The following is a 72,089-nucleotide window of genomic DNA, read 5'->3' as shown; positions in this document are numbered from 1 at the left end:
GGCTCCCGAATATATCTCTGCTAATACAGAAATCACTGCAAATCTGTCCTGTACTCTACATGACTACCCTGGAATACCTCACCCATGTCGGGTGAGACCCCTGAGTACACAAACCTTTTTTCCCTTAAAGGAACCATAACCCAAATATCAGCGCTACATAGCACCCATCCATGACCCATCCCTGGCGTCCTGTACACCTGCTATAAGATGTTGTATTGTACATAAGACATGAGCAGAATGCTGACACAACACTAAAATGTGAATGGAATAAATGGTGGTGCTACAGATTCAATAAGTTATTATGAAGGGGGGGGGGTACAGATAATTTGGGGCTTCCTTGGGGGGGATACCCCAGTGAACAGAAGACACACTACAAAGACTTGGGGCTGTTCACACTAGAACTCACGCTGTACTGCAAAAGCACTGCCTTTGTGATCTGCAGCAGGTGTCAATACAAAGTTAACAGCATCCCAAACGCAGGTCACAAACGCAGTGTGTTTGCCTGCATGGGCCCGCACCAGATAGCATGGTACAAAAGTGCGATCTGATTGCAGTACATTTCAAAAAGCAGTGCATGCATGTTTTTTTAACCACTTGCCCTCCAGAGGATTTACCCCCTTCCTAACCAGGCCATATTTGCAATACGGTGCTGCGTTACTTTAACTGACAATTGCGCAGTCATGAAATGCTGTAAATAAATGAAATTTATGTCCTTTTTTTCCCCACAAATAGAGCTTTCTTTCAAGGGTATTTGATCACCTGTACGTTTTTTTTTTTTGCGCTAAAAAAAGACACTTTTGAAAAAAAAAACTGTACTTTTGACTTTTTGTTATAAAACATATCTAGTAAAAATCTAATTTCTTCATAAATTTAGGCCAAAATGTACTTTGCTGTGCAGAGAAATACACAACAGCATGTCCTTGCTGGCAGGAGAGAGACCTATATTGTTTACAAGTTTCTCTCCTGTCAGTGATACTCGGTGATCGCCGGGTGCCGGTGGGGAATCTCCGGCTGGGACCCGGTGATCGACATTTGTAGCCACCAATGGCAGTGCAGGTAGGGCGGCACGTGCACATGCCCCCTACCCGGAAATGCAAAATCATTTATATATTGGGCATGTTGGAAATTTTTTAAAAAACAAATTTCTAATCCAATGATGGGAGAATTGTGAGAGAAATGTAATCGAAAAAGAAATGAGCGTGGGTTGTGACCTGGAAAGTAAAGAAAATTCTTGGCCACAAAATTCTTTTCTGTACCAATATGAGGTGAAATTGGTGGCTTGGTTGGTCGAATTTCAAAATCAGTAGTGGCACCATCGGATTACAAAACGCACAAGATTTATGATTTTCTAAAGAAAAATCATTTGGGATTCAACCCATGTATGGCCTGTATAATGGTCCTCTTCAGGTTTGAAAGTTTGGAGTGGACGGTTACATCTGGAGTGAGCTGCCCCCCTCATCCTCTCCTCCTTCAGCTATCTGCTGTGATCGCGCTTTCCTTACAGAGACACAAGCTGGAACATGCCTGCCTGTCATGTGCCTCTGTTTCCATGAGGGGGAGAATGTCACCAGCACACCAATGATCACCAATATGGGTCCAAAAGTTTTAATGGGCGGGAGGTCACATGCCTGGTGAAGGGGTCCTGCGAGACTCTGAAACGTTGCTTTGCTGTAACTATGTGGTCGTTCATTAAAACTTTTGGACCTCTATTGGTGATTCCCGGTGTGCTGGTGACATTCTCTCTTGCTGATTCTGTTTGGTTCCAGCGGATAGTCGCTGCAGCACACACTTAAACACATAGCTATTTTTAACGCAGGAACGCGTGCGTATGGATTCTACACTTACATTCTGTTTCCATGAGTTCACACTGTCAGCAAGAAACAGAGGCACATAACAGTATGCTGAGGGATTTGCAACTCCAGGAGACTGTACTGTACAATAAAAGAATGAATAAATGTTCTTCAGCTCTTTCTCTGCTTCACTCTGCAGAGAGAAAACTGAGAAAGTTTGGCAGTGACAGCTCAGTCTGGATGGGAGGGGGCAGGGAGGAGGAGGCAGAAAGAAGTTGCATGTCTGTAAGTGAAACTTGGACTGAAAACAACATTGAGGCTAGGGAGGAGTAGAGGGAAAGAAGCAGCAGCAGGGAGTGTGAGAAAAGCTGAAGCTCTGCTGATGTCTGGGGAGCATACAGAATGTCAGTCATAAGAGGGGGGTGGATACCGACTTCAATGTAGGGATGACGCTGCATGAAAGACCTCAGACCCTCCCACAGGTATTTTCTTTGATTTGCAGAAGAAAGGGTGTACATTCCAGAGGGCAGATAATGATTTTTCATAGCAGCAGCTCACCAGGATTCAGATTATGCAAAAAAAAATGTAACCCATACTTCTCTTCTAATTTTTTTTTCAAAATGACACAAGGCATGGTACTTACACAAACAAAGTGTGTCCTGGGTGCTGGTGGCTGATCTGTTCCTTGAAATCTTCCACCTCTCCCCCCCACCTAGGATACCCCTGAAGCGGTGATCTTCTAGTGCTGTAGGGATTAATACAAGAGACTCCACTCATGACAGGATTTTGTCAAAAGTGCTAACTATGCCCACCCTTTGTATCCCCTTCCTCCATTCATAGAAGTTGTACTATCGGTTTCTACAATAAAAAATGCTCTCTGAAATGAAGGAGGTAAACCTTTTCATTCATCTGCCCCGTCTTCATCTTCACCACCCTGATCGGCTGTCTAAGCATAATGTAAATGCAGTGCATGTGCACAGGAATTGAAGTGAAACTTTACCATAAAAACAAAAAATGTAAGCAGGACATTTTTTTTAGCAGAAGAGACATGCTATGTCTCTTCCACAATACATACATCTTACCCTCCAGATTGAAAACTTTTTTTCAGAATGTATATGAGCAGCTCAGGATACATTCTTGGAATACCTTGGTTCTGGGATTCCATGCACATGTGCAGATATTATTTATTCCTGTACCTGAAAATCTAGATGGCCAAAGATGCTAAACCCATAAAAAGGTTGGCCAAAGATGCCAGCAAGGGAGCTTGTAGATGTTGCATCACTGTTAGGAAGGTTAGTCTCATGAACATTAGTTTCACTTTAAATCATCTTGGCACCAAGGCATGCTGAGATTGTACATTGAACTGCCCATGCAGAAGAAAAAAAAAAGATTTATTTATTACAGGTACTTATGTAGCGCCGTCAATTTACTCATATATATTGTGCATTCACATCAGTCCCTAATCCTCAAGGGGTGTACAATCTAAGGTCCCTAACTCACATTCATACATACACATACTAGGACAGTGGTTCTTAACCTGGGTTCGATCAAACCCCAGGGGTTCAGTGAGTCAGTCTCGCGGGTTCGGCAGAGGTGAAGACCCACACCCGACTCATATGATTCGTGCAGTAAAGATTCATTATTATGTTTTTGTTTTTGTGTGAAAATCATGTTTTAATGGTTTTGTTCTTTGTTCTTAACGGTTTTGTTCACCTATGTATAAATATATACCTATGTTTTGAATTTTAAAAATCATATTTTATTTTTCCAATTAAGAAGGGTTCGGTGAATGCGCATATGAAAATGGTGGGGTTCAGTACCTCCAACAAGGTTAAGAACCACTGTACTAGGACCAATTTAGACAGGATCCAATTAACCTACCAGCATGTCTTTGGAGTGTGGGAGGAAACCAGAGTACCCGGAGGAATCCAACACACGCACAGGGAGAACATGCAAACTCCAGGCAGCTGGTGCCATGGTTGAGATAAAAACAAAAACTGCGATGATAAATAAAAGCTGAAGTGCTATTTTCAAAAGTGAATTGCACATCAGTATACAAAATGTACTCAACTAATCTCTGAAAATCACAAAATGCTAGAAGAAAACAGCTGCTGTATATATTTCGCTACACTCCCCACTCTCTTCGCATGGTGTGATTCCAGACAAGCAATCGTCATGAAAAGCAGAATGCAGAGGGATCCCTGATGTCTTTTTTTATTATAAGGCCTGCTGTGGAAACGTGTTCTGTACACTGGAGCCAAAACAAATGTGAAAACGATGTGTAGCTAGACGTTTGTGATCTCCAGTGACTACCAGAGTGCAGTGTAGAAATATTCGTTTCTGGTTCCTGGTGCTATAGTGATGAGGGCGGTGTGGTCCAGAGAGGTAAACATACTCTATTCTATGATGCAGTAAGGCAGTGCACGATGGGATATCAAGTTTCCTGGCTGGGTACATGTTGCTAGAGGAATTGATGGGCTCAGAATGCATTTTTAAAATTTTGAAGAGAGAGGTGCAGATTCAAAGCTGCCATGGACTAGGTACTGTAAGTGAGAGATAAGCACATTGGGATGGCTTGGTCTAAAAAAACATAAGAAAATTCCTCTAATTATTATGAAAAATTCACTTTAAGGCACCATTCACACATAACGTACGTTTTATGGAGCATTTTACCTGCTACACACATAGGGCAGCATATTGATTTCAATGAGCTGCCCTACATGTGGCAAAGTAGCTCATGGGACAGTTTGGTTTGTTGTGGTTTGCACATTTTTTACTGCATGTTTTGCCACATTTTCTGCTCACTTTTTCACACAGCAAAATGCATATTTGCTTCTGTGTTTGGGGTACCATTTACAATTAGTGGCACCGAAAGCACAACTAGTTCATTTTAGATGTATAAGGATGGCCATATACAATCTGATTGTACAATTTCTGTACAATCTCTTTTAGATATTCTAAAACTAAATAATAGGAGGACACACCTATGTATCCAATCAGGCAGGCTCTGACTGAAGGTAGACAGCTATAGTTGATGGTAGATCTAAAGGAGATTGCACATTCAGATTGTATAGTGCACGGTGAGCTTTACAACTTCCAGGGACACACTTTCTCCTATTTTCATTAGTACAGCTCTGCTCCACATAGACTGCTTAGTGATCCCTCAGCTCCTGCACACTCTGTCAAATGAACAATCTATGCAAAAAGAAGGTAAGGTACAAAATGATTGATCAGCAGACTAAGACACTGGCCGTATATTTAGGGAGAACGGTGCTCACTGATAATGACTGCATGTAACTGCAGAGGTGGATGGAAGCAATCTCCTGGATGGGAGGACAGGTGCAGGATGTGTTAATGAGGCCAGCTACTGAACTACTTCCTTCTAGTGGTTTTCACATCCCTAAGGACAGATACCAGAAAGTAAAGGAGGAGTTTTCTTTAGGAGCAATTGAAGGCTGAAGTAGTTCCTGCTCTAGAATATAGAGAAAACTTTTTCCTTTCTGCAATAGAGATACATTAATGGAATATTGGTACAAAGGGAAACTGGGAGTTGGGAAAAAAAGATGAGGATAGAAGCTGACTGATTGCCACACACAGCTGCTTCAGATTTTGACTGCTCCAGTTTTGATAAATTCCCCCTAAATTGGCGTACAGAGACAGGCAGAGTGCCTGTCTCTGTATGCTGTGTAGCAGACCACATATATCCTGACTCCTCTCTGCACCTGTCACTGGTTGTTAAGGACGCTGTTGGCATTACAGCTGACATCCTCCTAGCAACCAGCAATGCTGACAGTGCAGCTTGATGGGAAAGCTGAGACACTAGTTTAAGATCAGGTCGGTTCTCTCCTTGTGATTGCCAGAAGGCAATGGGCATATTCTAAAGCCATTGACTATGGATCTGCCCACAGCCTGCTGTTAATCACAAGTAGAGAGTGGATCTGATGTGAAACTAGTGTCTGTGGATCCCCATCAGAACCTGTCCACCCAGCTTCAAAAATCCTTGGCAGGTAGGGAACTCAGCTGCCCCGTATGGATACTCTGGTCTCAGTGCGCCCCTCAGATTTGTTGCACACACCAACATTTGTCATGCGGAGGCACGTTGGAATTCTCTAATCCAGTTAGGCAGGCAGATTTTTGTAACATTACTTTTAAAGCCTAACGCTAAGCAAAAAAATAATATTTTTAGTTTTGAATAGCATAAGAGTTTTTGCTATTAGTAAGCTTTTATTTCTGTCTGACCTTATATGGGCGATTTCTCCTCAGTTTCTGTCCCTATGATACTAAGTTTGCCATCTTTTCTAGGAAAAAATATTACCATTCTTCTGATTGCTATCCTGTTTTTTTTTTTCTTCATGGGGGTCTGGAACTGGTCAGTGGAAACAAGATTCAGAACCCCCCCACCCCTTCCTCCAATACAGCGATGCAGCAGTAGATCACTTCTGGAATCAGTGAGCAATAGATGGCTATAGCAGTGATACATCTTTGTATGGAGGTTAGACAGGGCTGTAACAGCTCTTCCCTAGCCTCCATCCTGACAATAAGGGCCATGATGTCACTTCGCTTCTAACGTAAACACAGCACAGAAATGTATTTACTTTCGCTTCTTTAGTGTGCTGTAGACCAGTCAGAAGCCCAGGAGCTGGTTGTTCCATCTCCTGCATTTAGCACTGGACCACAGCTGTCACTGCAGTACAAGTGCCAAAGGGATCTTGCAGGAACTGCTGACACTGGCTGTCGTTTACCAAGTCCTATAAAATGTTATCCGTGTGGCACCTCATTCCACAAATAGGGGGTGCATGTGGGACAAGAAGGCACAAACAGCAAAAAAAAATCTTCATTCTCTGCAGTAAAAATGTTTTTCTTTTTTGTGTGTTTTATGGCTTGTTTGCATTAGCATTGCCCTCTGAAGAGTGATCCGCAGTGGATCGCTTTGCAAAGGGCATTTTACAGGTGGCTATAAGAAGCTATGTCACCTCCTTACTGCCTGCTTTTTATTTTCTTTTTAGCAAATTAGTTGGAATGCGATATGTATACCTCCCTGTCTAGTTGCTTTACAGCTTAAAGCGGAACTAGTTTCCATTTAAAAAACTGCAAGCAGACAGTCTCTTTATTGCAGCATGTACATGCATGTCTCTACTGCAAAAAAATAAACCTGCCTGCATGTTCCCTGTCTTCCTTATGCAGGCCATAGACGGGTCAAAAACCATCCATTTATAAAAAAAACAAAAAACGAAAAATCGGTCGTTCAATAGGCCGACGTTACCACCAACGGTAGAAAAAATCGGCCGATTTTCGTCCCGTCTACAGCCGGCATTTAATTACTTCTGTCCCTGCAGAGAGCTCCACTATTATATTTGACATGGAAAAGTATTGCGGTTGCAACAATGTATCCATTTGTATCCATTTCAGATACAGATGGTTTTATTCGGATACAAATAGATACATTGTTGCAACCGCAATACTTTTTCATGTCAAATATAAGAGCGGACTGGAATTCTTCTTCTTTTTCTTCTTCTTCTTCTGTTTCTTCTTCTTCTTCTGTTTCTTCTTCTCCTTCTGTTTCTTCTTTTTCTTCTTCTTGCAGGTCACGGCTTATGCGCAGATTTTTTATCAGTAAAACGATCGGCCGATTTGCTCATCATTGCTGGGAAAATCGTCCGATTGGCAAAAATCGGCCGATTTTTTTTCCAACTTTACCGATAAAAAAAATGTGCCAAAACCCTAAAAAACGGCCGACCAATTAACCCATTAGCGGTGCGAAAATCGGCTGATTTTTTTTTCGGCCGGAAAATTGGCAGATTTTCAACCCGTCTATGGCCTGCATTAGAGTGTATGCTGAGCTGCACGTGTTTACATTCCAGGACAGATACTACATGCTGGGATGACTGAACTCCTTTGCCTGTGCTGGAGTGATGTCATTACACGCCTGCAAATGAAGACAGCTACATCCTGACACCCGGACGAAGCTAGATAGAAGGTACTGGTGCCTGCAAGGGACCTTGGAGAGGTACAGTAAGTATTGAGGGCTTTAGTTCCACTTTTGTTGAAAAAAAAAATATTCCCTCTGGGTGATTTATGTACCTTACAAGAATGTTAACAAACTTTGTTGCAAATTCCTACCTTTTGTTATTCTGAAGAAAAGCTGTTTATTTGTGTCCTCGTGCAAAGTCAATGAATTTATAATTATCAATCAGCTGCTACAATTGCAGGGCTCTAATGAGGGAAATGTCAGGGTCTGCAATCATTTTCGCCATAATTTACCTTTGGGAGTAGCTCATCAAAAATGACATTTTTGTTGCAGGGAATGCCCAAAAACTGACAAAAGCTGAAGACTTCTGAGAAGATGAGGCAAAATAGCACTTCCACCTGGCAGCGCTAGGGTCGTTGGTTTGATACCCACCCACGGCACCACCTGCATGGAGTTTACATGTTCCCCCTGTGCTTGAGTAGGTTTCCTCTGGGTACTCCGGTTTCCTCCCACACTCCAGATAGCCATTTTGCATTTTACAGAAAATTACAGCGCTGCAGAATGAAAAGAAAAGGTCATTGTAAGTAACATTCAATTACAATATGATGTACAGTCATGGCCGAAATTGTTGGCACCCTTGATATTTCTCCAGGAAATCATGTATTTCTCACGAAACGTATTGCATTAACACATGTTTTGCTATACACATGTTTATTCCCTTTGTGTGTATTGGGACAAAACAAAAAAAGGGAGGAAAGAAAGCAAATTCGACATAATGTCACACAAACCTCCAAAAATGGGCTGGACAAAAGTATTGGCACCCTTTCACAACTGCGGATAAATAAGAATGTTACAAGCATGTGATGCTCCTGTAAACTCACCTGGGGCAAGTAACAGGTGTGGGCAATATAGAAATCACACCTGAAAGCAGATAAAAAGGAGAGACGTTCACTTAACCTTTGCATTGTGTGTCTGTCTGTGCCACACTAAGCATGGACAACAGAAAGAGGAGACGAGAACTGTCTGAGGACCTGAGAACCAAAATTGTGGCAAAATATCAACAATCTCAAGGTTACAAGTCCATCTCCAGAGAACTAGATTTGCCTTTGTCCACAGTGCGCAACATTATCAAGAAGTTTGCAACCCATGGCACTGTAGCTAATCTCCCTGGTCGTGGACGGATGAGGAAAATTGATGAAAGATTGCAACGCAGAATAGTCCGGATGGTGGATAAGCAGCCCCAAACATGTTCCAAAGACATTCAAGCTGTCCTGCAGGCTCAGGGAGCATCAGTGTCAGCGCGAACTATCCGTCGACATTTAAATGAAATGAAACGCTATGGCAGGAGACCCAGGAGGACCCCACTGCTGACACAGAGACATAAAAAAGCAAGACTACAGTTTGCCAAAATGTACTTGAGTAAGCCAAAAGCCTTCTGGGAAAACGTCTTGTGGACAGATGAGACCAAGATAGAGCTTTTCGGTAAAGCACATCATTCTACTGTTTACCGAAAACGGAATGAGGCCTACAAAGAACAAAACACAGTACCTACGGTAAAATATGGTGGAGGTTCAATGATGTTTTGGGGTTGTTTTGCTGCCTCTGGCACTGGGTGCCTTGACTGTGTGCAAGGCATCATGAAATCTGAGGATTACCAAAGGATTTTGGGTCGCACTGTAGGGCCCAGTGTCAGAAAGCTGGGTTTGCGTCCAAGATCCTGGGTCTTCCAGCAGGACAATGACCCCAAACATACGTCAAAAAGCACTCAGAAATGGATGGCAAAGAAGCGCTGGAGAGTTCTGAAGTGGCCAGCAATGAGCCCAGATCTAAATCCCATTGAACACCTGTGGAGAGATCTTAAAATTGCTGTTGGGAAAAGGTGTCCTTCCAATAAGAGAGACCTGGAGCTGTTTGCAAAGGAAGAGTGGTCCAAAATTCCGGGTGAGAGGTGTCAGAAGCTTATTGATGGTTATAGGAAGCGACTGATTTCAGTTATGTTTTCCAAAGGGTGTGCAACCAAATATTAAGTTAAGGGTGCCAATACTTTTGTCCAGCCCATTTTTGGGGTTTTGTGTGACATTATGTCATATTTGCTTTTCTGCCTCTGTTTTATATTTGTTCCAATACATACAAAGGGAATAAACATGTGTATAGCAAAACATGTGTTAATGCAATACCTTTTTTGTGTGAAATACTTGATTTTCAGGAAAAATATCAAGGGTGCCAACAATTTCGGCCATGACTGTATATGCTATGTTATTATTTTTTTATTTGCTATTTTTTTTCCATGAAAGTGGAATGACCTTTTAAGGACCGGTTCACACCAAAGTGCGGTGGAGTGTTCCATGCACTTTCAGCATTACATTCAGATGTGCTACTTGTGCGATCTGCACACAGGTGCCAATATATTAACAGCACCCCAAATGCAGATCGCGAATGCAGTGCATTGGCGGGCACCAAGTCGCATTGTACTATGCAGTTTGATGCAATGCATTTTCAAAAGTAGGAACTACTTTTTGTGCAGAGATGAGCAAGAGAACTGGACACTTCAGCCCTCAGAAATGGTAGATCATATTGCTATAGAGTTTTGCCAGAATCAAGCAACTCAAACTGGAAGGGTAAGTGATGCAGCCCTCTTCGAATCAGGGAAATCCAATACTACAGAAATACACACAGAGAGGGTGCAAAGTGCATTATCTTTAGTGCTTTATTAGAAGTAAAAGAAGACATAAATTATACTCACAAGTCAAGTGGGCTGGTAGCGTATAAAACACACAAGGCACAAACTAAAAATATCGGGATGTGTTTATTTCAAACTGTGGTAGCACCTAGATATGGCAGTTTTTTTTAAACTGTAAAAATTCTAGCAGCCTCTTCTGGTAACGTTTTCAGCTCACTCTCCCTCCCTTATTCCCTGTGACTGTTATGTACCAGCTACTAGCTGGGACCCTTATCGGCAGCTGCTGTCCAAGGTTATTCTGCAGAGTTTAGAAAGCCTGTTAAAAATATAGAAAGTGAGAGAGAAATGTATGTATTGTGACATAATCGTTGCTATATACGCTTGTAAGAAGTTTTCTATAACTCACTTAGCAGATGAGAGCATAAGCCATCTGTTGAGTCAAAACAGCGCTGTTTTTAATAAATCAGTCATATTCCTCAAGTCCGTGTCCAGAGTTCTCTGGTTTGCCAAAATTACTACTACAGAACCTTGTGTGTTTTATATGCTATCAGCCCACTTGGCTTCAGAATACAATTTATGTCTTGTTTTGTGAAAAGTATACCTAACCAAGCTATGGATGGAAGGAAAAGGATCACCTCACCGGCAAGTGAGAAGAGGGGAGCATGAGTCTGAGCATTTCCTGTGTCAGCCAATACAAGTGAAGGGATGGACGCTGCTCAGCTGACCTCAGGAGTCCAATGTTGAGGTATGGCCTCAGCCGCCGTTCTGGCCATGCGTCTGACGCATTTTGACCTGGCCACCAGGGCTTGGGCACAGAGGTGCAGAGCGAAATACTTCAGAGGGCGTGGCCAGAACGGCGGCTGAGGCCATTCCTGAACATTGGACTTCTGAGGTCAGCTGAGCAGCGTCCACCCTTCACCTATGTCTTCCTTTACTTGTAACAAAGCACTAAAAATAATGTACTAGACATTTGTGCCCTCTCGGTGTTACTACTTTTTGCTCAGGCTGGTACGTTTTCCAGTTCATTCAAATGAATGTGTGGGACAGGAATGTGTGAGAACCACACGGGAACCTGCGTGCTCCTGAGGAGAACCGGCTGGGCTGCCACCTCATCCCTTTAAACCTGAACACATTAATTACACAGGTTCTGTGGCTAATTTATTGCAGGTAAAAGTCAGCACCAGAACCTGTGTAATTAATACGTTCAGGTTTAAATGGATTAGGTGGCAGCCCCAAGGAGGGCTGTAAAAATGCAGTGCAGTTGGCTGGTTTCAAAGTCCCCTAACCACAAGTGCCATAGAGATGTTCCCTCACTTCCTGTCCTTGCATGTTTGCAAAGAATTGAGGAAGAAAGGGTACAGCTGGGAGCTGAGCCTGTGGTAAGCATACAGAGAAGGGCACTGCCAGTACACAAGATGTCTCGCTGTGGGTTTTGGGAAGGGTTGCTCAGAAGTGACATCACATCCGGAGCCCTGCAGAACGGATACTATACAGCGTGCTGTCATGTTGTATGTATTGTTGGCTGAATGAGTGGAAGTTGGTTCAGCCTGCGGTTGTCTGATCACCGAGGGGGAGACATGCTAGCAGGCGGCCGGGGCCGGCGTAGGAGGAGAGATGAGGAGTATGACGAGCCTGATGAGAGGCCGGAGCTGCAGGCAGAGAGACGGCCAGGGGATGAGCAGGAGGACGAGGAGCTGGAGATCAGTGTGTACACCAAAAGGAGGCAGAGTCCGGAGGAGGAGGAGAGGCTGGAGAAGGAGCACTTCTGGAAGATCATGAACGCCTTCTCCTGGTATAGGTGATGACTCCATGGAGGGCACCCATCTCTCCCTGTGTTCCACACCCTGGCAGTCTATTAGATGTTACCTAGGCAGCACCTTGTATAGCCAGCACCTTACTGCCCACTTCTTGTGGCTGGTCTGCTGAAATGGCCCTCTCTTGAAGAGTTCAGATCACCATTGTTATCCTGCACTTTCAGATGTGATAGCACATCCCCTGCTGGGTGCTTTGGTTTCTCCCACCTAGGATACAGCAGTGATGTAGGGCTCAGCAGGAGAAACCACAGTACCCTGCAGGGGGAAATGACATCCAACACACCTGGAAGTGTAGAGTAGCAGCAACCAACCAGAGCTCTTCAAGATAGTGAAGTGGAAATAATCCTCTGCCGTTTTTTTTTTTTTTTTTTCTGGCCTGCAGCAGCTTTTTGGCCATAATGTGCTAGCCCAACACACAGGGTGGTATCAAAAAGTTTAGAGACTAGTTTTGTAACACACCACCAGAAGGCGGCATGCATAATCACAGGGAGCACCGACCTTCATAAGTCTGTGCCAAAAGACATCATCCTGTGTACATCGGGAGCTGTGCAACTGGTGCTATTCTGACCACGTGCTTTACCACGTCTGCTATTTCATCATGGACAGCAACTCGGAACAAAGAGCAAATGTGAAATTGTGCGTGAAACTGGGCAAATTGCTGGATCTCCGTAATGTCAAAACGGTGACCTTTGAGCTAGATCTGCATTTGGGAAGAGGGCATTTTCTGGGGTTGAGCTAATTGAAGATCTTCTTGGCCTCTCATCTTTCAGTGATGTTCTTTCACTTTTGAAGCACGCGTGCCACTCAAAACATCTCAAACTAATTACAGCATTACTGTAAACGTTCCGAATCATGTCAAATGTCTCTGTGACAGATTTGCCCAGTTTCACGCAGAACTTCATGTTTGCTCTTTGTTTTAACTTGCTGTCCATGATGAAATAGCAGATGTGGTAACACACGTCGTCAGAATAGCGCCAGTTGCACAGCTCACGATGTACACAGGACGATTTCTTTTGGCACACTGACTTATGAAGGTCAGTGCTCCCTGTGACTCTTCGTGCAGCTTTGTGCTGCCATCTGTTGGTGCGTTACAAAACTAGTCATGAAACTTTCTGATACTACCTCGCATTAACACATAATGGCAGGCTTACCTTGGGGCATGGGAAGCTGCCATCTTCTACTGGCCTTCCAGGTTTTGGACCTTCAGCTGCTTGGTTGGCTGGCCGTGATTATGTCACGGCCAGCCAACCAAATAAAATTGATACTGCTTGGATGCCCCAATCACGTATCCCAGCCAGCTGACCACAAATGTTTGCAGGTGTGGTCAAGTCGAATACTGTCTTGTTGGACTCAATAATGTGCAGTATGTAGAGTCAGATCACCTAATTTGCATGCTTGTTATAAGTCAATGACGGAGATGGTTTTGAAGGCATTGGATTACCATACAGTGCTGTGAAAAAAGTATTTGCCCCTTCCTGATTTATTATTTTTTTAAATAATTCAGATCATCAGACAAATGTTAATATTGCACAGATAACCTGAATAAATACAAAATGCTGTTTTTAAATGATGATTTCATATAATAAGGGAAAACTGTCCAAACCTGCCTGGACCTATGTGAAAAAGTAATTGCCCTCCCCCCTTGTAAAATCATGAATGAACTGATTAACCACATTTTTTGGAAAGCGGAGTTAAATTTTACTTTCCACACCACCAGACCTGTTGAATCAAGAAATCATTAACCACTTCCTGTCCGGCCCATGTATATAAACGGCCGGACAGGAGCAGTACAGGGGCAGTTGGCCATTTATAAACGTCCTCCCTGCTTGTGCACGCTTCCTGGGAGCCCGCAGCACCGCGATCCGGTGCCCGCTGTGTCCTCCGATCGTTGTACGGGACCTCTGTGTGAGGTCCCGATCATGTGATCACTGATTGGCCATTCAGTGATCACATGAAGAGTGGTAAGCAAGATGTCACTTCTGACATCATTGCTTTCTACGTGTGAAATCTGTGAATGATCACAGAGATCACATGGTACAAGGCTATTCACAACAGCCTTGTACCATGTGACAAGATGTGACCAATCACAGCTCTCACCATATTTCTCAATGGCTGCAAGAATGCAGCCAGTGAGGAGGAGAAATTATTGCTTTTCCAGCCTTTATGGGTGTAAAAGCAATCGGTGTAAAAAAAAAATAATAAAAAATCTTCACCCCCCCCCACAGGTAGTATCACTATGGTGACACTGTACTGCTAGGGTGACAGTATGTAAAGAAACCCCATAAATAACAATATAAAAAAATAAAATTAAAATGTAAAAAAAAAAATTTAGCAAAATTATAATTTTTGGTTATAAACTAATTTGGGTTATTTTTTTTTTTTTTTGTACTAATAAGATCACTAAATACATTTTGGCAAAGATTTATGAAGAAAGATTATTTATCTGCAAAATTTTATAAGAACACTTTTTTTTTTAATTTTTGGACTTTTTCATTTATATAGCAAAAAATAAAATAAAAATCCCAGTGGTTTATAAATACCACCAAAATAAAGTTGTATCTGTCTAAAAAAATTCATATGGGTACAGTGTTGCATGACCACGCAAATGTCATTCAAAGTGTGATAGCGCTGAAAATTGGCCTGGACAGGAAGGGGGTAAAAGTGTCCGGACTTGAAGTGGTTAAAGTGATACTAGACATAAAAATGTTCTCTTTACTTCAATGCATTGTTTTCATTAAGGTAAATAACGTTTTCGGTTTTGTCTGTGCTCCCACTTCTCTATGTGAAGGGAAAAAGAGGGAAATCGAGATCAGCACTGTTCTCGCTTTCTCTTCACACAGGGACTCGAACAGCAGCAGGAGCCATTGGCTCTTGCTGCTGTCAATCAACTGTAGAGAAGTGGAAGTTGTGGGCGGAGCTAAGTCCCACTGTGTATATATATGGAGTGTGGCTCCGTAGGCACAGGTTGGGAGCGTGCATGCAGTGTGTCGTCCCCCCCCCCCCCCATAGCAAACAGCTTGTTATGGGAGACACACAAAAGACAAGGAGCCAAGATCGTCGGCAGGGGACCCAAGAAGAGAACGATCGGGGCTGCTCTGTTCAATACCACAGCACAGAGCAGGTAAGTATGATGACATGTTTGTTATCTTAATCTAAAAAAAAAATCAGACTTTAGTAACACTTTAAATATTAGCTCTCTTTGCTTCTCAAAGTGAAGCATGCTAAAAGATCTCAAAAAGCAACACATTATGCCGGATTCTAAAGAAATTCAATAATAGATGAGAAATAAAGTAACTGAATGGAATGGGTTACAAAGCCATTTCTAAGGCTTGGGACTCCAATGAGCCATGGTGAGAGCCATTATCCACAAATGAAGAAAACTTTTAACAGTGGTGACCCTTTCCAGGAATGGTTGGCCTACCAAAATTACTCCAAAAGTACAACGATGACTCATCCAGGAGGTCATAAGAGAACCCAGAACAAAATCTAAAGAATTGCAGTCGTCACTTTCCTCAGTCAAGGTCAGTGTTGATGATTCAACAGTAGGAAAGAGACTGAGCAAAAATGGCATCCATGGGAGAGTTCCAAGGCGAAAGCCACTGATGACCAAAAAGAACACAAACGCTCATTTGTCAAAAACATCTTGGTTATTCCCAAGACTTTTGGGCAAATATTCTGTAGACTGATGAAACAAAAGTTAAACTTTTTGAAAGGTGTGCATCCCATTACATCTGGCTTAAAACTAACACCGCATTTCATAAAAAGAACAAAATACCAACAGTCAAACATGGTGGTGGTAGTGTGATGGACTGCTCTGGAGCTTCAGAACTTGGAAGACTTACCTTAATTGATGGAACCATGAATTCTGCAGTCTACCAGAAATTCCTGAAAGAGAATGTCCAGCCATCAGTTTGTGACCTTGAGCTCAAGTGCACTTGGGTTATACAGCAGGGGGGTTTAGGGGGCAGTTACTTTTTCACATAGGGCCAGGTAGGTTTGGGCAGCTTTTTTTACTTAATGAAATCATTTTAAAAGCTACATTTTGCATTTACTCAGGTTATATTTGTGTAATATTAAAATTTGTTTGATGATATGAATCATTTAAGTGTGACAGATATTACAAAAAAAAAAAAAAAAAAAAGGAAAGGGGCAAATACTTTTTCACAGCACTGTAGAAGTCGAGCATCTAGCATTGCTAGAAATGGTCAACAATGGCCACCTTCATGCTCCTCAGTTCAGCTTTCCTTTTCCAGAATCCCTTTAATCCCACAAAGTGCAGTCATACAATATGAAACAAATGTAGGTCTGGGTTGTCTGCCTGTTAATTTCTTGAATTCTGTACAGTACTGAGTGTCATGGACTGTGTTTGGCTTAGCTAGAGGTATAACATTTTCTTATTGTCCCTTTTGTGTTTTCCCTTCAGAACACACATCTATGAACGTGTGACCCGAGCAGAGAATCAATTTCAGTGTCTTCCTAAATATCAACAAAAAATGCTCCCACACTTCTTCTCTAACATGGATAAATTGCGCAGATGTGCAGATCAGAATCAGGAGATCTTGCAGATGATTGTGAATGACTGCACACGCATGTTTGAAAACAAGGAATATGACAGTAATGTAAGTATTTCATAGACAGTCACACAAGTGGACCAAGTATGTGCTCTTCATTCTGCATTACATGCCTAAAGCCTCGTTCACACCAGTGTGCAGAGATGTGTTTTTTTTTTTGTTTTTTTTTTATTGCACGCATTCTGCAAGGTCACAAGAAAACAATTGTTCTCTATGTGCCCTGTTCACACTACAAAACTAGTATCATGTGCGGATTTTTTCTGCGCAGAAACCTGCAATGTATATAAAACTCATTGCAATGCACATGAAAGCTTGTGTAAACTTGTGCAAGTGAAATCTGTGCAGATTTTCCATCAGTTTGTTTGCATGTATGGTTTGAACGAGGCCTAAAGCTGAACTCTGGGATAAACAAATCTTCTCTAAATACAAGAGGCATGTGCACTGTATTCTTACTTGAATCTTGGTGTGCTTTGTGTAGTTAAGTTACCTGTCATAAAGACTGGTCACTTCTGCTCTTTGTGTATTGTGACTGGTTTTGTATCCATCCTCTCCTGTAGCTTTCTGCAGGCATCCTGTAGTGGGTGGAGCCTCCTGGGTCCATCCAACAGCTCTGCTCTGCTCTCTCTACAAGCTATCTCATGCTCGAGGCAGTGTGTTGGCTCTTCATCCCTGGCCTGCTGCTCATTCCACTGCGGGGGCTCAAGTATATTCCTTTTATTTGACGTTATCCCGAGAAGAGGACTTTAGGCTAAATCATATGGAGTCTGATGGGCTTGGTCTACTAAGTATGATTTTGACAAGGACCTAGAATGCTGGATGTGGATCAGGTGATGTAAAGCCAAAATGCCTATTAGCACATGGAGCGCTTAAGACCACTGCTTGGCTCTACCACTGTGGTGGGACTTTTTCCTTCCTCCTGGATGAAATTATTTATATGTTTGGGAGTTCGGGGCACCATCTCCTACATCTATTCCTCCCTATCTGCAGGAACTTCGTCCCGTTCCTACCTGTATGTTTCCAAATGGGTATGAGATGTATCAGCCCCTATAGACCTGGAGGATTGGAGCATGGCCTGGTCTGCCATAGCCAAATGCTCTTTTAAGGCTCCATGAACATCAGCTTACCCTTACCACTGGCCATGGGAAAACGTAAATCATGGCAAAATCGCGGTACTGTGTTTTGCCACTGTTTTCCCACGTTTTGCAGTTTCCCGCAGCCGGCGATCAAAACGTTCCTATCCTGAATGCGATTCTTCTGCGTTCAGGAGAGGGACGTTAAGCCTCACCTAAACGCGGAAGCTGCTAAACTCTGCTAAAAGCCTAAGTGTACACATGGACACAGGCTTTTATGGAGTTGAGTTTAGGAGCTTTGGCAAAAAAAATGCCAAAAGCTCCTAAACTCGAGTTTTGCAGCTGCTCGTGTGCATGAGCCCTAACACTGTCACCATGGAGGCAGCCTATTTAAGTCCTTCTCCACTAATACTGGGTCCCGGCCCGCATAGCCCACTCATACCCGTTATACAGTGATAGATGCTTCAGGGGCTGTGGTTAGTTTGGAGACGAAATCCATATATGGTGGTCCTGCCCCATTTTTGGGCTTTGGTCATGGGTCTATGGCCTGCTCCTGACCCTCTTTCATGTACCCTTCTACAAGGACCGCAGACATACACTTGCCCTCTGCCGGGTCTCTTCTCCTATCAGCAGAGGCTGGCAACGCACCCTTGCTAGGGCCTAGAGGAAGCTCTCGGTGGGGTTCGCGGAGGTGAAGAGTATTTTCACCACTCTCATGATTCATGAGAAAATGACAAGTATAATCCAACACTCCCGCCCCAAATTCCTTCCAAGTGTGGAGCTCCAGGTGGTCCCACCCTGCCCCTGACTAGCCTAGGTATTCCCAGGCCATCAAGGGACTCCACCTGACTTCGCAGACACCTTCTTCTGTTCTCCCCTTCTTCTGCTCATTTCTCTATATCTTATCTTGCTCTCCTACTGCTTTCGTCCTCTCCTTCCCCCCCCCCCCCCCCTTTTTTACCCTTCTGCTTTCACATTACCCTGCCCTCTCCTCCACCTAGGGTTGGAATAACCCTCCCTTCCAAGCTATCACACCCTGGGTCCCCGTACCCAGAAATATGCTGCCATTTCCAGCACAGGCTGCTGCTTGCTAATTGTTTTCCGTTGCATTGCATTTTACTACCGCAACAGGTTTGTAATTGACTGCTTCATTTGAGCCTTAGTCCCCTGCGTGGGACTCCACCATTCAATTTTGTCTTGTAAACCTTTCTCAATAAAATTATTGCACCAGAAATTATTTATATGTTATATGGACTATTTTCATTGTTTATTAAGTGCCGCATGTATATAATCTACCACCATTTTATTCTCCATGGTCTCTGCTTTCACAAAATATATAAATATTTATACATTATATAAGTTGTATAATATCTTCTCAGTACCAGAAGATAGCCACATAGAGCTGTATCTGGTGGCTGTGAAGGAGATGCTGCAAGAAAATGTTTACTTGAAGCAGCCACCTGCATGTAGTGGGATTTACACCTATACGTATAACTAATGTGTTTGGTGCTATATCCCCAAACAATACATACATACACACATACACAGATCAGCCATAACATTATGACCACTGACAGGTAAAGCTAACATTGATTATCTTGCTACAGTGGCATCTGAGAGGGTGGGGTATGCTGGGCAGCAAGTGAACATGTCCGTGTAGCTGATGTGTTGAAAGTAGAAAATATTGGCAAGCATAAGAGTTTGACAAGGGCCAAATTGTAATGGCTAGAGAACTGGGTCAGAGAAACTTAAATACTGCAGCTCTTTGTGGGATGTTCTTGGTCTGAAGTGGTCAGGAAGTGGTCCAAGAAAGGAAAACCTGCCACAGGTTCATGGGCAGTCAAGACTTATTGTTGCATGTGGGGACTGCATGCTGGACCATGTAGTCCGATCTGACAGAAGAGCTGCTGTAGCTGAAAAAGTTAATGCTGGTACCGATAGGTGTTAGACTACAGAGTGCATTGCAGTTTGTTGCATATGGGGTTGCATCAGGATGCAATATGGAAAGAAGGCAAGAGACTTACTCGATATTAGGTGGGTGGGCATAAGGTTATGGCTGACTGATTGATATATATATATATATATATATATATATATATATATATATATTATACGCACACTAAACTTCAGCTTTAACACATTTCAACATTTTAGTAAATGGTGAGTAGCTCACACGCCCCATACAAAATCAGCTCATTTGCAAGTATTTCTTTGTTGTGCCATAGAGCCACAGAAAACTGAGCCCTGCATCCAGCTTCGATATGGACAAGCTAAAGTCCACGATAAAGCAGTTTGTACGTGATTGGAGTGAAGAGGGCAAGACGGAAAGAGACTCGTGTTATCAGCCTATCATAGAAGAAGTTTTAAAGTCTTTTCCCAAAGAGAAATGGTAATGTATCTTTATGGCGAATGTAAACATATTTGCAGTTTTTCTATACATGTATGCCGCTTCTTTGTATATAAACGTAATCAATTACTTCTACAATAAAGCTTCGAGCCTGGAGATAGATTTTTAAGACAAGACTCCAATTTTCTCCAGTTATATAGTTAATCTAGTTGGAAAAAGACACAAATCCATCCAGTTCAGCCAATAGAGGAAAAGGGAAAAAAGGAAAAAAAAAAAACGCACACAAATGGGAAGACCTCCATAAGCACAATCATATACACACAGTTGATCTAGAGGAAAGCAAAAAAATCCTTTATAAAGTGTGATCCTTAAAAAAACTCCTTCCTGATCCCCCAAGAGTCAGTTGGATATTCGCTGGTTCAACTTTACCTATAAATATTAGTATCCAGTTGTATTATGTTCATATAGGAAAGAATCCAGGCCATGATTAAGTAGCAGCCATGAGCTTGTTTGAACTAACTGACGGGTCTCCAGGACAAATAAAAAATGCCTCTCCGTAGCTGGGACACATTTAGCAGTAAAGACCCAACAGTGATTCCAACCCCTCGCCAATCTATTGGAAATACACGTGAAATTTTTGTGGCATTATTATTTCTATACTATCATGAAAAAAGTCATATGGGCACTAAATGCCTTGTAAACAAAGTTAAAGGTTTCACGTGTTGTAGTCAATGCTGTGCTACAACCCCCTTTTTAGGAAGGTAAAATAGAGGTGTTGTAAGACCTTATACACAATAAGTACTATTTAAAATAATGAAAATTGTATGATCAGTGAATGTGGGTTGTCCTTTTATCATGCAGTACTCGCTGTATTTTCCATTTTATACAGCTCGAAAGTCCTCTGTATGTGTGTTTTTGTGTGGCTCTCTTTTGGCGCATAACATTTTCCTGCTTTTGAAAATTGTTACTGAATTTAATGATTGCACCTTATAATAAAAAGACATAAAGGGTATAACAGTGTGATTATCTATCCATACAATTTGCATTCACTAGCAAAACACCTCATACAGCCAATCACAGATCACTATCTTGAGCTGAAAAAAACTCATTCATGACAGCAAGCTTTGCATTGCAGGAGAAATTATCTTTATGATCTAAAAAAAAAAATTGCTGATCACCCCCCACTATGGTAGCATTGTACTATTCTGTTAAAAGTAGTAGCATTTTGCATCTTGGCAAAGCGACGTAATCTTGCGCTGCTTCCTATTTTGGGGTGTGAATGCGCCTGCCCCCCTCCCCCCCTTACACACACACACACACACACACGTTAGATTAGCACATTTAACCCTTTGATCGCCCCTATTAATCCTTTGATCGTCCCGTCACCCAGCCAGTGTCATTAATACAGTGTCCGTATATAACATTTTTCACTGATCACTGCATTACTGCCACTAGCAACATCAGATAACGTCCGGGTCAGTTAGCACCCCACCCAGCTAGGGTCAGCTAGCGTTAGATTGCCCGCACACTCACACCATAGGCTACTGATCACCCCAGTCATTACGAGTTTGTACAGATCAAGATAATGATCATGAACAGAACTATACTAGTGCCTGCTTAGCATAGTGTCCCCAAGAAATGCAGTGTTAGCAGGATCAGCCCCATTCGCTGCCAGCACTAGCTTTTAGCCATTCCGCTGTTTTTCACAGAAGAGTTGTACCAATTGATTGTGGGCCAATCAATTTATATGCACAACAATGCATCGCCGCCCACCCAAATTCAGCTCTTCCTAGACAATTCGCATGGAAACCTATCACGGTTTCTGAATTTAAAACTCTTTTGGGCCTGGCGCTCAACATGAATTGCAGTCATGTTGGTCCACAGACCTGATTCATCATATGCCTGTGTTCTCCGCTGTTACATATATACCCAACATGGACTAGTAATGTACTGGCATGTTGCTGGACCTTGAGTGGTTATACTGGGATTATACCTGCAGCTACAGGCATCATCCTGGTATTGTTGTTTTCAGCTGGCGGTTGGTTTTCATGTAAAAGCAATCCTAGTGACCAATTAGCTGCTGAATTGTTTTTATGAGCAGCAGGAAGAGACATTCTCCCCCCCCCCCCCCCCCCCCCGCCGCTTTCCAGTTTTCTTGGGCTTTCCTGTCCCACAGGGAATCCGAGCATGCAGCCGGCAGATCCAGTGGCTGACCATATAGCTGATCAGAGACCAGAATGACTCCAATCATCTCTATAGTCTAAGAAATCGGAAGCTACGAGCATTTCATCACTTCAGTTTTGCAGGATATAAACAGCACCATTTGTAAATTGGGAAAGCATCACACCAATCTTGGCGCGATCAGATGATGTAAGGGCAGAGGAGATATCTAGAGTCTAATAAACCCCAGATTTCTCAAAAAAGAATACCTGTCAATGCCTATTGCAGTCAAAGGGGATATTTACATTCCCTGTGATAGCAATAAAAGTGATTGATTTTATAAAAAAAAAAAAGTGCAAAAATAATAGAAAAAAATCGGAAAAAAAAAGCACCCTTGCCCGCCTACATGTGCGCACCCATGCCGGTATGTAAACAGCAGTTGCACCATGCATATGAGGTATCGCTGCGAACGTCAGATTGAGGGCAGTAATTCTAGCACTCCTGTATAAATATAAATTGGTGACCTGTAAAGGCTTTTAAAGCATCAACTATCGATAATAAAAATGTATGTACTTTGTTGCCATTGCACGGGCGTGCGCAATTTTAAAGCATGCCATGTTTGGTATCTATTTACTTGGTGTATCATCATCTTTTATATTCCTTTTTTGTTATCAAACAATTGGGTAATATATTGTTTTTTTTTTTTTGTTTTTTTTTTGTTTTTTTTTTTTGCATTAAAATTCTAAAAAGTGTATTTTTCCCAAAATATTTGCATTTTGAAAAATCGCTGCACAAATACCGTGGCGTAAAAAATTTCAACACTTTTTTATTTTATTCTCTAGGGCCCCTGCTTTATATATATTTGGGGGGGGGGGTATTTGTACTATCCTGGCATTTTAGAGCCTCTGAAACTGTGATGGGTAGTGGGGAAGTGATATGAGGAAATATGTCCTTTGAAAGCCTAGAGGTGGTCATTGAATTTTGGGGGCCTGTATGTATCTAAGCTGCCAAAATATCTCTGATGTGGCATCCCCATACCTGGGAGAAGTAGAAGAATGTGTTTTGGGATGTTATTCCACATATACCCATGGCATGCATGAGCAATATATAATTAAATTGACAACTTTGTGAAAAAAAAAAAAAAAAGACCTAAACTTTTGAATAAAAAAACATTATTTTTCACTAAAATATTGGAATTTACATAGCTTTTACTTTCTGACTGCCTATCACATTTCTTGAGGTGCTAAAGTGCCAGGGCAGTACAAACCCCCTCAAATGACCCCTTTTTTTACAAAGTAATTTTCAAAAGATTTGTGGCACAAAATAAAATGTTCCATGGACTCAACATACCTCTCTGCAAAATCCTTGGGGTGTCTATTTTCCAAAAAGGAGTCATTTAAGGGGGTTTGTACTGCCCTTGCATTTTAGCACCTCAAGAAATGTGATAGGCAGTCAGAAAGTAAAAGCTATGTAAATTCCAATATTTTAGTGAAAAATGTTTTTTTAATTCAAAAGTTTAGGTCTTTTTTTTTTCTTTCTTTTTGTTTATAGCGCAAAAAATAAAAACCGCAGAGGTGATCAAATACCACCAAAAGAAAGCTCTCTTTGTGTGAAAAAACATTAAATTTCATTTGGGTACAGAATTGCACGACCATTCAATTACCAGTTGAAATAACGCAGCTCCGAACAGCAAAAAATGACCTGGTCGTGATGGGGGGTAAATCCTCTGAAGGCAAGTGGTTAATCTCAGTATAAATACAACTGTTCTGTGAAGCCCTCAGAGGTTTGTTAGATAACATTAGTGAACAAACCGCATTAGAAGGCTAAGAACACACCAGACAGATCAGGAATAAATTTGTGGAGAAGTTTAAAGCCGGGTTATGTGATGAAAAAAAATATCCAAAGCTTTGAAAATTTCACGGAGCACTGTTCAATCCATTAACCAATGATGGAAAGATTATGGCACAACTGCAAACCTACCAAGACATGGCCGTCCACCTTAACTGACCGACTGGGCAAGGAGAGCATTAATCAGAGAAGCAGCCAAGACGCCCATGGTAAAACTGTAGGAGCTACAAAAATCCACAGCTCAGGTGGGAGAATCTGTCCACAGGACAACTACAAAAGTCTGGCCTTTATGGAAGAGTAGAAACCAACTCTCCTGCGCTCTAAGACCCAAAGGAGGTGGATGGATGGAACCAGAACTTGAAAAAATTCGACCACCTTTGCATATGGGGTTGTGCAGCTCCAAACAAGGCTGGAGAAACCCAACCAATACTGTGAAGCAAACACAAAAAAGAAGCGGACCAACCTTGCACATTACCTCAGTAAACCAATTTCATTGAATACAAAAATATACTCACAAACAAAGAAGTATTTCAAGCATGTCCGTTCTCAAAGGAACTATGGAATGGTAAGACCTGCGTGAGTCCCATCATAGGGCTGGACACTCAGGGATTAGCTGACGCGTTTCGAAGGATGTTCCTTCTTCATCAGAGCTTGACAAGACACTGAGTGTTTTCTCCCATATATACTCTCTGTAATTAGAACCGGACCCTCCCTGCTGGGATGGGCCATGTTCGGATGGAAGGAGGGGCCAAGGTGTCAACAGAATAAAATGACAACATCAGCTAAGCTGATTGTGCAGCTAAAATGGTGAGGGTATGCTACATTTCCAAACATGATAAGACTATAATTACAAAAACGATTTGAAATTTCCATAAAAACTATAAAATATATATATATATATATATATATATATATATATATATACACACGCACAGTGGGGCAAAAAAGTATTTAGTCAGCCACCAGTTGTGCACGTTCTCCCACTTAAAAAGATGAGAGAGGCCTGTAATTGGCATCATAGGTAGACCTCAACTATGAGGGACAAAATGAGAAAAAAAATCCAGACAATCACATTGGCAGATTTGGAAAGAATTTATTTGCAAATTATGGTGGAAAATAAGTATTTGGTCAATATCAAAAGTTCATCTCAGTACCTTGTTATATATCCTTTGTTGGCAATGACAGAGGTCAAACGTTTCCTGTAAGTCTTCACAAGGTTGGCACACACTGTTGCTGGTATGTTGGCCCATTCCTTCATGCAGATCTCCTCTAGAGCAGTGATGTTTGGGGCTGTCGCTGGGCAAAACGGACTTTTGAACTCCCTCCAAAGGTTTTCTATGGGGTTGAGACTGACGACTGGCTAGGCCACTCCAGGACCTTGAAATGCTTCTTATGAAGCCACTCCTTCGTTGCCCAGGCAGTATGTTTGGGATCATTGTCATGTTGGAAGACCCAGCCACGTTTCATCTTCAATGCCCTTGCTGATGGAAGGAGGTTTGCACTCAAAATCTCACGATACATGGCCCCATTCATTCTGTCCTGTACATGGATCAGTCATCCTGGTCCCTTTGTGGAGAAACAGCCCCAAAGCATGATGTTGCCACCCCCATGCTTCACAGTAGGTATGGTGTTCTTTGGATGCAACTCAGCATTCTCTCTCCTTCAAACATGACGAGTTGTGTTTCTACCAAACCGTTCTATTTTGGTTTCATCTGACCATATGACATTCTCCCAATCCTCTTCTGGATCATCCAAATGCTTTCTAGCAAACTTCAGACAGGCCTGGACATGTACTGGCTTAAGCAGGGGGACACGTCTGGCACTGCAGGATCTGAGTCCCTGGCGGCGTAGTGTGTTACTGATGGTAGCCTTTGTTACGTTGGTCCCAGCTCTCTGCAGGTCATTCACTAGGTCCCCCGTGTGGTCCTGGGATTTTTGCTCACCGTTCTTGTGATCATTTTGACCCCACGGGGTGAGATCTTGCGTGGAGCCCCAGATCGAGGGAGATTATCAGTGGTCTTGCATGTCTTCCATTTTCTAATTATTGCTCCCACAGTTGATTTGTTCACACCAAGCTGCTTGCCCATTGCAGATTCAGTTTTCCCAGCCTGGTGCAGGTCTACAATTTTGTTTCTGGTGTCCTTCGACAGCTCTTTGTCTTCACCATAGTGGAGTTTGGAGTGTGACTGTTTGAGGTTGTGGACAGGTTTCTTTTATACTGATAACAAGTTCAAACAGGTGCCACTGATACAGGTAATGAGTGCAGGACAGAGGTGCCTCTTAAAGAAGAAGGTACAGGTCTGTGAGAGCCAGAAATCTTGCTTGTTTGTAGGTAACCAAATACTTATTTTCCACCATAATTTGCAAATAAATTCTTTCCAAATCAGCCAATGTGATTGTCTGTCTGGTTATTTTTTTCTCATTATGTCCCTCATAGTTGAGGTCTACCTATGATGCCAATTACAGGCCTCTCTCATCTTTTTAAGTGGGAGAACTTGCACAATTGGTGGCTGACTAAATACTTTTTTGCCACACTGTGTGTGTGTGTGTGTGTGTGTGTGTGTGTGTGTGTATATATACACAAAAAATGAACAATAAATCTACAAATAATACTGTTAAAGTATAATGTTGATTATATTCAAACATGCCCAGATGTAAATACTGTGGTTAAAACCGGTGTAAATATACACACACACACACACACTCACACACACGTATAGATCTGCATAAAAAGTGTGTAAGAAATATTAGTAGTAAATACAATAAAATAAAATCTCTAAGAGCAAAGTACATATGATGTGATGTGAAACCAATTCATTAATACAGTAATTCATTAATAAAATTCCTTGTTGAAAAATGTTTGTTTTAAAAAATAATAGAGTGTGTGGAATAATATATATACATACATACAATGCCCTATAGGGATATTCATATGGATAGAACTATGGTCTTATCAAGTATAGTAAAAGATTGAAGATTACCAGACTGACGGGGTGTAAGGGATCAAATCTTGGATCCACGGTGTTTGTAGAGAGCGATTCAGGATAGGTAATAGTTAGAGATGAGCGAATCGAACTTGGCGAAGTGGAATTCGTTTCGAATATTAGGAAAAATTCGATTCGCATCGAATCCGAATTTTAGCAAACTTCGGATGCACGAATCGAATTTTCCCCGATCAGCCGGCAAAAGTGTCACTGCAGAGAGCTCCGCTATTTCTGACAGTTCTCTGACAGTTCTGACAGTTCATTTACAGCGGTTGAAACATTGTATCTATTTGTTTCCATTTAGGATACAGATGTTTTTATTCGGAAATAACTAAATACAATGTTTCAACCGCTGTAAATGAACTGTCAGAACTGTCAGAGAACTGTCAGAAATAGCGGAGCTCTCTGCAGATACACTTTTTGCTGTACTGGAATTCTTCTTCTTTTCATTCTTCTTCTTCTTTTCATTCTTCTTCTTCTTTTCATTCTTCTTCTTCTTTTCATTCTTCTTCTTCTTTTCATTCTTCTTTTCATTCTTCTTTTCATTCTTCTTTTCATTCTTCTTCTTCTTCTTCTTTTCATTCTTCTTCTTCTTTTCATTCTTCTTTTCATTCTTCTTCTTCTTTTCATTCTTCTTCTTTTCATTCTTCTTCTTTTCATTCCTCTTCTTTTCATTCCTCTTCTTTTCATTCTTCTTCTTTTCATTCTTCTTCTTCTTCTTTTCATTCTTCTTCTTCCTCTTCTTTTCATTCTTCTTCCTCTTCTTTTCATTCTTCTTCCTCTTCTTTTCATTCTTCTTCCTCTTCTTTTCATTCTTCTTCCTCTTCTTCTTCTTTTCATTCTTCTTCCTCTTCTTCTTCTTTTCATTCTTCTTCTTCTTCTTTTCATTCTTCTTCTTCTTCTTTTCATTCTTCTTCTTCTTCTTTTCATTCTTCTTCTTCTTTTCATTCTTCTTTTCATTCTTCTTCTTTTCATTCTTCTTTTCATTCTTCTTCTTTTCATTCTTCTTCTTTTCATTCTTCTTCTTTTCATTCCTCTTCTTTTCATTCCTCTTCTTTTCATTCCTCTTCTTTTCATTCCTCTTCTTTTCATTCCTCTTCTTTTCATTCTTCTTCCTCTTATTTTCATTCTTCTTCCTCTTCTTTTCATTCTTCTTCCTCTTCTTCTTCTTCTTCTTTTCATTCTTCTTCCTCTTCTTTTCATTCTTCTTCTTCTTCTTTTCATTCTTCTTCTTCTTCTTCTTTTCATTCTTCTTCTTCTTCTTCTTTTCATTCTTCTTCTTCTTTTCATTCTTCTTCTTCTTCTTCTTTTCATCTTTTCATTCTTCTTTTCATTCTTCTTTTCATTCTTCTTTTCATTCTTCTTCTTCTTCTTCTTCTTCTTTGCATTCTTCTTCTTCTTTTCATTCTTCTTCTTTGCATTCTTCTTTTCATTCTTCTTCTTTGCATTCTTCTTTTCATTCTTCTTCTTTGCATTCTTCTTTTCATTCTTCTTCTTTGCATTCTTCTTTTCATTCTTCTTCTTTGCATTCTTCTTTTCATTCTTCTTCTTTGCATTCTTCTTCTTCTTTTCATTCTTCTTCTTCTTCTTTTCATTCTTCTTCTTCTTCTTTTCATTCTTCTTTTTCTTCTTTGCATTCTTCTTCTTCTTCTTTTCATTCTTCTTCTTCTTCTTTTCATTCTTCTTCTTCTTCTTTTCATTCTTCTTCTTCTTCTTTTCATTCTTCTTCTTCTTCTTTTCATTCTTCTTTTCATTCTTCTTTTCATTCTTCTTTTCATTCTTCTTTTCATTCTTCTTCTTTTCATTCTTCTTTTTTTCATTCTTCTTCTTCTTCTTCTTTTCATTCTTCTTCTTCTTCTTCTTTTCATTCTTCTTCTTCTTTTCATTCTTCTTCTTCTTTTCATTCTTCTTCTTCTTTTCATTCTTCTTCTTCTTTTCATTCTTCTTTTCATTCTTCTTTTCATTCTTCTTCTTCTCATTCTTCTTTTCATTCTTCTTCTTCTTCTTTTCATTCTTCTTCGTCGTCGTCGTCGTGCCCCGTGACTGTCCAAATGAGTGAAGTGTGCGGTGATTCTAAGATCGACGGCACTCATCTGCATGTCATACTGACTGACCGTATTATTTCTCTTCCCCAGCAGACTCCAAGGGCATTTAAATTAAAGATACAGTGTTCTGCACTAATATAAAGGCTCTCTGAAGCCTAGAAACCCTTTAAATAAGTTAAATTCGCGGCGAATAAATTCGCATCGAATCGAATTTCTCCCGCAAATTCGGCGAATCAGCCGAATCGAATTTTTGAATAATTCGCTCATCTCTAGTAATAGTTTCAGGTCAGCAGCAGAGGGAGATCTCGTGCTTGTATGCCAAATGTGGCATCAGGCTGTTCCTGTATGTGGAACGCACGCCAAAGGAGCGTGGTTTCTGGTGTGCATGCGCGATTCAACCCGCGCAGTAGAAGGGATGTCAGTCCGTCCGAGACCTCTTGGAACGCAATAGCCGTCGGACTACTGCGCATGCACGGGGCGGCACCAGGCTGCTTGGCCAGTCCCTACATCTCCTGCGTAACCCTTTGTACAATACAGAGTGGAAGAGTGTCAGAAAATGCCTCCTTAACAAATACAATGATGAATAATGGATAATTGATACTGATAGCATTAATACTGGGCCATATTTAGTCATTTTAAAAATTATGATCATAACAATGATTCACATGATGATAGCATTTTGCAATTATTCGTAATTGTGACATAGGTGAACTAATGATGAATTCCTGACCTAGCATATGACATATGTACACAATATTGAGTTGAATGACTTCAGATCAGATGTATCCCAATCTGATCATAACAATCAGTGTGCAGGACAAGGCATGCGTACATGCACCCACACCGATGTCAAATTGGGAGCACAAGTTGTGTCCATGCAGCTGTTTTTGCCTGCAGTTCAGCTTTAACTAATTTTAAATGTCTCTGTACCAGCCCTTTTGCTGTCCATTTACATACCAGTAAATGAGATTATATACATAATAACCAGTTTCAATCAGTTTTTTTTTTTTTTTTCTTAAACAATGTTCAGCTTAGAAAAGCTCCATTTTATACAACAAATAAAAGATTAAGTTGCTTGAACTTGATTTTATACCGAGACTTTTTCATGTCAAAAACAATTATAAGTGGAAATAAGTACTTTTTTGCTAGTTTGACCTAATCGTTTTTGGAAGATAGAAATCTCTTTGAGATAATTGTTAAAAATCAATTGTTATGTTTATGGCAATCATTACAATCTCAGATTTGCAGCAGTGCAGTATGGTGGCTCAAATAAGCTAGTGGCTTTTTACCTAAATGTTCTCCAATGATTCAAATCTATTTGGTACAACCATGCAACATGGTTTTGTTTGTTGTCACAATAATATTTTTTCATGCTACGTCAAGTACTTCTTTCTAACTTTGCTCTTCTGTGTGTTTCTTGTGTTTTTACTCATTTCTTTTATTTTATCACACAGTGATGTATCCCAAATTAGCATCTTAGTGCCTGGTGCAGGACTTGGAAGACTGGCTTGGGAAATCGCAAGACACGGTTATGCATGCCAAGGAAATGAATGGAGCTTTTTCATGCTTTTCTCTTCTAACTTTGTATTGAATAGGTTAGTAATTTTGTATTTCACAGTTGTTCAAGAAAGTTTGGCTCAACTGAAAAATGTAAATTTTAATGTATTGGAAGACTCTTATGAATATTGGTCAATCCTTTCCACAATAGTTTTATTACAAAGATGCAATCAATTTGTTATTCCTTGTAAATACTATATTAAGAAAATACTTAATTTGATCATTTTTAACCAATTGACCTCTGGAAGATTTTTACCCCCTTTTATGACCAGGCCATTTTTTGTGATATGCTGCTGCTCTACTTTATCTGACAATTGCATGGTCATGCAATGCTGTACATAAATGAAATTTGTAATTTTTTTTCCCACAAATAGAGCTTTCTTTTAGTGGTATTTGATCACCTCTGGGGTTTTTTATTTTTTAAGCTATAAATGAAAAAACACCAACTTTCTAAAAAAAAGAAAAAAAAAAACCCAATATTTTTTTTTCTTTTTGCTATAAAACCTATCCAATTGAAAAATCTGAAATTGAATTGAAAGGTTTCTTCCTAAATATAGGCCAAAATGTATTCTACTACATACAGATAGGTCCGTATATATTTGGACACAGGCACAATTTTCATACTTTTGGCTCTGTATGCCACCAGAATGAATTAAAACAAAACAATCCAAATGAATTTGAAGTGCACACTTTTAGCTTTAATTCAAGGGGTTGAGCATAAATATCAAGTACAAATTTTAGGAACTGCAACCATTTTTATACACAGTCCCTACATTTTCAGGGGCTCAAATGTAATTAGACAAATTAATATAATCCTAAATAAAATGTTCATTTTTAATATTTTGTTGAGAATCCTTTACTGGAAATGACTGCCTGAAGTCTGGAACCCATGGGCATTACCAAAGACTGGGTTTCCTCCTTTCTGATGCTTTGCCAGGCTCTAACTGCAGCTGTCTTCAGTTGTTCTTTGTGGGTCTTTCTGCCTTTTTTTTTGCCTTCAGTAAGTGAAATGCATGCTCAATTGGCTTGAGATCAGGTGATTGACTCGGCCATTGCAGAATATTCCACTTCTTTTCCTTCAAAAGCTCCTGGGTTGCTTTACAGTGTGTTTTAGATCATTGTCCATCTGTACTGTGAAGTGCTGTCCAATCAACTTTGCTGCATTTGGCTGAATCTGGGCTGACCGTATATCTCTAAACACTGCAGAATTCATCCGGCTGCTTCTGTCTTCTGTCACATAATCAATAAACACCAATGATCCCGTGGCACTGGAAGCCATGCATGCCCATGCCATCACACTGCCTCCACCATGTTTTACAGATGACGTTGTGTGATTTGGATTATGAGCTGTTCTATGCCCTCTCCACACTTTTTTTTTTTTTTTTTGTTCCCATCATTCTGGTACAGAATAATCTTAGTTTCATCCGTCCAAAGAATGCTTTTCCAGAACTGGTCTGGCATTTTTAGATGTTTTTTGGCAAAGTCTAATCTGTTTTTTTTATTCTTCAGGCTTATGAATGGTTTGCACCTTGTGGTGAACCCTCTATATTTGCTCTCATGAAGTTTTCTCTTGATTGTAGACTTTGACAATGATACGCCACCCTCCTGTAGAGTGTCCTTCACTTGTCTGGATGTTGTGAATGGGGTTTTTCTCTACCATAGAGAGGATCCTGCGATCATCCACCACTGTTGTCTTCCGTGGACGTGCATGCCTTTTTATGTTGCTGAGCTCACTAGTGCATTCTTCTTTCCTCAGAATGTACCAAACTGTGTGACTCCTAATGTTGCTGCTATCTTTCTGATGGATTTGTTTAGTTTTTGAAGCCTTACAATGGCCTGTTTCACTCGCATGGACAGCTCCTTTGATCGCATGATGTAGGTTCACAGCAATAGATTCCTAATGCAAATACTACACTTGGAATCAACTCCAGACCTTTTACCTGCTTAATTGATGAAGAAATAACGAAGAAGTAGCACACACTTGGCCATGAAACGGTTTTTGATTCAATTGTCCAATTACTTTTGGTCCTTTGAAAAATGGGGGATGGCTACTCTTAAGAGCTGTAATTCCTAAACCCTTCCTCCAATTTGGAAGTACAGTACATACCCTCAAATTAAACCTGAGAGTGTGCACTTTCAGCCCATATCCATGATATAACTATAGCTTGAATATGTTTTGGTAAATACCTAACAAAAAAAAAATCTACATTTGTTTTTTTATACTAGTAATGGCGGCGATCAGCGACTTATAGCGGGACTGCGATATTGCGTTGGACAGTCTGACAACTCGTGGGAACCAAAATATATACACTGTCACTGTATTGATGACACTGGCTGGGAAGGGGTTAAACATTTAGGGCAATCAAAGGGTTAATTGTGTGCCTAGCCAGTGTTTTTTGTGTATACAGTGTGCTGTTTTTACTAGGCAGTCTACTAGATTTTATTCCCTGAATAAAATCCAGCAGATTGTCATTGACATAACACAACTCTGCCTTGTTTACATAGGCAGGGCTGTGTTCTGTCATTCTCCTCAGCGATCAACAGGTGCCAGCGCTCATCCATTGGCTGACACCTGTTGATCGAATTCTGCTGTGTCCAGTCACAGCAGAAGCGGTGTTCTGGCAACAGGCGCGTGCCTCCCATTGGCAGAAATGCAAAATCACGTTTTATATATGTGATTTTGCACATATCGTCTACCCTGTAGTAGTAGATCTGCTATAGGGCGGATGGCAAGTGGTTAGCTAAAGTTTAATCTGCAAAGATTTGCCTGCCCTGTTTTTTCCACCCACCACCATCAATGTGCTGATTGTAACAGCGTATACCCAGAGATGGACGCGGTTCAACCATTTTTGCTTCAACCTCCATCTTGGCAAAGGGATTAACCATCCTGACAAATAGATTTCTCCCTCATTCTTCCCCCCTCCCTCCTTAGATAGGCCCAGCGACATTTGGCCAGTATGTGTGTGAGTTGGGAATGTCACAGGAGGGTCATAGGAGCTATAAAGCCCCCCAAGGGAGCCGGGGCTTCCCGGTCCAAAGAACCTGCAAATTGTAACACCTCGTAAGAGATAAGGCAAGCTTTCCCAGGAGTTGAAAGAGATTCCAACCTAATAAACCTAACTCAGCGTAGGTGACAGAATCAGATAAACACTTTTCAAAATCCATTTCTCCCTATGTCTCATATATTGGAATATGAGAGACTTACATAAAAACCGGACCTATCGTCAGATTGGCCACGAGAAGGCGAACAGTTTGATAGGTCACTCGCATTGTCTCGGATACATAGGAAAACAGAAAAGTAGATCTTGTGAACCGTACAGTGTATAATTTTAGAATTCATATCTAATCAATCCTCAGACGTGTCTGCATAATAATCTACCCGCGGGTGGAATGTCACTTGTGCAGCTGGAAAGTTATGGGCCAAAATATGAGTTACGGGAGATTTTGGCTCTAGTTGAGGTATCCACCCATACCTCCACGCCCTAAGCGGGGTATTGGTCCTTGACTTCAGAGACACCCCCTGCTGGGAGCTACAAAATAGGCTGTCAGGCCTAAGAGTGTAAGTTGAAGACGTCTCCCATTTTAACATCAATACCACCTGGGGAGACCCGTGCCCTTTTGCTCTGGAACTTGGATCTGCTAACCCAGGACTTTGGCAAGTACCTTAACCCTTTCACCTCTCTCTGATATCTCTTTGCTGTACTGTTGGTCTCTGTATGTTTATATATATATCTTAGTTACATCTTGTTCTGTAAATATTTTTATTGCACCCGTTTGACCTTTTTAGTAATAAATCTTTCCTTCTGAAAATGTTGAACTGTTTCTTTAGCGCTTTATTGCAATTTACGAATTCCTGCCTCTAAAGAGAACACTACTGTGTTTAACTCTCTGCATAATCGGCCTGCGTTGACCGTATTATGCAGACGATCATTTCAACCATTGTAGTGTTTTAGCTGATATTGCCGAGTTTCCTCTTTCTCTGTACAAAAAGGAGGTGGTGGCAGTGTGAAGGGTTAATTGCGTAATAAACCTGACCCAGTAACAATTGCTCAGGCTGCTAGTACATCGATTGTGGTCCAATTAGCTGGAAAATCGTTGTGCAGGGTGCAGCTGGATGTGGCATTGTTACGCATGTGACATTGCGGTTTTAGATCGGCTAGTCCTTTGGTCACGAGTTTGGTGAGAAGGTCTGACGCCGCGATCGTGACACTGATTACATTTTAAAATAAAATCTTTTGTTGTTTTCAAATATTATTTTAGACCCACCGACATTCTGACTGGATCTCTGTGCTTCTATATGCAGTGCAGGCAGATCACAGCTGGTGGGTTCATCATGATGCTGTACATACAGTGGGAAAATAATTATTTGATCCCCTGTAGATTTTTTAAGTTTGCCCACTTACAAAGAATTGAAGGGTCTATCATTTCTATCATAGGTGTATTTTAAATGATAGAGACAGAATATCAACCAAAAACCCAGAAAAAAACACACTATACAAATGTTATCAATTGAGTTGCAGTTCAGTAAGTAAAATACGTATTTAATCCCCTACCAACAATAATTATGACTCCCATAGATTGGCTATGTGGTACACAGATTTTCCTGTCAATTTAAGAAGGTGCTCCTAATGACAACTTATGTGTATAAAAGACACCTGTCCACAGAATCTTTCTTTCTTCCTCTCAAACCTCACCATCATGGGCAAGACCAAAGATCAAAGGATGTCAGGGACAAGATTGTAGACCTGCACAAGGTTGGAATGGGCTACAAGACCATCAGCAAGAAGCTTGATAAGAAGGAGACAACTGTCGGAGCGGTTCAATTCACAAATGGAAGAAATGCAAATTAACCATTAATCGCCCTCAGTCTGTAGCTCCTTGAAAGATTTCACCTCATGGGGTAAGGCTGATCATGAGAAAAGTGAGGGATCAGCCCATATCACGGGAGGAGCTTGTGAATGATTTCAAGGCAGTTGGGACCACAGTTTCAAAACATTGATAACACAATACACCGCCATGGATTGAAATCCTGCAGCGCCAGCAAGGTCCCCATCCACAAGAATTCACATGTACAGGACTGTCTGAAGGTTGCCAAAGAACATCTAAATGATTCAGAGAAGGATTGGGAGAAAGTGCTGTGGTCAGATGACACCAATATTGAGCTCCTTGGCATTAACACGACTTGCTGTGTTTGGAGGAAGAAAAATGTTGATCCTAAGAACACCATCCCTACCGTCAAGTACAGAGATGAAAACCTTATGCTTTGGGGCTGTTTCTCTGCTAAAGGTACAGGCTGACTTTGCCGCATTGAGGGGCCAATGTACAGGGCCATGTATTGTAAAATCTTGGATGAGAACCTTTTTCCCTCAGCCAGAACACTGAAGATGGGTCGTGGATGGGTCTTCCAGCATGACAGTGACCCAAAACATACCAGAGCAACAAAGGAGTGGCTCAAGAAGAAGCACATTAAGTTCATGGAGTGGCCTAGCTAGTCTCCAGACCTCAATCCTATAGAAAATATATGGAGGGAGGTGAAACTTCGAGTTGCCAAGTGACAGTCAAGAAACCTTAAGGATTTAGAGAAGATCTGTGAAGAGTGGACCAAAATCTCTCCTGAGATGTGTGCAAAGCTGATTATTTTGCTCACTGAACTGCAACTTAATTTATAGCATTTGTATCATGTGTTTTTTTTCTGGATTCTTTGGTTGATATTCTGTCTATCATTTAAAATACACTTATGATAAAAGTCATAGACCCTTCATTTCTTTGTAAGTGGACAAACGTACAAAATCTACAGGGGATCAAATAATTATTTTCCCCACTGCAGGTTTTCTAAAAACATCATAGCACACTGCCTCAGTATTCCTATCATGAGCCTTTAGTCCTGATGTAAGCAGTGGGCTGACTCTTTGGGGGAGCTTTGCAAATTTGATTACCTTTTGGCTACTTTCACACTGATCCGCTGCAAAAATGCATGGGGTGTTTTTTTACCCCGCTTTTTGAACGTTTTTTTAAAGGACATGTGACTTAAAAACTGCACCAAAAATGCTTCTCAGAGGTGTATTTGCGGCATTTTTAAGCGCTTTACAGGTGTTTTTTAGGTGTTTTCCGTTGATTTCAATGGCAAGAGCTGTTTTTTTGTTTTTTTGTTTGTTTTTTTTACCCCAAACATGCCCCAAAGATACTGCAAGCAGAAGTTTTTACACCGCAAGCGCAACGCCTCAGTGTGAAAACTTTCATAGATATACATTCACATTCCTAGGTAAGCATTTTTCTTGAGCTTTTTAGGTGCTTTTTTTTAACGCAAAAATGCTTCAAACACACCTCAGTGGGAAAGTAGCCTTAATGGGTGGATGTCAGTCTGGAGGTGTGAGCATTCCTAGGCAGACTGTATTTGTAACTCTCACATGTGATTTTTGGTCTCAATGAGTAAAAAAAACTAAAATCCAATTATTAAAAGGTGCTGGCTGGGGACAGTAAGACTGGAGCGGAAAGAGCTAAATTATGCTGGATTTCCTTATGCCAGAAAGTCAGGCAGACTCTATATGAAGCTGACAGTGTGCAGTGAAATCAGTACTTTTATCCTTCCTTTCCCCCCTTTGACATGTTTAAATGTTTGCAGTATTTCCCACATTTCCAAACAGGTCATTGCAATACTGTGGCCAAAATATAGTAAGCAGCATTAGTTAGGCCTATGGCTACCTATTTTTATTGTTCCTCCAGGTGAACCTCCTGCTTCGAAAGCAGGTCAACCATGGGTGAATGCTACCCCGAAAAAATGATCATCTGCGTCCAGTGCTGATGTTTCCTATGCAGTCTCACAGCTGTCTGTAATTCAGAAATAAATCTCTGGGTACACACCACCCCTATATCAGGGAAAATCGTACAATTCTTACACATTGTATTAAAATGTATTTGTCAGCGCCTGGAAGAAGACAAATAGGCAGCTTGCAGCGAGGGTATTATACAAAAAATCCTTATAAATAAATTTAAGGTGCAGTGCCCATAGCAATATGACTATAAAATTGATATCTAGTAAGTGCAAAACAATTAGAATAAAGTGCAATTCATCCACAAATAATCCAATTCACCAATATGATACAATCCACCAGTCCCATATGTGAAATACATAATCAGTTCATATATGGTAAAGTGCAACAAGTTTCCACTACTATGATGTGGACTTTGTAAAAAAGCTTTGTGAGTCTATATCTTGCAGCTGCCACCACCAGCACTCCGCACTCGCCAGACGTTATGGCTGCCTAAATGTAAGCGGCATTCTGATTGCAGTCCCTTTTTAAGGTATCACTTCACTGGCTGCAACACTGAGTACAGCACCGCCATCCAGGACAGGATGATAAATACTGCCGCTATATAGAATGAATGCTCACAGACTGGAGCCTGAAAGTTCTCTCATACTGTAGCATTTATTAAAAATTCAATGTAAAGCACATTAAAGCATATGGGATCAAATAGCATCAGTCAGCACTGACAATTATGGCTGCCGCATACAGTCCATGCAGCGGCGTGATGTCAGCACTTAACTGCATCCAATGCGTTTGCACTGTAGAGCGTCCTCGGGGGTCAAAACCCTGCTGTCAGAACATTCAGCAGGAGTGATTCCACCTTCCACCTCAAATGTGTGTGTGAGGGGGTAATCGTGTCAGGATTTTTTTTTTTTTTTTCAAACCTGCTGGTTGAATGAAAAAAACAAACTGAATTTTCTATGGGCTGCTTAAGAGTTTAAAATCCTGTCTTTTTTTCTTTTTTTTTTTTTTTTCTCTGTTGGGATATTCATTCACTCTGTTGTAGGATATCCATTTGGATAATTAACTACTGGTTTCTAAAGCTTTTGTTATATGATTGTCTATTTTTTCCAGATGTTCACACGTTAATGCTTTTAAACTTTATCCTTGGATCCATCAGTTTAGCAACAACGTGAGATCGGCTGATCAAGTAAGACCTGTTTACTTTCCTGATGTCAATCCTCATGATCTCCCAACAAATTCAAATTTTTCCATGACTGCAGGAGACTTCCAGGAAATATATTCAGATAACAGTGAGTAAAAAGGTCCTTGATAAGTAATCCAATCCTCCATGCTTTAAAGAAAAGCAGTGGATACATACAAACGTATGGTGGAATTGAAAAGGTCTGTGTAGGTTGTAGTAACCAATTACATTTCCTTCTGTGACTTGCCATACCTAAATGAGACAGGTAGAGTATTTCTACTACAAGCCACCTGATTTTCCAGATGTAGTATTGCTACTACAAGCAACCTGTGTTAAAAAAGTGAAACTTTACTTAGTGGAGACATGCCATTTTGACTTGAAAAGTATATCCTGCTCTTGCAGTGAAAAACAAATGCATAAAAGCTGTAGAGAAAAAAAAAAACAGCCATCAAATTGTATGATCACCTTCCTCATAAGCAGATTTCCAATTAAAAAATGTGTTACTACACTGTTCATCAGTTATGTATATATTTCACAGTCCATAATTTATGTTCTGCTTAGTTATCCCTTCTTGAATGTATTCTCTCGCTGTCAGCAGCACTTGGTCTGTGGTTCTCCTGTCACTTAGCATTGTGTAATGGTATCAATATACTCTGCATTGTAGTGGAGATTCTCATTTGTTGAGCTCTCACAATACCACTTGCATACTAACATGGCTACTGTGCTAAGCCACAGCATTTGTTAAACTGGTCATTGTGTTTCTCTGATAGTGTTGATGTGTGACAATTTTATAAGTAGAAAAACAAAACCATGGCAGTCCCTGGTTGAAGAGATGTGGAGCAAAATGATGTTACCAAAACTCTGGATGATATAAAGAGGATATTGTAAATACTTTGTAATAGGAAATTTAGAGTACAGCAAAATAAAGCAAATTTTCCTGGAGTTCTCCTGAGAGCTTCTCTTTATTTTAAGTCACAGACAAAGTGGTGCTGGAAAACTATGCCACTGTAAAAAATTATACAAAATACTTCTCTTCCCTGGAGTGGTATTTATACAGGCTCTTGTGTTCAATCCTCACATGAACTGGCCAATCAATAGACACAATTCTGATCATCTAATCCTTGGGGTTTATTCAACAGATTAATTATTGTGAAAAAAACCAAACACAGTGGCGTAAGAATTGCATCTATCAAAGCTAAAATCTGCTTTACTGTTCATGCTACTGTTTTTTGATTTCTGCTATGTAATACCTGAACAATGGGGATAATACTAGTGACCTGGCATATATTAACTCCTAATAGAGCAGTCTGCCACATCTGGAAAAGAAAACTTGAAAGTTAGCTATGCTCAGTTCTATCTGCATACATGGCTTATATCCGCATACAGGCTTCCATAAACACTTGGAAAAAAGTCCATCTATATACCATGGGCTTACATATATATCCATGGCTTCCTGTCCCGGCATAGCCAGTCTGCCTCACAAAAACTTCAGTGCATAAATTTCCCACCAATATTCCATCTCGGAAAAAGTATAAAGCTGGTTGTTTGTTTTTTTCCTTTATAAATCGGATGCATATTTTAAAACAACACTGTCACTGTTTAAAAAACTAACTGCAAAGAACAGCGTTAACCACTTCCAGACCGGACACTTTTACCCCCTTCCTGACCAGGGCAATTTTCAGCTTTTAGCGCTATCACACTTTGAATGACAATTGCGCGGTCATGCAACACTGTACCCAAATGAATTTTTTACCATTTGTTTGAGACAGATAAAGCTTTATTTTGGTGGTATTTATTCACCACTGGGATTTGTATTTTGTATTTTTTTTGCTATGTAAATGAAATGTCCAAACATTTTGAAAAAAAGTGTTTTTTTTATAAAATTTTACAAATAAATAATATTTCATCATAAATCTTAGCCAAAATTTATTCCGTTATCTTTTTAGTAAAAAAAAAATCCAAATTAGTTTATAACCAAAAATTATAATTTTTAAACATTTTTTTTTACATTTTTATTTTATTTTTTTAAATTATTATTTTTTATTTTTTTTATTTTTTTTACATACTGTCACCCTAGCAGTACAGTGTCACCATGGTGACACTGTACTACTTGTGGGGGGTGATGAAGATTTTTTTTTTTTTTTTTTACACTGATTGCTTTTACACCCATATAGGATGTAAAAGCAATCATTTCTCTTTCTCTCTGTGTGTATTCTTGCACTCATTGAGAAGTACTGAGTGAGCTGTGATTGGTCACAGCTTGTCACATGGTACAAGGCTTTTGTGAATAGCCTTGTACCATGTGACCTCTGTGATCATTCACAGATTTCACACATAGTAAGCAATGATGTCACAAGTGACATCTTGCGTACTACTTTGTATGTGATCACTGATTGGCCAATCAGTGATCACATGATCGGGACCTCGTACAGTGGTCCCGTCCGATCGGTGTTTCACTGTGTCCAGAGGACACAGCGGGCACCGGATCACGGTGCTGTGCGCTCCCAGGGAGCGCGCACAAGCAGGGTGCGGGGAGGCCGTTTATAAACGGCCACCCGACCCTGCAGTGCCACCGTTTATATGCAACGGCCGGTCGGGAAGTGGTTAACGTGGTAGTGAAATCAAAGTGTTAAAATCTGCTGACAGGCAGGGTCTTTGTAATAGAAAAGACCCTAGAAATGTCCCGTTTTGCCTGTCGGCAGTAATGTGATCTGAACACGTTTATGGCCTGCTCTGTGTACCGCGGTGATTTGACTCCACATGCACAGGAGCGACATCACCACGGCCTGCCCATTTAAGCAGCCGAAGATACAAAACCCAGACGGGGGACCATGTGAAGATGGAAGTGCTAGGGGAGCCATGACAGCGTTGCACTAGAGGGCTCCATACATTAACTAAAACCTGCAGGGGGCCCATTTTTTATTATTATTTCTGATGACTTTACTACCAATTTAATACTAACCTGCACTGACACCCATTATTCAGATATTTAGCCTCTTGCAATGTTAAGGCCTTTGTGGAACCTTTATATCCAACACTTAAGACATATCAAGTGTCTTTGTTCCCTGCTGAGCACTGTGGTTCCATCTGCTGGCCCCTATGTCACTAATGTGTTTTGTACTGATGTAGGGACCAGTGGATGGAATGACAATCTGCGGCATGGGACCAGGCAACTAACACTCCCATTAGCTGTGCTGGATGTTAAAATCCTGCTGGGGAGCATAGCTCTCCAATAGAGAGATCTGAAGGACAAGCTAATATTGACTGCCTTCTTTTGCAGTTATTTTTTTTTAAAATGATTTTCTTCTTCCATGCGCATACATTATTTTCATGTATTTGTATAGGATCCAAGACACTTTCATCCCTTTTATGTTCAGCATGCAGTTTGAAAATTGCAGGTATCTCATGATGAGGCTTTGGAACACCTTAGGATCTCTAAAGATGATATATACTCCTACTTAAGTAGAATGTATATGTTAGAAAATGGTTAATGTTTGCAGATTAAACATGTCTTATCTGTTTTACATCATTTGCATCCTAAACAATTTACTGGTATACACTAAATAGTATTGTTTAGTATTCTCTTTTGCCTTTTGTGTTTTACAGCAAATACATGGGATTGCATAGCAACATGTTTCTTTATAGACACTGCTCACAATGTTCTGGACTATATAGAGACAATCTGGAAAATTCTCAAGCCAGGTGGCCTATGGATTAATTTAGGTATTACTATTACTGTTTACTAATTATTATTATTATTATTATTATTATTCTCCAAACATTTTTTTGCGATGCAGTAAGATCCAGTAAATGAAATGCACCTTTTGGCTGTCCTAGACTAACGTCTTCTGAAATAGAATATGCCCACTGTTTAATTAGCTTTTTAAACTGATGTCTATTCCTTCTATAATTTCCCATTACATTTCAGACTCTATCAACCATTGCACAATTTATAAATCACAAGGTGTTACATTTGTAGAAGGCAGGAGTCTTTGGGCTGGGGAGGTGTTAACTTGACAGTATATGGTATATTTGGATATTTTGTATCATGAACCACATAAAGTACTAGTGAGAAACTTAAGACATACTGTAACAGATTTTGTGCCTAGGTTTCTTTTTGGGATATCCCTATTAAAAAAACATGGGAGCACAAACACTTCAGATCTTTTGGACAATCTTATTACCCAAGAAACAACAACTATGTATAATTAAAATACAAACAATTTTTGTTACACATCTTAAAAATAATAACCTAAAGATACATTATTAAAATAATTGACAAATTGTCAAGTTGTGACTCATATCAGGTCGCACAGAGTTCTTCAAATAAGTTGCTGATCACACCAGTTGATAAGACCAGTTCCAGATGATACAATATAGGAGTGCAATATGTAGCTGTGCCTCTACATATTTTGTGGCCTACACTGCTTCCTCAGGAGGAAAAATGAGCAAGAGAACTGTCTACAATAGAACATAATCTAAACATATAGCATAGAGCAAAATACAATGCAATAGTGAAATACCAACTTCATAAATTGCACGGGTGATTGAACATTTGCTTACGGACAAAAACAGATGCCCAAGGGAGGGTCCCGCATGAGTATGCCAAAACTTCCCCCCGGAAGTGCCCAGAAAAACCCACCAATAAAGGGGAGAGGAATCAAACATAGCCAAAATAATCCATAGTACCAAAGGTCTCAAACAGAAGAAAAAAGAAAAGGAGGAAAAGCGAGAAAGGAAAAAACGGGGGGGGGGGCTCCCTTCTTAGAAATGGTGAATCCTTTTCCCTGCAGATCTTTGCTGACTGCGGAACCAAAGGAGTTCTTTACTGCTATAATTACTTAAACACTTTGGGGCATCATGTTGATAGATTCATTTTCTCCTTTCAAGAATGTTAACTGCATTTTTTCATTGCACAATTGATGGAAGGGTGGGAGACTACCATTTCTGGGCCACTAGTTTATGAGTTAGGAAGAGTAAGCATACTACCAATAATTTAAATGTCTGAGAGATCAAACCTGGGATGATACTCAAAAGTGCAATTTTAGGATCCACAGACAGGTGAAAATAGTATAAACTATTAATTGTAAAAAATAGATGACCAAAACCTAAATCATTTGGTGTGACTACTCTTAAGGGCTCTAATTCCTAAAATCTTCCTCCAATTTGGATGTACATACTTTCAGCTGATATCCATTATATAACCATAGCTTTAATATGTTTTGATAAATACCTGAAAAAACTAAAATATATATGGACATAACTGTATGTGCCATTGTTCCTTTGGTCCCCACCCCCTCCAACATAAAGATGAAACTTCTGAACGTTGTTTATGTGCTACACTAGGTGCAATATACCATCTTACTAAACATTTATGATTCATTTCGACAGTGTTCATGTTCATCACCCCATGTGTTAATTTAAATATTTTTTTTTTTTGTTGCTTATTCAGTTTTGTTATAAGCTCCTTTTCCCACTTCTCGAAGTATAATGGAGAATCAGATCCAGCTAATTCAATAAGGATCTTATAGATCCTAGAGGTGACATGTTTTTGAACTCCACATTCGTTAGAATGAATACATGTCCTCATCCGTCCTTAGTGGCTGCAGGAGAGCTGCAACAAATTGTCCTAGTTGGTAATAACGCCACTCATCTAATGTGAAAATTAAATCTTTTTTACTCTTTACATTTTGAAAATAACAATTTCCTCTTATCTACTATAGCCTTTAAGCACGCATTTCTATCTTTTATCCATTTCCCTGAAATATTATCTTTCTCTGGTGGGAAAAACGCTGTTTTCACCAGTGGTATTAATATTGAATTGTACTTCCATCACATTTGCTTGTGCATTACATCCCAAATCCTTAATACATTCGGTGTCAAAGTGCTTGTATTTTCATCCATTATATGAGACTGATGTGACAACCAGATAATCCTGTCTAACTGTGCCTTACTAAGTGTTCCTTCCATTTTTACCCAGCATTTCCCCTGTGGATTATGTATCCAATCTACTATTCATGGTAATAACACCGAAATATAGTATTTCCTAAAGTTAGGCAAGTTTAAACCCCCTTTCCATATTTAACTCTTGGTTTCTTATTTACCCATATATACCCGAGTATCTTTTTTTTTTTTTTTTTTTTTTTTAGGGTTGCAAAGAAAGATCCTGGTAAATGTATTGGGAGCATGTGAAACTATTCAGTACAATCACGGTCTTTACCATATTTATGCAACCTATCCAGGAAAGCCATCCCATTGAGATTTTCCTCAATTCATCCTTTATCTGGTTTATTAATGGAATATAATTTGTCTGATATAAATTCTTTATTGAGGAAGTTGACTTTATTCTTTAAATAGCTTAATTCTTTTTCCCTCCATGTAAAAGAAAAATCTTTTTGCAAAGTCTGTTTCCGCATCTTTGGAACATATTTAAAATCTCTGACTTTGAGGGGTTAATTTTCAAATTTGCTAACTCTCCGTAGTATTTTAATAATCTCATTAAATTAGGTAACGTTAGTTTAGGGTTTTTCAATATAAAACATGTCATCTGCGTATGCCGCTACCTTGTGTTCCACGTCTCCTATCCTGATTCCTGTTACATCTACCCTCTTTCTTATCGTCGCTAATAGTGGTTCCAGAGATATTACAAATAACAGGCGAGAAAGTGTACATCCCTGTCTTGTACCATTATTCATTTAAAAAAAACTGTGATAGGGACCTGTTGACCTTTACAACTGCTGACAGGACAATATATGGCTTTTTTTTTTATCCATTTTAACGTTTTGGACCCTAATCCTAATGCCTCTAACGTATCTATCATGAATCCCTAGTCTACCCTGTCAAAAGCTTTTTCCGCATCAATCGACAGGATTACCTTCGGCATCTTCTCTCTCTTGTTTTTTTTTCAGAAGGAGCAGTGATCTCAATCCATTGTCCCAACCTTCTCTGCCTGGAATGAATCCCACTTGATCTAAGCGTATCCACTCCGGCATCAGCTCTTTCATCTTAGTTGCTAGTACTTAGCGAATAATTTTGTGTCTATGTTCAGTAATGATATAGGTCTATAACTGGCACGCTGTGACCCATCCTTCCCCTCTTTAGGTATCATTGTTATATATGCTTGCAGTGGCTCTTCTCTCATTTCCAACCCCTCCTCTAACGCATTCATATATGTACATATTTTGGGGAAAAGTTGTTGTCTAAATTTCTTATAATATCCCACCCTATATCCATCAGGTCCGGGACTCTTTCCTACAGCCATACTCTTCAATGGTTTAATAAATTCCTCCTGGGAAATAGGTTTTTCTAAAGCTAATAATTTTGCTTCCGTCAGTCTTCGTAAGCCGGCCTCCTTTAAATATATCTGCCTTTTTTTTCCTTTATTTCTTCCTCTGTTTCTTTTTGGTTCTTAGATTTTACTCCGTACAACCTGCTGTTATTTTTTTTAAGTGTGTTAGCGATATCAGTGGTGGATAGTGCCATTTCTCTTGTTTCATTTACATTTTTTCTATAAAATTATTTGATTTCTTTTCCCTTACCTTTCTCATTAAATATGTTCCTGGTCTATTCCCCCACTGATGTCTTTCTTTTGAAACTTTATTAAAAATCCTCCTTGTTTCCTGTTCCATAAGATCTTTTAACTCTTCTCTTTTTAGAATTATCTTTAGTTGTATATCTAAATACATTTTTTTTATGTAGCTATTCTAAATATAGAACTCCTCCGTCAATAACCTTATTTTCTTCTCCCGATCTTTCTTTTTTTTTTTTTCACCCCTATTGAAATCAAAATTCCCCTGATATATGCCTTGTGTGCCTCCCAAATTGTAGCAACAGATACCTCCTCAGTCTTGTTAGACATAAAGTATTGCTTCCTTCTTTAATCTTTTTTCTATTGCTGGATCTTGTATAAACATCTCATTTAATTTCCACATACTTATTTTGTACCGCTCTCCTCCCACCCGTAGTCTCATTGTGACAGGTGCACGGTCAGATATAGACATTACTTCTACGTTAGATTTTACCATAGATTCCAATTGTCTGTCCACACTCATATAATCCAGTCGTGACTACATCCCATGCACTGGGGAGAAGGTATAATCACTTTCTCTTGGGTGTTTTAACACTCGAAGTGTCAATCAATTTGCATTGATGTAGCATCTTTTTAACAGATTTAAATTTTTTACCTCCATTTCTCTGCGAACGCGATGACGTGTCCATTCATGGATCCATGCAGAAATTAAAATCTCCTGCCAAAAACTACCCCTCTTAAAATCTATAAGTTTTCTAAGCATACCCTCGAGAAATACCACTTATTAGGACAGTAAATGTTAACTAACGTACATTCTAGTCCCTGTAGGTTTCCTCTCAGAAATAAAAAATGACCTTTTGGATCCACCACCCTTTCTTCTAACGTGAATCTTACATTTTTTCCAAACCCAGTTACTATTCCTTTTAGCCCTTTTTATTGGTGAGTCCGCATAATACCAGGTTGGATATTGTCTCAAGTATAGCTTGACATTTGTATCTTGAGATATGTGTCTCTTGTAGAAACACTACCACTACATCTACCGGTATAGAGTGTTGATGTATTTCCCTAAGAATGTTATGTCTTTTAGTCGGAGTGTTTAATCCCTTCACGTTATGAAATTGATCAAACTCATTTCTGCTGCTATTTCTCTTTTCCTTGATTTGGAACATAAAGATTTCCCCCACCCAATCTATCCCGCCCCCTCTTCCCCATTCTACCCTCCCTCTCTCTTCTCCGTGTTACTCTTAAAAAAAACCCTTGGCCGAATACTTGCCCTTGAATCTGTCATGGTTTATTACCACTAACAATTCCTATTCCAGGGTGAGACTCAAAACACGCACACCAGCTCTGACCCCTAGCTCGCATCATTGGGGTCAAGAATTCGATAGCATCTTTTGCCTCCTGACATACCGCCATTTCCTTGTAGTAATTCCTTCCCTATCTTCCTCAGAGTTCCCTCCTTCCTAACCCCTCCTACTTTATTTATCATTATGCCTGTCCAGTGTCATCTATTTCTTTACCTCAAGACCACTTCCGAGGAAAGGGGACAACCAATTACATAAAATATTGGCATAAAAGGAGGAACGCCCCTTGGCCACCCCCCCAACTTTCACTCCCTATCGCATTACTATGTAACAACTGTTTTCTAACACTGCACTCTTCTTAGACCCCTCTGACCACCCCAGAATGTCCACTTTCTTTAGATCTAGTCTTTCACAAAAGTCACTTAACTCTTCTAGTAATCTCACTCTCGCCGATTTCCCATCTTTCCACCCAATCAAGCATGCAAGGAATCCCCAGTTGTATTGAACATTTTTCTCCCTCATCTGATTGAACAACGGTTTTAGAGATCTTCTTCTGGCCAATGTCTCAGGTACAATGTCAGTGAAAATTTGCAATTTTATTTCAGGGATCCTACACAATTTCTTCTAAATTCTTTCTTTATCTTCATAATGGTAGAATCGGACTATCACATCTCTGGGGGTATCTGATGTTGCCCCTTGAGGATGCCTAGACCTAAGCACTCTGTCTATTTTCAAGTGCTCTGCTGCTGGTCTACCATCATTGGATTGAACATTCTCCTTATTTTATCCCGTAAGTCCTCTCCTTGAGTTTCTTCTGGTAGGCCCCGGATCCTTAGATTGTTCCTTCTATCTGTTCTCTTGATTTTCCAATTTGTATGAGAGCTTTCTCTGTTCTCTTCGTATCTCTTCCACCTTCGCTTCTAGTTTAACAATTAATTGGGCATGTGTCTCCATTTTCCTCTGTACTTCTTCAACTCGAGTCAATACTCGTCCCAGGTCTTTGTGTAATACTTCATGGAGTACTCTAATTTTGCAAACATTTTCGCCATTTCTATTTTTGTGGGCATTTGTGACATAGCTGCTTGTTATTCCTAGTTTCCTTGTTCTATTACACTTTCCGTATTTATAGCTTCTTTAATCTGGTTCCCTTCCAGTATCCCAAATGACAATCTAGATTGATCTCCATCATACTTTGTTTACTCCATGCGGTTTCTCCGGAGTTTGGAATTCTCGGCTTTTCTTCTGTGGTGACATATATTTTCTTATTAGGCTTGTACTTGCATTTGATTGGGGGTTTTTTGTCCCCCCCCCCTCCCTTTAATAGATCTACTCTTCATATCGATAAGGATTTACTACTGGATTTACACTTTTCCAGTGTTACCGTCCCTGAGATAGCCCTCTTTCCTCTTCTTCTTGAGTCCCTGGATGACCCCTCCTGTCGTGCTTTGAAAGTAAAAATGTTTTTTTTTCAGTCCCATCAGCCCCTGAGACCACCAAGCAGTGTTCTTTTTCATCCACACAATCATTCAAACAGACAGTTACAACCTTTATAGCATATACAGCAGATCTTTAAGTGTTTGCTGCTACCCATGACAACTCACCATCACCGTCTGTGCCAAAAATGTGGGGCTGTTCGATCCCTATTCACTGCTCCATCTCATTCAGGCTTTCCAGTCAGGGTTTCCAATATTTATGGTGTGACTGTGGAGGGTCTTGAGGTGTCTCAGATGGTGTGTGTGTATTAATGGGGGGCATCCCCTGTGTGCACAACTGCTTCCTACTCCGCTGGGTCTCTGCTCTCCAGAGACTCCCGGGGTTCCTACCGCTGTCACATGGGTGCTCCCAGCATCCCTCCCTTCTTCTAAAGCCGCCGCCTCCTGTTCCGACAAGGCCACGAAGCTCCTCCGACCTCCCGCCAACCACCAGCTGCCAAGGGGTCTCGGCACACAGTGCCATGACATTTTCAGGGAAAGCATGATAATAATCCATCAGGCTTAAGACTGTTTGGCATAGAATCAGTCAGAGGCGATTCAGACAGTGGTAGGAGATTCCAGAGATTATGTATGAGAGAGATATATTGGATCTTCACCCTGGGTTCCCTCCTCCCTGGTAGACTCATTGAGGATCTAGAGGTCCATGGGGCCCACGAGATTGCTAACCACTTCCAAAGCAAGATCGACGCAATTCGCAGGGGCATCACCACTGCTCAGACTTCCGCCCCACTTAGCATCCCTCACACGAAATGCCCCCCATCACTCCTTTCCTTCGACCTCGCCACTGTCCAGACCTTTACCCTGCCCAACATTCCCCACACTCAGACCCCCTCAACACTCCACTCTCTGCTACCACTGAAGAGGTCACTAAGGTCTTCTCTGGAGCTCACCTTACTACCTGCCCCTTCACCCTGTCCCCACACAACTCCTACGATCACCCTCCTCCTCCATCCTACGCTCCCTCACTCACATCTTCAATCTCTCCCTCTCTGCTGGCACATTCCCCTCCCCTCTGAAGCATGTGCACATCACTCCCATACTTAAAAAACCCTCCCTGCGTCCCACCGAGCTAAACAACCTTAGACCCATCTCCCTGCTTCCATTCTCATCCAAACTCCTTGAGCGCTTAGCCTATAATCGCCTAAACTCCCACCTCACTGTCAACAACCTCCTTGATCCCCTACAATCTAGCTTCCATCCCCTACACTCCACCGAAACCGCCCTACTCAAACTCACCAACGACCTACTAACCGCCAAAGCCAAAGGCCACTACTCAGTGCTATTACTCATCGACCTCTCTGCGGCTTTCGACATGGTCGACCACCCCCTCCTCCTCAAAAAACTATACTCTTTTGGCCTCAGAGACTCCACTCTCTCCTGGCTCTCTTCCTATCTATCACAACGCTCCTTCAGCGTCACCTATAACGCTGCCACCTCCCTCTCACTCCCCCTCTCTGTTGGAGTCCCCCAAGGTTCTGTCCTCGGGCCCCTTCTCTTCTCCATCTACACCTCCTCCCTTGGTCAACTGATACACTCCCACGGCTTCAACTACCATCTCTACGCCGATGACACTCAAATCTCTCCACCCCTCGCCTCACCCCTTCAGTCTCCACCCGAATCACTAGCCTTCTGAACGACATATCAGACTGGATGTCACTCCACTTCCTCAAACTAAACCTTGCTAAAACCGAGCTCCTAGTTCCCCCCCCCAGCGCCCCCCCCCCCCCGACCTCTCCATCACGACCAACAACGCCACCATCAGCCCCACCCCGCATGCCAAAGTACTAGGTGTCATTCTAGACTCCAATCTGTCTTTCCAGCCCCAGAACCAATCGTTGACAAATTCATGCAGACTCCACCTCCGCAACATCTCCAAAATACGCACATTCCTAACTCCTGAAACCACAAAGCAACTCATTCACTCCCTTATCATATCACGACTTGACTACTGCAACTCCCTCCTCGCCGGCCTACCCCAACACAAGCTATCCCCGCTTCAGTCTATCCTGAATTCTGCGGCCAGACTCATCCACCTCACCAACCGCTCCGTATCCGCCTCCCCCTCTGCCAGTCCCTCAACTGGCTTCCGATTGCCCAACGCATAAAATTCAAAATATTAACATTGATGTACAAAGCTATCCATAACACTGCCCCAAACTACATCACCCACCTGATATCCATCTATCACCCAAAACGCACTTTCCGCTCCTTACAAGACCTCCTACTCTCCAGCTCCCTGGTCTTCTCTTCCCATGCCCGTCTCCAGGACTTCTCCAGGGCTTCCCCCATCCTCTGAAACTTACTACCCCAATCCGTCAGACTGTCACCTTCCCTCCTCACCTTTAGGCGCACCCTGAAAACCAGAGAAGCCTACCCAGCCCTCACCTAATTGCTGATCTCCTCCGCTCTTCCCACCACTCCATCCCCTACAGTTATTTCCTCCTGTACCACTCTCCCCTCCCTCCTAGATTGTAAGCTCCAAGGAGCAGGGCCCTCAAACCCCTCTTGTATTGCATTATATTGTTACTGTACTGTCTCCCATTATGTACAGCGCTGAGCAAACTTGTGGCGCTATATAAATACTGTATAATAATATAATCCCATGTTTATCAATTCCCACCTCAGCTTTTATCTTCCACCTTCCCTATGCCTTTCCTCTTTTCACTCATTTGAGTAAAATACAATATTGTTACCTGTTCCAGCCCATCTAGTACCATCTAGCTCTCAGCCCAGTGTCACAGGACACTTTGGACCATTACTACCACATTAGATGTGAGTAAACATCATTTATATCCTTGTTACATCGGGCTTTGAGCACCCACATGCATGATAACCATGTATAGTACGCCTTTTGACTTGCTGACTTAGTACACTGTGGTTACAGGGGACCCCACATCTACATGATCCACTTGTCCATACAGCTATATCCAATGTGGGGGTTCTGACCCTTATGGCATCATGCGTTTTATATACAGTATGACTTAAATTATGTTTATAATCCTATACTTTTATATAAATCATATAGACTTATTGTATTTTATTGATCATTCCACATTTGTGGCTATGCACACAATTGGGACCTCTGGCTCCACCCCCAAAAGCATCTGGCATACCTGCTATTTATTCCCATGGGTGAGACTGCCAAACACCCACCCCTTAGAAACAAGCACATTTAAGAGAGGACACATTGTAGATACTGGCTCTGAGGAAGAGGCAAGGCTTTAAAACGCGTCCGCCATTTGGAGGTCCACTAGTCCCTATACAGACATCATCTGGTGAGATTGGACTTTGCTGAACTTCATATGATGTGCCTTTGATATTTTATCCTTTTGTAAGTATATCACCATTTTTACACAATAAATACATTTTTTAAGGTAATGCAGTAGGCAGGTGCTCCCTCTGTTTGTCTCTTTTGCATACACCACGCTACACAGACCGGGACCTCCCGCTAACCATTGGCCACACAGAACAGGTTAGGTAGGGCTGGAGTCTGATCTTTTATTCCATAGTTCTAATGGTGAAAGTCTGGAGCTCCTGAAGTATACAGCCTCACGGTGCCATGTTCAGTTCCCTCCCCCCCGCTTGACTCTTTCCTGCTTATACAATCTATTTTAGATCTACCATCAACTATGTAGTGCATAGGTGGTATCTCCTTTTATTATAAAGTTTTGGTAAATCTAAAGGAGGTCAAATTGACATTGATGGATCAATTATTGGCCAATTCAGCCAGGACCAGCTGAGATGCGATCCGTCGATTTTCTTCAGTACTAGTAGCCTGTCTGATTTTTTTTTTTTTTTTCTTGCTATCACTGTTGGCACCAGCAGTGATCATTGTGTTTTTCTGGCAGAGAAGGCCACCCATCAATAGAACACAATACTGCTTGGAGAGGGATTCCCCCATCAGCACTGACTGAAATTGTGCATTCAGTTATTTTTATTATTATACAGGATTTATATAGCGCCAACAGTTTGCTCAGCGCTTTACAATATAACGGGAGACAATACAGTTCAATACAAAAGGGAAAGGAGAGCCCTGCTTCTTGGAGCTTACAATCTAGGAGATTCAATTGCTTACTTTAGAGCTAGATGCTACCATAAGGGTGGAGTAAAGGTCTCCTATCAATACCTTTTTGGTCAGGTTTGTAGAATTCACCATTGTAAGGATTCGGGAACAATTCTCAATTGAAGGGGTTGTATGAGACCTGTATCTGTAAGGCATGTTGACTTTTTACATAGTTGGTCTCTTTGAAAAAAGACACAAGTCCATCCAGTTCAACCAATGGAAAAAAATGGAAAAAAAAATACTATCCTACATACACAACCCTATACCCACAGTTGATCCAGAGGTAGGCAAAAAACCCCAATAAAGCATAATCCAATTTACTCCAGTGGGGGGGGGGATTACTGTGTGCAAGTGGCCTAAGTGTATCTAGGAAAGAATCCAGGCCTTTTTTTAAAGCAGACTACTGAGCTAGCCAGAACCAACTCTTGAGGTAGTCTATACCACATTTTCAGAGCTCTTACTGTGAAGAAACCTTTCCATATTTGGATATTAAATCTCTTTACCTCCAGACTTGAAGAGTGCCCCCTTGTGCTCTGTGATGACCTTAAAGTGAATAATGCTATAATAAGTTCACTATGTGGGTGGACCACTTACTGCATGTATTTACACATGTTGATAATAACCTTTCCTCCGTGCCTCTTATCAGTTTGGTTGCCCTTCTGTGTACTCTCCTGTTCCCCGATATCCTTTTTGTGAATTGGGGCCCAAAACTAACTGCATATTCCAGATGAGGTCTTACTAATGATTTGTAAAGGGGCAAAATGAGGTTTGTCTCCTCTCCATGCCATACCTCTCTTAATACAAAAAAGGAGTTGCTCGCTTTGGGAACTGCAGCTCAGCATTGCATGCAAATATTAAGATTATGATCTAACAGAACACCCAGATCCTTCACCATTAATTCCTTCAGCTGGTATTCTCACATGTATGATGCATGCATATTCTTAGCCCACAGGTGGATAACCTTACATTTATCAACATTAAACCTCATTTGTCCCATAGTTGCCCAATTAAACACTGCATTGAGGTCAACTTGTAAGTTAAAGACCTCTTGTAAAGATGTTATTCCACTGCATAGCTTGGTGTCCTCTGCAAAGACTGAAATGGTATTTTTAATCCCAGACCTGATATCATTTATAAATATATTAAAAAGTAAGGGTCCCAACACTGAACCTTGTGGTACATCACGAACAACCCTAGACCATTCAGAGTATGAATAATTAACCACTACTCTCTGAATACGGTCTTTTAGCCACTTTTCTATACATTTACAAACTGATTTTTCCAAGCCTGTAGACTTTACCTTACACATCAAAGTACTGGAAAAAACGATTGTTTTTGTGAAAGAGATTGCTCTGCCAAGGACTGAAAAGTGAGAACATTATTATGGTATAACTGTTAAAGAAAAGGGGTTCCACTTTTTTTTTATCTATTTATCAAAACCATCCAGATCCAGTGTGGATAGCTTAGAAAAAGTCAAGGTGTTCCAGATTGGTGCATATTGTGTATACCCAATGTGCTCAGTAATTGCCTGAGTAAAAGTGTGAGATATTGTTGTTTTAAGTGAAAATGTCCAGTCTCTAAAAAGGAAGTAATAGAGTCTTGGGATGATAGGAAAGAGATCAGTCTCTGGTTAAGTTTTCAAGTGCCCCACCCTGTGATTTCTTGTATCCGGGAAGCTAAGAAATAGTCTGACATTAGGTATTGCTAGTCCATCTTTTGGGAGTTGTAAAGCATCTAATCTAATTTTGGGTCACGTTTGCTTCCAATTGAGACCCCTGAAAAGGGAATCCACTTTTTTGGACATCCGTTAAGGTATCCAAATCAGAGACTTGAAAAACATATAACAGTTGGGTCATCCCAAGTCATTTTACTAAATTACCCCTACCACTACAAATAGCAGCAGTTTACAACAGGTCTTTCAGTTTTTAATTAGTTTTGCCAGAGGACGCTTCAGTGTATTGTAATCAGCAACTACTGGGGAAACCTGTATGCATATATAATTGAAGAAGACCACAGAAATGATTTGATTAGCTCTGTAGGTAAATTCTTGAAATGGGATCTAATACCAGGAGCAAAGATTAAACCCCGAGAATTGATCATTAATAGAAATTAGAGACATGACCAATGTTAAAGAAGAACTTCACCCAAAGGGGAAGATCCGCTTTTCCTCCTCCTGCCTCCCCCCTCCTCTGTCATACTTTGAGTGTCTTTTGTTTGGGGGGGTACCTGCTCCCACTTCTGATCCGAAGAACCTCTTTAAGGGTCTTGACCCACCTAATACTTTACTGGAAAACGTTTTCTGACTTAAATAGCTTAAGTGCCTGTTACTGGACTTTGTACAATAAGCATCCTTGGCTGAAAGTCTGGATCCCTTCTATACAAGTTTGTCATGTTGATAGTTGTGTTCTTTGTTCCTTGGCTGCAAACAAGTACATAGAATATGATCTTGAAGTAAAGTCAAGAAACAAAGTCCCTCTGTTAGCTGCAGTGAAGGAACTGATGTGTGTGAAGCAACAGGGAGTTTGATGGCAGTTTTTATAACCGCTGTGGGACAAAGGAAAGTGTTTGGGTGCATGCCATTTTATTTGATAGTAGGCTCGGGCACAATAATGCATAAGTCACTTAGGTCCAGTTGACAATACATTTAAACAAAACCTTTAATGAAATGTGGAGGCTAGCATTGTTGATCTCCCCTTGGAAATACTAGTATCTGGCTATGTCTAGCTTAAATATGTTCTGCATCACTGGCCCAAGCATGTGGCATGAGGAATCGGAGAAAAGTCAGAATTCCTTATCTTCATACTATGACAGTCAGAGAACCAATGTTTTCTTAAGGTAAGGTTGACTTTTGAAGTCTACATATGTCCATCAGTACAGGCGTCTGTCCACCTCTGACAAGAAGTGTGGAAATCTTCCTATGCCGGGGTCACAGAATGTTATGTTTAGCTTAGTAGGGTTAAAAGCACTACCTTACTCCGTGCTAAATAAATACTTTCACAATAAAATGATGTGCTTTGTAAGGACATTTGTTTTGGAAAAGTATGGAAGGCGTCACTCCCAAAAATGATAGGTGCCTAGATTTTATAACCAATACTGTATCACAGACGCCAATCACGAGCTCAACTCCAGCCAAAACCATTTTTGCTCTCTTTTATTAGTGTGAGGAATGCTTAGAATGTCAAATTGCTGTCTCCCCCCCATATTTAAGAGATTTCCTCTTGCTTCCCCATATGTCTTTGTTCAGTCTGATTTCCTATCAGATACACAGAGTGAGAAAAAATCTTTCCACATCCTTCAGTTTGATGGGAGAACAAGAATAATAAGGAACCCCCCAACATGAACACAGGTAGCAGCAAATTTTAGTAGAACGCAAAAAAGGATTTAAAACCTCTGTTAGGATTTTTTTTTTTTTTCACTACTTGCCTGGGAAAAGGGTGCCAGAATGGGAAGACAAAGAGGCAAAAATGCTATTTAAATTCTCACACAGATCTAACACTACCCCTTCCCCCCATCTAGAAAATGTTAGGTTTTAACTTGCTGCATGCTTGTTTCAAGGCAGTGACTAAGTATTGAAGTCAAATGTCAGCTAGCACTTTCAGAGATAGGTCAGCAAAACAGACTCCTTATTTCTTTCATGTCTGAAATGTAATTATATCAAACAACACGTAGAATCCAGCAATTCGCACTGGGCCAAATAACCTAAGCCTTTTCTTATCCAGACATTCATTTTGGTTTAATCTTTTTTTCTTTCCTAGGACCTCTTCTGTATCACTATGAAAACATGGCTAATGAACTCTCTATAGAACTGAGTTATGAGGATATCAAAAATGTTATATTGCAGCATGGATTCCAAATACAGGTATCTCCATTCTTCGAGGAGGCATCCAACATTTTTTTTTTTTTTTATAGTACTTTATTGAGCAGGGAATGGCCAAACAGATTCCTTTTTCTTTTTTGTCCCTATAATGTCACTGAGGAGGCTGGGGAAATCTGTCAAACAGGGACCCAAATGGCAGGTATTTATTGCTGTCTGTGTGTCTCAGTGGGGACACATTTCTAACCATTCCCACTATTTAAAAATCTGGTTCTTGCTAATTAAATAGTAATATGTAAATATATTTTTTTTAACTGGAGTAACAGGTGTACTTTTTAGCCTTCTTTTTTTTTTTTTTTGTCCAGAGGTCATTGATACCTAGATGCCAAGACCAGATATAGCAGAATCCGCATCTATCAGTTAACTTGACAATAACTCTGATTAATTTTGTATACCTAAATTGTTTTTGTTATTTTGTTTAACCACTTGCCTTTGTGTCCGAGCTAATTTTCAGCTTTCAGCGCTGTCGCACTTTGACAATTGTGCGGTCATGCAACACTGCACCCAATTTTTTATCACATTTTTTACACAAACAGAGCTTTCTTTTGGTGGTATGTAGTCACTGCTGGGTGTTTTTTATTTTTTGCGCTGTAAACAAAAAAGAGCAAACTTTTTTTTAAAAATTTTTCTTTGTTTCTGTTATAAAATTTTGCAAACAGGTAATTTTTCTCCTTTACTGATGTGTTGATGAGGCTGCACTGATGGGCAGCACTGATAATGTGGCACTGATGGACTTCACTGATGAGCTGGTGCTATTATTATTATAATATAGCGCCAACAGTTTGCGCAGCGCTTTACAAAATGAAGGTAGACATTACAGTTACAATACAATTTGGTACAAGAGGAAACAGAGGGCAACAATATGCAACAATGATAGGCACTGATAGGCAGCTCTGATGGGCACTGCTGGGCACCGATCATCAGTGCCCTGAGGATTGGTGCCAATCCCTCCTCTGACAATTGCTGGTTATCGGCAGTACTTTCCTCACGCTGTGACAGTGTGAGGAAAGTGCAGCTGATAACCGGCAACTGCATTTATCCGGTGATCTGCTGTGTCATTTTATCCGCTGTGATTGGCCTTTTACCACCTCCATGTGATCAGCTGTGTCCTTAGGACACAGCGATCATGGAGATTGCCAGGGGCGCGCGGGAAGACGCGTTTTTGGGAGGACTTCATATGACGCCCTCCCAGAACTGGCCGGCTGCAGTGAAGCCGTCATTCAGCTATCTGCGGTTGGCAAGTGGTTAAGGACATACACTGTATATAGCTTATATTTGATACCCTGTTTTAATAAAAAATCCTTTTCTGTTTTTATATAGACTTACAAATGCATCCAAATGTAAAAATATGTAAAAAAAGCTATTTACATCATTTTTATTTTTTATTTTGCAATCTTATAATACAGCATTAAAGCTGAATTGCAGCAATTTAGCAACTTTTGTAAAAAGTTATGGCTCACTATAAGTTAAGTCCAATGAGGTACCTGCCACCTCCTGGACTTCTGTTTAATTTAAATCTGACAGGTTTATTGTACTCCAGCAATATATCTTCCGGAGCTCCAAAGCTGGATGCTGTGGTCTCAGCTACTTCAAGTGTATTTTTGGTGCAGCTACTGTGCTCACACCTCTCCACCTCCTGCTTATTCACAGAAGTCTCTGTATTATGAGAACTCATTCACAAAATACAAGGGCTTCTATGAATGGGCAGTAGAGGGGACAGGTGGACATAGCTTCTCTGTGTGCTTCTCTGCCCTCTCTGTGTTGAGTGTATCCTCTGGTAGAGCCATAAATCTGTCAGATATAAATAAGTATAAGTCCATGAGGGGGCAGGCACCTGGTTGGACTTAAAAGAGAAGTATGGGATTTTTTTTTTAAGATCATACTTACCTAGGTGAATGCAGCATCAATCCAATGCTGCATTTGTCCCCACTGGCTCAAAGGGTGGGAACTGAGCAGTCCGTTCTCCCTGCCACTCTGAGCAGAGAGCAGTGACTGTCATTCGCCACTGTCTGCCTGCCCACCCCAGAACTCACTGGAGCTCTGGGATGTGGAGGGGAAGGGAGCAGCTGGCTCAGGCTCTCAGCAGCTTGTTGAGAGGCTGAGCCAGGTGCCCGTCCAGACATCTTGGCGGATCCCGACTTTAAAGTTGGGATCTTTCCCTATAGCCTGGACTGGCTGAGTGACATCAGCCAACAGCAGACTTTAACTTACGGTCAGCTGAAAACGGGTCACAGGAGTGGAGGACGAACTGTATTCCTGTGATTCCACAGGAAAAGTACAGCCAAACTTCTCTTTTTAACTCCTTTTGTGCCTGCATTTTTTGCAAAGCTGCTGAATTCATGGAACTGCAGGGATGTGCAAACGTGAAGGTAGCATCTGCAAGCTGAATGTTGTGGTTTTTTGTTTTTGTTTTTTTTTTTTCAATGAAACCTCCAGCATGCTTGTGATTACTGTGTCAAAGCTGACATAGATGATCAGGACCTGTGCTTACTGTCTCTTGATCTTCAGTGGGGACCTGAGCAGTCAGTGCAACTAGTGGCTCTAAATCCCAATTGTTAATGTCTGTTGGCTGGTGGCTTTTAAAAAGGAGAGCATTTATAAATACACTGCTCAAAAAAAATTAAAGGAACACTTTGAAAACACATCAGATCTCAATGGGGAAAAATACCATGCTGGATATCTATACTGATATGGACTGGGTAATGTGTTAGGAACGTAAGGATGCCTCATCATTTGATGGAAATGAAAATGATCAACCTACAGAGGACTGAATTAAGATACCCCGAAAATCAAAGTGAAAAAATGATGCAACAGGCTAGTCCATTTTGCTGAAATTTTTATTGCAGCAACTCTAAATGGTACTCAGTAGTTTGTATGGCCCCCATGTGCTTGTATGCATGCCTGATGCATGCTCCTAATGAGATGACGGATGGTGTCCTGGGGTATTTCCTCCCAGATCTGGACCAGGGCATCACTGAGCTCCTATACAGTCAGAGGTGCAACCTGGCGGTGTCGGATGTTCGGAAACATGATATCCCAGAGGTGTTCTATTGGATTTAGGTCAGGCGAGCGTTGGAACCAGTCAATGGTATCAATCCCTTCATCCTCCAGGAACTGCCTGCATACTCTCGCTACATGAGGCCGGGCATTGTCGTGCACCAGGAGTAACCCAGGACCCACTGCACCAGCGTAGGGTTTGACAGTGGGTCCAAGGATTTCATCCCGACACCTAACAATCTCAAGGCACCCCAATCTAACATGTAAAAACCTATTCTACACACATCCAGTACACCCAACGTTAGCGGTGATTTATTATTCCAAGGTAAATTACACCTTTTGCACATTGGTACTGACTACTATTCCAGTGTGTCTCTCAGTTTCTCTCCCTCATTCTGCTAATGTGACCCCAGTGCTGACGGAGAAGGGCAGGGGAGGGCCAAACAAGGATGATGTGAATGTACCTGATATCCTCCTTATCAACTGATGATGTCATTGGTTGTTAGGATGCTGGCAGCTAGAGGGTCATAAAAGTGCACAATGAAAACCTGTGGCTTTGTGTACTAAAAGGCAGGATTGATCCACCTGCTGGTTTGTTTACAATTTTTGGGCATTTTGCCAAGGCACCCCTGAAGGCACCCTGGTTGAGAAAGGCTGGTCAAGCCTATTGAGGTCTGTACGTCCCTCCATGGATATGCCTTCCCAGGCAATTACTGACCCATCACCAAAACGGTCATGCTTATTGATGTTTCGGGTAGTACAACATTCTCTGCGGCTTCTCCAGACCCTTTCACGTCTGTCACATGCTCAGGGTGAACCTGCTTTCATCTGTGAAAAGTACAGGGTGCCAGTGGTGGACCTTCCAATTCTGGTGTTCAATGGCAAATGCCAATCGAGCTCTGTGGTGCTGGGCAGTGAGCACAGGGCCCACTAGAGTATGTCGGGCCCTAAGGCCACCCTCATGAAGTCTGTTTGTTTGGTCAGAGACATTCACACCAATGGCCTGCTGGAGGTCATTTTGTAGGGCTCTGGCAGTGCTCATCCTGTTCCTCCTTGCACAAAAGAGCGGATACCGGTCCTGCTGATGGGTTCGGGACCTTCTACGGCCCTGTCCAGCTCTACTAGAGTAACCGCCTGTCTCCTGGAATCTCCTCCATGCTCTTGAGATTGCTGGGAGACACAGCAAACCTTCTGGCAATGGCACATATTGATGTGCCATCCTGGAGGAGTTGGGACTGCCTGTGCAACCTCTGTAGGGTCCAGGTATCGCCTCATGCTACCAGTAGTGAAACTGACCCTAGCCAAATATAAAACTAGTGAAAAACAGTCAGAAAAGATGAGCAGGGAAAAAATGTCAGTGGCCTCCACCTGTAAAACCATTCCTGTTTTAGAGGTCGTCTCATTGTCCATCTAGTGCACCTGTTGGTAATTTCATTAACACCAAAGCAGCTGAAACACCCTCTGCTACTTAACTGACCAGATCAATATCCCAGGAGTTCATTGACCTGATGCTATACTCTGATTAAAAAGTGCTCCTTTACTTTTTATTTGCACTGTATACCCTGGGCATGGGGCATTGTGCTAAGGAACATTTATATACAGATAGTAGCTGAGAAGGTGTTAAAGTAACCTTGTCCTCACATAGTTACTTGTACACAATAACCCTATAAAAGATGTGGTAATACAGTTTACCTTTCTATCCTGTGTGTTGAAATGCCACCACCTGTGTACACTGCAGGTATTCCATACTTCAGATTGGTTAAATAATCTCTACCGCCACCACACACTGTGGTTCCTCCCAGCGACTTGTACGTCCTGTAGTGACATATGGGCCAACGAGAGGGGCCACATTGTGCAGCAGGGAAGAATGTATTCTACACACATAGAAATGTGGATAACTGCAGTAACTGGAGAGAAGGAAAACAGCAGTATTTAACACTTGGTCTACAAGAAAGGTAAATATTTTGCCCTTATATTGGCTTTCTGTGCTGCCGGCTAATATTACAATAATTTTCATTGCCATTTACACTATTTTGGTAAAGCATTTACAGCACTGTCAAATTCTGCATCACAAAATGGAATAGTTAACGTTTACATAACTACTAACTTGTCATTTCTGTTCACAGGCTGAAAAGGAATCTATGAATACAACATACACTGCAAATAATTTATCAATGATGAAATACTGCTATGACTGCGTGTTTTTTGTGGCTCAGAAACCACAGTAGTGACTAATTCTCATGGTTCACATACTGCACAGAACAGATTTCAAAGACTTGAAATGAGACTTCTAAAACTTGAATCCTTGTGCCTTTTTTCCTGTAGGCAATGACTTTAAAGTCAAGTATTTGGAGTTCCAGGTGTACCGTTATGTCAACGCTACCAAGGGTCGGGCCTGCTTGCCCTCATTTATAAAATGTTTTTAAAGTAGCATTCCTTTTGTCTCTTATTTTTCCGGCAGTGAAAGTTTTTAAATTTTCCTCTTATTTTGCAGGGATGTATGAAGGTGTGCGTTTGTGTTGGCAAAGTTTAGCGTATGTTAATGATCACTTCAAAGACCATATTTTAATGAGTTTCCTATGTTTTTAGCTTGAAAACTGAAAAACCTCTTCAGCTGACAGCTCTTTTCCATTCTTAGTTGCTTCTAAAAGACAGGCCTTGTTTATGAGAGTAACTGGACTAAAAAGTGCAAGAGGTGGTCCTAAAGTTACCATACAGATGATCCTGTTTTGTTCTACTATAAAGTAATGAATAATCCGGTTTTGAGACAATACATGCTATAGAAACATTGTCAAGTGAAGAATCCAAGGCTGGAACTCAAAGCGTATAAAAGCCAAAAAGCTCTGTCAACTTACACATAGTCGCAACCACCTGCTCCAGTTAGGGGACCTCCACTGCTGAGATTTGCTGTCCTACTGAGTGAGGTTTTTCATCTTTTGCAGGTTTAATGGTTTTACCAGGCATTCTTATTTGCCATAAGGTAGCCTTTCATGTAATATATATTAACAGTATGATGTAAGAATGACACTAACAGATCGAAGTCTGACAATGTTGTATGGAAAGTTTGGTGATCTGGGTCAGCCAAAACACTCCTGTTGCCAAACGTAGTAAAGCATGTGGTTGTAGTTCACAGCCTATGCTGTAATCTTGTGTTTGTGTGTATGTGTGTCAGATCTTTTGACAGTCAAATCTAATCTCTGTCTAATGTATGTGGGTAGCTTCACCAGATACTTGACAGCCAACTGCATACTGAATATCATGCCTTTTACTTAGTGTATGTATTGTGAAAGATGTATGACCAGGTAAAAATGAAGAAGCTCTTTATTAACTTTAGTATTTATTATAAATAAGTGTACAACGGTAACAAATCTTGCAGGAGCCCCCCCCCCCCCAAAAGCCTACATTTTAATTTAGAAAAATTCCTTGCCAAAATGTTTTTCTTTTTATGTTGTGTAAGTAAATGTATCAAATCACTTTTTTTTTTTTTCTTTTTTTTTTTTTATTCAGTATCTGCTGCTAATTGGCTAAAATCGTATACAACACTCCCTTCTTTTTCCCCTTTTCTCTTTCTTCATTTATTTTCTATTTTATAGCTTAAAACTCTGGCATACACAAGTTCTGGTTGTTACCCAAAATTAATGGGATCCCCTTTTGGATCATTGCATATTTTTCTTATGACATGAATACAGTGTTTTTAAAAACATCTTGTAAGACAGTTATATGACTGAGCTGGATACTCTGATCTCACAAATGTTTTATTCTTGATTTGAAATTTTCAATAAAAGTCAATGACAACGATCATTTGTAGGAATGTTTTTCTTATCTGTTATATATTTGGTGCAAGCTAGCATTTTGTTTTTTTAATAATCGCCCACGTGAAAACTGAGACTGAGATCTGCAGTCATTTTTGCAGCAGTTGCTTTCTTATTCCTGGTCACAATCCTGCACAATGTCCTTTTTTGTCTCTTTCGGTCGGTTACCCATGTTGACCGCGCTAATGCTTATCAGACGTTTTCCCGGAAACTATATAACCTTTGATACTGTATCTCGTGACACGGAAAATAAGTTGGCAACTTCAGTCACAGAGGCACCAGCTAAGCGGACACCAGTATTTGTTCTCTTTGAAGCTTGGTGAGCTTTGACATGATTATTACCTAGCAGTGCACGCAGTGAATGATGAAAGTAAGGCTTCCCACCTGTTATCTAGGCATCTCATCACACAGTGGAAGCAAAAGTGTTTCCATTTTCTTGTCCAACCCCTGTATTTCTGGCACTAATAATACGTTTTTTAAAAATACATTAAATGATTAAAAATTAGTACCATACTAAATGAAAGTATAAGATCACCTATACCAAAAAAAGCACACTGTGCTGTCCCATATGGGTATGGCAGCATAGTGTGCTAAACCTACCTTCCTGCCAAGGCTCCCTTTCAGTTCAAAGAATGTTTGCCAAAGCTAAGGTTAAAAATAAGTTCACCTTTCATAACATGTTACCCCCATATTCTGTTGTGACCACAGGCCTACCCGGTCATGTAATTCTTTCAGAGTTCTATGTATGGGAGAACCACTCTTTACAGCCGCCACTCAACTCCTCTCCCTCCTGCACCAAAGTAGAAAGCCTGTGAGATGAAAAATCTAATCACCGTGATGGACAGTGCACCCTGTGTACCATCTGGCTGAGAGGGCAGCAGAAGGCTGTTCAGTCTACAGGCTACACTGCCTCCTCATACAATGGGTAGGTGTAATACCCTCATGAGTCCCTGTCTCCTTACGAAACAAGATGAGGGGCAGACTAGAAAGATGTGCAATACATAGGACAAACTGTGTCCCATATTACATCAATACTGGATGTAGCTTTTTTTTTTTTTTTTGTGAAATCCAGGAAGATCCCATATTATACTGCATGTAGCTTTCGTTTTTTTTCCTGTGAGATTCGGGATGATCCCATATTATACAGCACAGGTGGTAACCCTAGCAGGCGGGTTCACCCTGCAGTGTTCACATCCCATCCTAATCCCATCCTGTGAAGATGCATTTTGCCGTGGACTACTCTTAGGTTGTGGTCCTCTGACTTGCCTGAGCTGGCAGCTAGTGGAAAACCGATAGCTCATATGTGTTGTCTTCTATTAATTATGTGGAAGTCCACACAGAAACCGTTCATAAACCAGAAGTACAGAATGTATTTTCCTGCAGCAACTAATTCAACAGTTCTTTTCCAGAGAGATGCATTTAACCAGCTCAGCGACAATCCAAAAAACAGAGGTACAGACAAGGCAGATGACAGGGTACCCAGAATACTCATGCAATTATCAGAAACCCTCATAGGACCCACTTTCTCCTGTCATCACTTAACCAAAAGAACCTTCCCTAATATACACATTCTCCCAAGTCAGTAAAATGACAAGCACTCTGGCCACTTTTAGTAGCCCCTTTGATCTTCCAGGTGACGGGAAATGCCTTTTGGGCTTGGACAGATGCAGACATAAATTCTAATCAAAGTTGTCTAGATATTTCCTAAACTGCATTATTTTACCATTAGATAAACAAGAATGCTATTTACTATACTTAATACCCCTTTTCATGTTAATAGATAGTAGATGCTGGCCAAGTCTTTTCTAGTTTGACTGAGCAATCTGCATTTTATCACCCTTGCAAGTTTGCAAATTACCTCCTTTGAAATGTAACAAGTTGGGCTCCAAGTGCCAAGGTGATCTTGCATAAAATTAAAATAGCAAAGAGTCCTTGGCTATGCTTTTGTTGTGTAAAATACATCTAGCTCAGTCCTATGCTGGCCTGTTCAATAACGTGAGAATACACTATATACAGTTAGGTCTATATATATTTGGACACAGGCACAATTTTAGTTTTTTTCAGATATTTACCAAAATATATTCAAACTATAGTTCTATATTGGATATGGGTTGAAAGTGCACACTCTCAGGTTTAATTTGAGGGTATGTACATCCAATTTGGAGGAAGGGTTTAGGGATTACAGCTCTTAAGAGTAGCCATCCCCCCTTTTTCAAGGGAACAAATGTAATTGGACAATTGAATCAAAAGCTGTTTCATGGCCAGGTGTGGGCTGCTCCTTTTGCTATTTCTTCATCAATTAAGCAGGTAAAAGGTCTGGAGTTGATTCTAAGTGTGGTATTTGCATTTGGAATCTATTGCTGTGAACCTACATCATGCGTTCAAAGGAGCTGTCCATGCAAGTGAAACAGGCCATTTGTAAGGCTTCAAAAACCAAACCAATCCATCAGAGAGATAGCAGCAGCATTAGGAGTGCCCAAATCAACAGGTTGGTACATTCTGAAGAAGAACGCACTGGTGAGCTCAGCAACATAAAAAGGCATGGACGTCCACAGAAGACAACAGTGGTGGATGGTCACAGGATCTTCTCTATGGTAAAGAAAAACCCATTCACAACATCCAGACAAGTGAAAGATACTTTCCAGGAGGTGGGCATATCATTGTCAGTCTACAATCAAGAGAAGACTTCACAAGAGCAAATACAGAGGGTTCACCACAAGGCTCAAACCATTCATAAGCCTGAAGAATAGAAAAGCCAGATAAAACTTTGCCAAAAAACATCTAAAAAAGTCAGACCAATTCTGTAAAAGCATTCTTTGGATGGATGAAACTCAAGATTAATCTGTACCAGAATGACGGGAAGAAAAAAGTGTGGAGAAGGCTTGGAACAGCTCATGAACCAAAGCACACAACGTCATCTGTAAAACATGGTGGAGGCAGTGTGATGACATGGGCATGCATGGATTCCAGTGGCACTGAATCATTGGTGTTTATTGATGATGTGACCGAGACAAAAGCAGCCAGATGATTTCTGCAGTGTTTACAGATATACTGTCAGCCCAGATTCAGCCAAATGCAGCAAAGTTGATTGGATGGCGCTTCACAGTACAGATGGACAATGATCCAAAACACACTGCAAAAGCAACCCAGGAGCTTTTGAAGGAAAAGAAGTAGAATATCCTGCAATGGCTGAGTCAATCATCTGATCTCAACCCAATTCGGCATACATTTCACTGGCTGAAGGCAAAACTAAAGGCAGAAAGACCCACAAAGAACTGAAGACAGCTACAGATAGAGCCTGGCAAAGCATCAGAAGGAGGAAACCCAGTTTTTGGTAATGACCATGGGTTCCAGACTTCAGGCAGTCATTGCCAGTAAAGGATTATCAACAAATTATTACAAATGAATATTTTATTTACGATTATATTCAATTGTTCAATTACTTTTGGTCCCTTGAAAAAAAGGGGGGGGGGGGTGGCTACTCTTAAGAGCTGCAATTCCTAAACCCTTCCTCCAGTTTGGATGTTCATACCCTCCAATTAAACCTGAGAGTGTGCATTCTCAGCCCATATCCATTATAGAACTATAGCTTGAATATGTTTTGTTAACTGAAAAAACAAATTGTGCCTGTGTCCAAATATATATGGACCTAACTGTGTGTGTGTGTGTATACAATATGCAGGTAAGCGGTCCTTGCCGTGTTGAGGAACTGGGATCACAGGTGACTAGGTAATCCAGTGCAGACTGGCAGGAGTGCACAGATAAACAGAGGTACTGGGAGCAAGTAGGAGTGCACAATGGATCAATGGAAGCAGGATGAAGTGCACAGGACACATTGTAGGAAGCTGATTGGGAGTGTGCATACCAACACTGAGGCTGCAGGCTAGGAGAGTGCAGACCAACACTGAAGCAGGCTGCACGCTAGAAGCGCACAGACCAACACACTGAAGCAGGCTAGGAGCGCGCAAACCAACACTGAAGCAGGCTAGGAGCGCACAGACCAATACTAAAGCAGGCTGCAGACTAGGAGCGCACAGACCAATAGTGAAGCAGGCTGCAGACTAGGAGTACTCAGACCAACACTGAAGCAGGCTAGGAGTTCGCAGACCAACACTGAAGCAGGCTAGGAGTTCGCAGACCAACACTGAAGCAGGCTAGGTGTATGCAGACCAATACTGAAGCAGGCTGCAGACTAGGAGAACACAGACCAACAGTGAAGCAGGCTTCAGATTAGCAGCATGCAGACCAACACTGAAGCAGGCTAGGTGTATGCAGACCAATACTGAAGCAGGCTGCAGACTAGGAGAACACAGACCAACAGTGAAGCAGGCTTCAGATTAGCAGCATGCAGACCAACACTGAAGCAGGCTAGGAGCGCGCAGACAAACAATGAAGCAGGCTGCAGTCTAGGAGTGCTCAGACCAACACTGAAGCAGGCTAGGAGCGTGCAGACCAACATTGAAGCAGACTAGGAGAACGCAGACCAACACTGAAGCAGGCTTCAGACTTGGAGCTTGCAGACCAACACTAAAGCAGGCTGCAGACTAGGAGCACGCAGACCAACACTAAAGCAGGCTGCAGACTAGGAGCACGCAGACCATCACTAAAGCAGGCTGCAGATTAAGAGCACTCAGAACAACACTGAAGCAGGCTGCAGTCTAGGAGCGTGCAGACCAACACTGAAGTGGGTGGCAAGTAGACGTGCAGTTCGTTTTGTTCCGAATCAAAAGTTGGACAAATTTTCTATTATTTGGAGATTCAGATGCATCCGAATTCTGAATTTACAATAGTAACAAATTTAAACGAAGACGAAATAAAACGAAATTCGGTAGAAATTCGAATTGCTTCGAATTCAAAAACACATTCGAAAAAAAAAAATTTGAATTTTAAAACAAGAATAGAATAAAATAGAAAAAAATAAGGGAATAGAAAAGAATAGTATAAATAATAAAAGAATAGAGGAAAAAAGAACAGGATAGAAAAAAACAGAGAAAAGTAAAATGAGTGAAACAGAACAAAATAGAAAAAAAAGGAATAGAATAGAAAATATTAGAAGAGAAAATCAAAGAATAGAATAAGCAATAGAATAGAAAAATAAAGGAATAGACTAGAAAATGATAGAATAGAAAAGATTAGAATAGACAATCAAAGAATAGAATATAAAAACAAAATAGAATATAAATGTCTTCCGTAAATCAAACTTTAAATAGAATGAATTCAAATTCGAACAAAATACATTAGAATAGAATATAAAATAATAGTATAGACTAAAATACTTTACAAAACAATTAAAAGTGTGAGCTGTGCTATGGTGACGTGAGTGGTGATCAACAAAGGCACTGTGAAAATTTTGCTGAAAAAAATAGAAATTTCCAGTGTGGTCACGCAACTCTTCATATAGCCCATATACCTTCAAAAACATATAGATTATGGATTGTAATGTTAGAATTATTTTCGAATCCATTTGAAATTTAGAGTTTGGTCAAATTTGAATAAAATGAATTCCGAAATACCAATTAACAGAATTTAACTAATTAAACGAAACAAAGTAGAATAACGAAACAAAACAAATGTTTTCATTTTGCATGTCTAGTTGCAGGTAGGTACACACAGAGCGTTACAGACTGGGAACAGTGGAGGGATGGAGATAACACTGGAAGGCAGTGGGAGACAATAGTGAAAATACTGGAAGTACAGCGTTCACACTGGCAGACAGCATTGGGAACACTGAAGGTATGAAGATGGCACTTGAAACACTTGTGCAGTGACTCCAGCTCAAGAATAAAATGTCCAGAGAGCTGCAGGTGGCATATACAGCTGACCATACAAGTGAATGGCTGTACATTGCCGTATAAGTATACCGCAGATGCTCCTGTGTATCTGTTTTTTCCTGCGCATGCTGCATATTCCCATGAACATGAAACTTGCATGTTTGGGGAAAAAAAACGGATACACCTGCATCGGTGACTGCTGATGCACAGAAGCGCGGCCATCTACATGAGTATAGGTGCGTACACCCATTTCCTTTTATGTGTAGGAAATCTTTGGATATTTTATACTTGAGCATTTTTGAGCCTCTAAATGTTGGTGTACCTGAGACCTTATCAGTATTACATCATTAAATGAATTTTAAAATGGAGTGTAAGTACCTGAATTTCACCTGAAACCAGCCACCTGCGCTCCCTGTTCAGCAGAGCTTTAGTGTGAGAGGTAGAAGCAGCACAAGGAGCCAATCAGTTCATGTGCTAATAGGAGGAGAAAGCAGATTGACAGAGAGATGAGCCCATCACTGCGCTGCTTCTGTTTCGCTGTCCAGTCACAGTTTGAGGGTGGGTCCAGAACAGACTGTGGGGGAGAGCACCAGCTTCCCAACCTACCTATAGCAGAAGTACTCTGGCAGGGATGCACAAAATCACATATATACACGTGATTTTGTTTTTCCAGGTAGGGGGCGCGTGCGCTCTCTACCCACACCTCTATTGGCTCCTCGGCATGTCAATCACCAGGTCCTGTCCGCTGATTCTTGGCCGGGACTCGGTGATTGTCAGCACAGCTGACAGTGGAGAGGTCTGTATGTAAACAACACAGACCTCTCCCCTGTAAGCACGAACATGCTGCTTTGTATTGCTCTGCAAAGCAGAGCAATACAAAGCAGCTTGTCTCCCTAGTAAATCACACAAAGCACGCTATTTAAAACACACAGACAGCACACAGTTAACCCTTTGATCACCCTAGATGTTAACCCCTTCCTGCCCAGTGTCATTAGTACAGTGTCAGTGCTTGTTATTAGCGCTGATCATTGTATTAGTGCCACTGGGGATGTCCGTGGCCGTTAGTTCCCACCCAGTGTCAGAATGCATGCTGCACTCCTACTATAAGTCGCTGATCGCCGCCATTAGTAGTATAGAAAAAAAAAAATTACATATCTATACCGCCATTTGTAGATGCTATAACTTTCACGTAAACCAATTAATTTACAAGTATTGGGGTTTTTTTTTTTTTTTTTTAGCAAAGACATGTAGCAGAATACATGACCTAAATTTATGAAGACATTTTATTTTTAAAAATTTTTTACTGGATATGTTTTATAGCAAAAAGTAACAAATATTGTTTTTTTTTCAAAATTGTCGTTCTTTTTCTGTTTATAGCGCAAAAACTAAAAAACGCACAGGTGATCAAATACCACTGAAAGAAAGCTCTATTGTGGGAAAAAAAGGGACATAAATTTAATTTATGTACACTGTTGCATGACTGCACAATTGTCAGTTAAAGTAACGCAGCGCCATATTGCAAAAAATGGCCTGCTCAGGAAGGGGGGTAAATTCTCTGGAGGGAAAGTGAATATTGCAAAAGAAAGTTGATTTTTATCTTTTAATGGACTATTTGTAACATACACTCACCGGCCACTTCATTAGGTACACCTGTTCAATTGCTTGGTAACACAAATTGCTAATCAGCCAATCACATGGCAGCAACTCAATGCTATTAGTCATCTAGACGTGGTGAAAATGACTTGCTGAAGTTCAAACAGAGCATCAGAATGGGAAGAATGGGGATTTAGGTGACTTTGAACATGGCATGGTTGTTGGTGCCAGAAAGGTTGGTCTGAGTATTTCAAAGTGCTGATCTACTGGGATTTTCACGCACAGCCATCTCTAGGGTTTACAGGGAATGGTCCGAAAAAGAGAAAATATCCAGTGTGAGGCAGTTGTGTGGATTAAAATGTCTATTATTGTCAGAGGTCAATGGGCAGACTGGTTTCTGTGACATTCAGATGGTAGGGTCAGAATTTGGCGTAAACAACTTGAAAGCATGGATCCATCCTGCCTTGTATCAGTGGTTCAGGATGGTGGTGGTGTAATGGTGTGGGGGATATTTTCTTGGCACTAGCAAGGTGTACCTAATAAAGTGGCCGGTGAGTGTATTTTGGCTGGAGTTCTGCTTTATGCTGAACAGTCATGGAATGCAATGTGTTTGTAAAATGTATAAACAATTTTACCACAATAATGACATTTTTTGGCAAGCCATATTGTAAATATGCAATACAGTATACTACATTTTCAGGGTTTGGATACACTTTCGGTCCTCTCTGTTCTTTCATATATTCTAATAGCGATGACTTCACATATACAACATATAGAAGTAGCATAGACGTACCCGCCTAGTGTCCTGTTATTTACAGTATCTACAACATTACTCCCAATCACACAGGCTGGGTAGTTCATCTCCCCAGG

The 72,089-nt window shown here is 40.9% G+C and overlaps 1 protein-coding gene across 1 annotated transcript; it reads left to right on the top strand.

The window, feature by feature from the left end:
- Positions 1-11,902: 11,902 nt before the first annotated feature.
- CARNMT1 (carnosine N-methyltransferase 1) lies at positions 11,903-63,841 on the top strand. Its single transcript, XM_089691082.1, has 8 exons — positions 11,903-12,236; positions 16,676-16,871; positions 20,119-20,282; positions 30,732-30,872; positions 38,715-38,893; positions 42,391-42,507; positions 56,928-57,031; positions 62,170-63,841. Exons 1-8 carry the CDS (start codon positions 11,965-11,967, stop codon positions 62,269-62,271), a joined length of 1,275 nt encoding a protein of 424 aa, XP_089547208.1. The 5' UTR covers positions 11,903-11,964; the 3' UTR covers positions 62,272-63,841.
- Positions 63,842-72,089: the final 8,248 nt, after the last annotated feature.

This window comes from Staurois parvus, unplaced genomic scaffold (genome assembly GCF_062004578.1).
Source record: "Staurois parvus isolate SC_StPar_1 unplaced genomic scaffold, SC_StPar_1.0 ptg000549l, whole genome shotgun sequence".
NCBI classification, from domain to species: Eukaryota; Metazoa; Chordata; class Amphibia; order Anura; family Ranidae; genus Staurois; species Staurois parvus.
Note: the sequence above shows the minus strand (reverse complement) of the source record. Positions and strands in the feature narration are given on the sequence as shown.

Bases quoted from the DNA above. Each gene is read 5' to 3' on its own strand.
- CARNMT1 (XM_089691082.1), top strand. From the start codon at position 11,965: ATGAGTGGAAGTTGGTTCAGCCTGCGGTTGTCTGATCACCGAGGGGGA. The intron at 20,283-30,731 runs GTAATGTATCTT...TTTATCACACAG, and splicing joins TCTTTTCCCAAAGAGAAATG to TGATGTATCCCAAATTAGCA. The intron at 38,894-42,390 runs GTGAGTAAAAAG...TGTGTTTTACAG, and splicing joins GGAAATATATTCAGATAACA to CAAATACATGGGATTGCATA.